Source organism: Neltuma alba, unplaced genomic scaffold (genome assembly GCF_004799145.2).
Source record: "Neltuma alba isolate B1F8T4 unplaced genomic scaffold, ASM479914v2 tig00013558_pilon, whole genome shotgun sequence".
In the NCBI taxonomy this organism is placed as follows: Eukaryota; Viridiplantae; Streptophyta; class Magnoliopsida; order Fabales; family Fabaceae; genus Neltuma; species Neltuma alba.
The window spans coordinates 698-71,952 of record NW_021637764.1 but is presented as its reverse complement, the minus strand read 5'-3'; the positions used below and the strand labels follow the sequence as shown (position 1 = coordinate 71,952).

At 34.3% G+C, this 71,255-nt stretch overlaps 6 protein-coding genes across 11 annotated transcripts; 3 read left to right on the top strand and 3 right to left on the bottom strand.

Annotated features, from left to right (window-relative positions):
- The first annotated feature begins 1,179 nt into the window (after window positions 1-1,179).
- LOC114738214 (probable alkaline/neutral invertase D) lies at window positions 1,180-7,056 on the top strand. Of its 4 annotated transcripts, XM_028926245.1 has the most exons (6): window positions 1,182-1,328; window positions 2,077-2,495; window positions 3,265-3,696; window positions 4,877-5,435; window positions 6,312-6,646; window positions 6,904-7,056. In XM_028926245.1, the coding sequence occupies exons 2-5, from the start codon at window positions 2,124-2,126 to the stop codon at window positions 6,605-6,607; spliced, it is 1,659 nt and encodes a 552-aa protein (XP_028782078.1). In that variant the 5' UTR covers window positions 1,182-1,328; window positions 2,077-2,123; the 3' UTR covers window positions 6,608-6,646; window positions 6,904-7,056. The 4 variants fall into 4 exon arrangements, with proteins under 4 accessions (XP_028782077.1, XP_028782078.1, XP_028782076.1 ...); XM_028926244.1 differs by lacking the exon at window positions 6,904-7,056 and having other exon boundaries at window positions 1,180-1,328; window positions 2,121-2,495; window positions 6,312-6,799; XM_028926243.1 differs by lacking the exon at window positions 6,904-7,056 and having other exon boundaries at window positions 1,197-1,328; window positions 2,113-2,495; window positions 6,312-6,799.
- A 4,731-nt stretch (window positions 7,057-11,787) lies between these two features.
- LOC114738205 (putative glycine-rich cell wall structural protein 1) lies at window positions 11,788-12,244 on the top strand. The gene has a single exon (XM_028926233.1). The coding sequence runs from the start codon at window positions 11,788-11,790 to the stop codon at window positions 12,229-12,231; it is 444 nt and encodes a 147-aa protein (XP_028782066.1). The 3' UTR covers window positions 12,232-12,244.
- Window positions 12,245-16,750: 4,506 nt separating this feature from the next.
- Window positions 16,751-19,150, bottom strand: LOC114738219 (uncharacterized). The gene is made up of 3 exons (XM_028926252.1): window positions 18,981-19,150; window positions 17,504-17,757; window positions 16,751-17,164 (listed from the first exon to the last, which is right to left on the bottom strand). The coding sequence occupies exons 2-3, from the start codon at window positions 17,723-17,725 to the stop codon at window positions 17,051-17,053; spliced, it is 336 nt and encodes a 111-aa protein (XP_028782085.1). The 5' UTR covers window positions 17,726-17,757; window positions 18,981-19,150; the 3' UTR covers window positions 16,751-17,050.
- Window positions 19,151-20,565: 1,415 nt separating this feature from the next.
- LOC114738218 (glutamyl-tRNA(Gln) amidotransferase subunit C, chloroplastic/mitochondrial) lies at window positions 20,566-24,203 on the bottom strand. Of its 2 annotated transcripts, XM_028926251.1 has the most exons (7): window positions 24,010-24,203; window positions 22,243-22,470; window positions 22,083-22,123; window positions 21,700-21,755; window positions 21,124-21,175; window positions 20,935-21,043; window positions 20,566-20,835 (listed from the first exon to the last, which is right to left on the bottom strand). In XM_028926251.1, exons 2-6 carry the CDS (start codon window positions 22,468-22,470, stop codon window positions 20,968-20,970), a joined length of 453 nt encoding a protein of 150 aa, XP_028782084.1. In that variant the 5' UTR covers window positions 24,010-24,203; the 3' UTR covers window positions 20,566-20,835; window positions 20,935-20,967. The 2 variants fall into 2 exon arrangements, with proteins under 2 accessions (XP_028782084.1, XP_028782083.1); XM_028926250.1 differs by having other exon boundaries at window positions 20,566-21,043.
- Window positions 24,204-36,361: 12,158 nt separating this feature from the next.
- Window positions 36,362-47,987, bottom strand: LOC114738213 (bZIP transcription factor 17-like). Of its 2 annotated transcripts, XM_028926241.1 has the most exons (3): window positions 47,984-47,987; window positions 37,695-39,576; window positions 36,362-37,157 (listed from the first exon to the last, which is right to left on the bottom strand). In XM_028926241.1, the coding sequence occupies exons 2-3, from the start codon at window positions 39,544-39,546 to the stop codon at window positions 36,718-36,720; spliced, it is 2,292 nt and encodes a 763-aa protein (XP_028782074.1). In that variant the 5' UTR covers window positions 39,547-39,576; window positions 47,984-47,987; the 3' UTR covers window positions 36,362-36,717. The 2 variants fall into 2 exon arrangements, with proteins under 2 accessions (XP_028782074.1, XP_028782073.1); XM_028926240.1 differs by lacking the exon at window positions 47,984-47,987 and having other exon boundaries at window positions 37,695-40,026.
- On the top strand, window positions 47,125-62,184 carry LOC114738216 (Golgi to ER traffic protein 4 homolog). Its single transcript, XM_028926246.1, has 12 exons — window positions 47,125-47,455; window positions 48,107-48,186; window positions 48,453-48,531; window positions 49,543-49,624; window positions 49,829-49,979; window positions 50,454-50,544; window positions 51,836-51,919; window positions 52,215-52,261; window positions 54,619-54,747; window positions 60,332-60,416; window positions 60,593-60,670; window positions 61,875-62,184. The coding sequence occupies exons 1-12, from the start codon at window positions 47,408-47,410 to the stop codon at window positions 61,890-61,892; spliced, it is 972 nt and encodes a 323-aa protein (XP_028782079.1). The 5' UTR covers window positions 47,125-47,407; the 3' UTR covers window positions 61,893-62,184.
- The last annotated feature ends 9,071 nt before the right edge of the window (window positions 62,185-71,255 follow it).

Genomic DNA, 71,255 nt, shown 5'->3' with positions numbered 1-71,255 from the left:
ATTTAAAATGATCCTTATAATTCAATAAAAATTTGGGTCATTTTACTTTTGAGAAATCAAAACTTATGGTTTAAAATTCAATAGACCAAAACCAAAATGAAAGCAAAGTTAAATAACTAATAATTATATTAATTAATCCCTTTTAAAAAAGATAATTCGTTTTGGTGAGAATCCGTATCTTTTTATGCTGGGGTGAATGGCAATTGTGTAATTGTCTTAGAGATTTCTTTTTGGGGTGCCGGCACTAGAATATTTCTTGCAGATTCCTCCCTCCTGCGGTCTTGGATGTGGGGTAAGGAAATGCAGTTATATTATTAATGATATTAATTTTTTGACCGGTCAGATGTCACTGTTATTTACCATCTTTATTAGGCGAAATAAAAAAAAAAAAATTGGCATTAAAAAATTATTGCGAATTTGAACGGATTATTCCAACTTGGCATGTGGGAGTGTATTTTTTCCAACAGCACTTGATGATATTGTAGAACAACCCCTTGGCCGGAAAAAAAAAAGTAACACTATCCCAATATTTGTGTTGATATATCTTTTCAGTTTGAGATTAAATTCTTTTTCTAATTTCTCCTTATAATTGCTTGTATAAAAGAATATATCCAATGCAAAATATTGTACAAAAATACAAAAGTTCAAAAACTTCAAAATAACAATCTCATATAAAAGCCAGTGGAAATGCAGTGTGGTTCAAAATCTAATTAATTTGAAAAATAGAAAATGTTACTTAATTTATGCAATGTGATTTGATTTTAAGAGAAAGAGCCAGTAAATGATAAATTTTAAAATAAATCAATCAATCAATTCACATAATTCTCAATTTTGTTGGTATAATAATCACTCAACTTTCAATTAATTGCCAAAAAAATCCAACCAATTTCCAAATTCCTATAATTAGGGGCCACTACGGACAAAACATACCGTGACTGTGAATTCCCAAATCACGTTACGGATACGCCGATACGGAGGCGGAAGGAAAAGAACTGATGAAGGGAGGGAAACTTAGCTGTCAGAACCGTGTGGTTTCACCCATTGCGACCCTACCGGTCATTTTCTCTTCCTTTAACCGGCAATTTCCGGTAATCTTTCTTACATTAGGCCAAACGTCTTCTCTCTCTACTCTCACACACTTCTTCCCTTGCCTATCTCTCATTCGTCTCTCATTATAAATATCTGCTTTGGAAGTCATGCCTCTTTTTTCGATCCTTTTCCCATATTTCCCTATCTTCTCGACTAGCCTTTCCCGGCGAAATCGCCGGCCAACAACCGTAGCTTCCGCTGCCGGATAGTCTCTCCCGCCGCCATTCCTGTCCCTCGAGGTTCGTTCCACCACCAACTCTGCAGTGCATTTTTCCCTCATGGCTTGTGTCTAATGCTTTAGATCTGTCCTTATGTTGGTTATTGATGACTTGGAGTCATTTCTATGATATAAATTGCTAACTGGACCCGTTGGTGCTAGTTTTTTGTGCTCTTTTGTCTGACTGGTGTGATAATGGCGGTTTTTTACTGTGTCTAATGGATCTTGATGTGTTTTTCTTGCATCAGCATCTCTGTAAGTGAATTTCTCCGTCTTCCGATAGTGTTGTCTGCCTCGGTAGTTTGAGCTGTACAGTTCTTTTCAACTCTTGATCTTTTTGAAAGACGTAGGAACTTTCTAATTTGGCATTAGGCTTTTTCTTATTCCCAAATAAGGTGTTCTCCTAATTTGTCATTTGTTGTTTCATTTCTTTCTTAAATATATCATATATGATGAAACAGATCACAGTTATAGTAAATGGTATGTCTAGAATCTGAATGTATTGTTTTTGGTCGTAATGTAGCTAGATTGTATCAAAAACTTACCCTGCATTAAATATTTCCGTCTTTTCACTTGGTTTACCTTTACGTAAAGCCTGATATGTAAAGGCTATTATATGTAGAATAGTTGTGATCAATTGGCGCATTTTACGGGTGAGTATGCTCTGCATTTCTGATGCCGTCATTTGCTTCATACCTTATAGGTTTGAACTTTGTTATTTTATCTCATTTTTATGTTTGATTTTTCAGCATTTTATATTTTGGCTGTAGATCTATATTTCTGATAAAATCATTTGGCTATTGGAGGAGCGTAGAAAATGGACGGGGCTGTGGGACTTAGAAATGTTGGCTCACACTGCTCTATCTCTGAGATGGATGATTATGACCTCTCTCGTCTCCTTGACAAGCCAAGGCTGAACATAGAGAGACAGAGATCATTTGATGAAAGGTCACTTAGTGAACTGTCAATTGGTCTCACGAGAGGCTGCTTTGATGACACATACTCACCTGGAGGAAGATCTGGGTTAGACACTCCTGTTTCCTCAATGCGGACCTCATTTGAGCCTCATCCTATGGTTGCTGATGCTTGGGAAGCCTTGCGAAAATCTCTAGTGTCTTTCAGAGGCCAACCAGTTGGAACAATTGCTGCAATTGATCATCAATCAGAGGAAGTTCTAAACTACGATCAGGTAAATTTCTCCAGTTATACTGAAATGCGTTTCCACTGCAGAGACAAATAATTTTTTTGCGGATGTTTAATTTGAAACAACAAAGTCATTTATTTTTTTATAAGTAATAAGTTGTCACGAAATCTGGAATATCATAATATGTAGGACTGGCTGCCAACCATACATGGCATATGATTAATAACAACTTAATTGAGATGTGATAACCGAAACTTCCTTTTAATAAAAGAAGTTTGGATGTGGTAGCACTAATGTCATTTTGATTGAAAAATTCTCTTGAATATCTGCTCTAAACCCATTAAATAGGAAAAATTAACGTAACTGAAGATTTTAATTTCTGAATTGCACAGTTCAGGTTATTGTTTTAACAATCTCCTACAAATTCTGAGTTATAATTTTAGCTAAGCAAAGATGAAACAGGTAGGCAGTTTAGATTCATTGAAAGACGGCATTCAGCTGCCTGCAATTTTCTGCATGTGTGATTCTTATAAGCCATCCTGAACTGGTGTTGTCTGTGATTTGTTTTACTCTTATCATATCTTTATAGTTAATTGTGAAATGCCGAACATATTAAATGTAAATGATGAATTGTATCTTTATAAAAATATACTTGATAAATTGTTGTTAACTGTCATAAGGTTTAGTTAAGAGAGTTTTGGCTTTTGAATTAATACTGGCTTTCGTGGTAGCACTTTGATGCAGGATAATTAGTAAAATTTAAAACAGGTATTCAATGAAATGTTCTATTAAACGCTTAATTTTTCCTTCCTAGGTTTTTGTTCGGGATTTTGTGCCCAGTGCTCTGGCCTTTTTGATGAATGGTGAACCTGATATAGTTAAGAACTTCTTACTGAAGACGCTTCATCTTCAAGGCTGGGAAAAAAGAGTAGACCGGTTTAAGCTTGGTGAAGGTGTAATGCCTGCTAGTTTTAAAGTCCTTCATGATCCTGATAGGAAAACAGACACTCTGATTGCAGATTTTGGTGAAAGTGCAATTGGACGAGTTGCTCCAGTTGACTCTGGATTCTGGTGGATCATCTTGCTTCGTGCGTACACAAAGTCTACAGGGGATATAACTTTGGCTGAAACACCAGATTGTCAAAAGGGAATGAGACTTATATTGACTCTGTGTTTGTCAGAGGGCTTTGATACATTCCCTACTCTGCTTTGTGCTGATGGATGCTGCATGATTGATCGGAGAATGGTAAGCTATATTCCAATCAGTTTTTTCTCAGTGTATTAATGCAATTAAGTAAGCTTTTATTCCTCTAGCTGCTGAAATCCCAATTCCATAATAGATTAGAAGTTACCCCCCCTTTTAGTGTCATCAAATTAATCTGACTTTACTGATGATGTCTATTGTTGTGGTCCGAAATTGCATACAAGATCAACTGTAGAATTCTTGTTTTTGTCACCACAATGTGATGATTTACCGTAATTACAAATTAAGGAGATTTTTTTAAGTAATTATCTGTTCTAGCTAATGTTTATTTGAAGTTGGTTTTGGTATCATCTTTATTGTGGTAACAAATAAATATTTAAGGTGGAGATGTAATGAAGTGGAAGCTGTTGTCCTGAGTGACAAACGATTTACTGTTTTTAAGCTGAGAATGAATAGCTTACCGTTGGAACCTTTTAGTAGATTTATACCTGGGCCATTTCCTTTTCTTTGCTCTTTTTGTTTCTCATACATTCTTTTTGGTTAAAAAGTGTTTCACTTTCATTTTCTGACAGTTTCTATTTCTTTTTCATATTGATGAGTTCACCCTGCTGCCCTCTTTGTAGAATGTAAAAACATATATGCTCTTGCTTTTTCAGTTTGGCGTGAAGGTTGTGATATGTGTCTAGGGTTGGTTCAAATGTTCTGACTAGCTGTTTATTGATGTTAAGTATTGTTAACTATGTGTATTATTTAGTAAAAGAATAGAAATATGGCCAGTGGGAAGGCATGCAAACATGTCCTTGAATGGTGGCAGCCTTTCTCCCTATTTATAATACTATGAATATCATTATGGAGATTATCTACCAGATTAAATCCTTCAGATCTTTAATTCTTGGTTTCTATTATTACTCATGTACGATATCTAATGATTCCATCATTAGATATCATATATGGTTTATAAGTGCCTCAAGTTAAGCTTTCATTTATAAACTAAATTGTGGGCCCGTTGCTTATAGGTGATCCACACTATTTGGGCTTATGTATAGCATAGTTTCTTTTAGATTTTAGATTTTATATTAACTGAGGAGATTTAATTGACTTGCAAGTTTTTATTAGTAAACCCCCATGAGCACTTAAAAAAGTTCTTTTACACAAATCCAACTACTTACCTTGTATTGCACAAAATCACTTAAAATAATCTAATCCTTCTCTTTTTGTGCAGGGTGTTTATGGCTATCCTATAGAGATTCAAGCACTTTTCTTTATGGCACTGAGGTGCGCTTTGGTGATGCTCAAACATGACGCAGAAGGGAAAGAATGCATTGAGCTTATTGTGAAGCGTTTGCATGCTCTAAGTTATCACATGAGGAATTACTTTTGGCTTGACTTCCAACAACTAAATGACATCTACCGGTACAAGACTGAGGAATACTCACATACTGCAGTAAATAAGTTTAACGTTATTCCTGATTCAATCCCAGAATGGGTATTTGATTTTATGCCAACACGAGGTGGCTACTTTATTGGAAATGTTAGTCCTGCTAGGATGGATTTCCGGTGGTTTGCTTTGGGCAATTGTGTGGCAATACTTTCATCTCTTGCTACTCCCGAGCAATCAATGGCTATAATGGATCTTATTGAAGCCCGCTGGGATGAGCTGGTGGGAGAAATGCCCTTAAAAATATGTTATCCTGCAATAGAGAGTCATGAGTGGCAAATTGTTACTGGTTGTGATCCTAAAAATACCAGATGGAGTTATCATAATGGAGGATCTTGGCCAGGTTCTTCCTTTTCTCTTCGTTTGCTTAACTTTACAAAACAATTTAGCGTGGGGTGCAGTCAGGTTAACTTGACGATTTTGAATTTATCGAATCTTCCCTAACGAATATTGGTCTGGTTTATTTTAGATGTTATTGAAATTAAAGTGCTTTGTAATGATAATTGACAAAAATTCCTGTTATGCCTTGCATGTTGACCTGGTTGCGGTCCTTGCTTCTTTATTGGCTTTCTATGGATGCCCTAGATTACATCGTAGGTTAATGGTGTTTAGATCTGATTCAATAAAAATTCCTTACATATACAAACCCTCTTAACTTTTAAATACTATGTTTTTGTTGAATGTTTAACCCATCACTGCCTTGACCGTGTATACACTATTTCCCTTGCCCTGTAATAATTAATAAGACTTAATCCATTCTCAAGTTCAGCTGATGCCTCCTCAAGAAGAGCTTCGTGCTATAACCTGTAATTTTTGTTTTGACTTTGTCCATTCATATGTCTATATATTTCCGCTTATCATTGGAATAGAGGTGTCTGCTTGAACCATTTTTATCTGATTTTGTAACTAAGCTTTTAATGTTTAATCGTCCATGCATTCTATTTGTTTCCTTGATCTTGAGAGCATTATGTGGCTACGATGATTCTTGATCGTTGTTTGAAGCATCATTATTAGATTTCGGAATCAATTTTCTATTGCACGTGAAATACCAATTTATAGCATTCACCAATATGTCGCACAAGATTCCTATCCCCCCCCCCCCATATATAAGCATAGCTTGTCTACATTTTATCATTTGTTTTGGCGATGAAAGTGCGTGGCATTGATGGTTTTTCTCTGGGTCTTCTGTTTTCTTTTGGCTTCATGCTATTGGTTGCAGTACTCCTGTGGCTATTAACGGCCGCTTGCATCAAAACGGGGAGACCGCAAATAGCAAGACGAGCGATCGAGCTTGCGGAGAGCCGATTACTGAAGGATGGGTGGCCCGAGTATTATGATGGAAAACTTGGCAGATATGTTGGCAAGCAGGCAAGAAAATACCAAACCTGGTCTATTGCAGGTTATCTGGTGGCAAAGATGATGCTGGAGGACCCCTCTCACCTAGGTATGATCTCCCTAGAAGAAGACAAGCAGATGAAGCCATTGATTAAAAGATCATCTTCTTGGACTTGCTAAAAGAATTTCAAGCGATATTCAAATATAGCGGAAACAAAGGTGAGAGACTGTTATTTCAATACGGCACTATTCTTGGTAATTTCCTTCCTCCTCTTAGGCTTTGGTTGGATGTTTGGTTATTGTAAAATAGCGGCTGCTGAGACTAGCATCCTGCTTTTCCCAAATAAGGAAAAAAACATTTCGGCCCTTTTATTTTGTTTTATTTATTTTTTGCTTTATTAATTTTTTTTTTTGTGAAAAAAATTTCTATGCCATCATTCCATTTCATGATGGGATTATTCTGATTTGTCCACCAGGTGATGGAGCTGTTGGTTAAGTAAAATATCAGTATATTTTAGACATAGTAGAACTGCCTCATAAAATCATGCGACTCTATCTGCTGTGAAGTACAATGACAAGTTCGTCTACTGGAGTTTTTCTTTAATAAATAAATTCTTTTTTTGGGTGAACTAATAAGTAAATTCTTTAGCTATATTTAAAGGTGCTATCGATGCTGACATGTCTGATTTGATCGAATAGTCACTATTTTTTTTTTTAAATGAAAAGACAATTTGATCGACTAACCACTATTTAACAGGCGTGTATTCTTTCTTTCTTTTTTTTGTAAAAAAAAAAAATACAAGTTCATGGTTTCTATCTTTGGACGTTGTATTTGAATTCGAAATATCAGATAAAAAGTGAAGATGCATTCTTACTTGGGTATTAGAGTGGAAATAATATCTATCAAATCCTTGTCACGTTTGGAATGTATGAACTAGTTAATTAATTAGAGTAGATTAAATAAGTTTGTTAAGTTAATTATTTGTAATGAATAAGTGTGATCTTTTTTAGATTGCTTTTACTAATCATATATATTAGTTAAAATTACTATTTGATAGAACATTTATCTTATGCAACTATGACAATAATTGTCTTAGAAAAAGTGGATAAAAAATATAAATTGAGGTTTTATATTTAGAATTAAATTTAATGTCAAATTAAGAATTGGAAGTGGTACAATTTTCAAGTGATATAATCACAATTGATACTTTTTAATGACTATTATTTTTGTCAGTTTATTATCATTTTTTAGTGGAAATTATATATCTTTATTTTCATTATAAACAATCTTAGTCCCCTTCCGGAGAGACAATCTTTGAAGAGGAAAAAAAATCTGCACCTTGACCACGTGGTTGGGTTATCATGACCAATGAAGAAAAAATCGGACCAGACCGGCCGGTTCAACCAGAAAACCGGTGAACCGGTCTCCAGTCCGGTCTGGTTTGAAGAATGAACCGGTTTTGAATCAAATCGAAATGAACCGGAAAAAACCGGGAAAAACCGGTAAGAACTGGCAAAACCGGTGGGTTGGGTGGGTTACCGGTTCTCTTTTCCTCCCCTTCTTCTTTACTCTTACCGTCTCACCACCGGAGAAGACATGAACATGGTTGAGAGAAGTGGTAGAAGCAGAAAAAATCATGAAAAGAAAGATCTATTTGGAAGCCTCTTGTGTGCAGTCTCAACCCTATGCTCGTGGAAGAGTCGAAGGCAAGGAGGAGGATAAATACCAGAATAGAATAGATGCGCAGAACAAAAGAAAAGGTCACTGTTTATCTTCTCTATCTGAGAAAGAACGAAAGAGGAAGAGGGAGAAATGACTTTCAGGCTTTGAAGTTTTGAATAAGAAAGAGAAGAACACTCGGCTGTTCACAAGGAAAGAGGAAGAAAAAGTCAAAAAACTCACCTTGCGATGGACATTCACGTGAGAGAGAGAAAGAAGAGATGAACATGTAACCTATAAAATAATTAAAAAAAGGATTGTATTCGACCATGTGAGGAAATCAGGAAAAAACGGAGAAAAGAGAAAAAGAAAATAAAAAAAAGCATAAAAATTATACACATAAATATTTTATAATTAAATTATATTATTTTAATTATTACCGGTTTAACCCGGTCTAACCCCGATCTAACACATTAACCCTTAACCCACTATCTTAACCGGTTTAGTGTCCGGTCCGGTTTTTTGTTCCTTGATCATGACACGCATTGAGTTCTGAATTTGGATCTTGGTGTTGGGAGTGGACTCAACAATCGTAAGTGCACTCAGATTAGGCAACTGTGTCACGGTCGAGGGGCCCGAAATCACTTCAAGAATCTACATAAAAGACCATTTCCTTCTACCAAATAAAGCGGAAAGGATTCAATTTTTTCAGGGTTAAGGTGATTGAAGTTTTTTTAGGTGTATTTAGTACTTTAAAGTGTTGAGCGTGCTTAAAAAATTATTTCAAGATACCGGATATATTACAAAATATTTTAAAATGTTAGATATATAAAAAAAAATATTTTGAAGTACTGGATGTATCTTAACTCATTTTAATCTTGAGCATTTATGGCAATTTGTGTGGGGCGCGCACAGAGTCTGGCACTTCTTTTTTTTTTTGTTTTTGTTTTTGTTCTTTTCTTGGCATCGCCAAAATACAAAAAAGATAAAAATAATCATGCGAAAACAAAAACTGGCATTGATGTGCACTTATCTCCCCCCCCCCCCCAAAAAAAAAAAAGGGATCCACCATCAGATATTTGCCCAACAAATTCAGAGCAATGATCACACTTCCACCTTTCAAGTTTCAACTTTCCCCATGCAATCCAAAGTCCTAATCTTCAGAGAGTATTTCACCCCTTAAAGTAGCAAAAGAAGCCAAATAGCTCATCGTTTCACTTATCCACATTCAGGCACAACACACATAAAGATCTAATTTTTTATGTCTCCCTACTAAAATAGTTACTCCTTACCCTCCGTAATAGTAGTATAAGAATATAATACTCTTCTGATTGTTAATATAAAATCCATTTAACTAATTTGATTAGATTAAGAAAGTTAGGTAAATTAGTTAATTATAAGAAATGTGACACGTTTTTCTTAAAATACCATAATCATCTTTCTTAATGCCTCATCTTCCTCTTCTATTTGATTATGATTGATGGAGTATCTATAGGGATAATTTAGAGAAAATTGATAAATAGAGAAATGAGTCTTATATTTAGGACCAAAACCAACTCTGTAATTGGATCCTATATTAAGGACCGGAGAAGTAATTAGATTTGGTTCTAAATATCAAACACTTCTATTTCATATAGTTATTTTTTTTCAAATTAATTTAACCAACTAATTAACTGACACAATGTGTTATACTATAATGTTACAAGGGAGTATTTTACAAAGATCATATCACGTATGTTATAAATTATAATTAACTAATTTTATTTAATTAATTTTTGTATTAAAAATTGAAAGAAATATATTTTTTGGAATAAGATGTGTGAAGTATATCTAATCTTCAAGCGACTCTATTTTTTTTCCAAAAAAAACAAACATTGTAAGGATCTAATCTTACAACTGGAAAAAATCACTATTTTTTTTTTTTAATGTACAAACTAGATAATTAATTTGTAAATATTAATAAAATTAGTTATTCCGTTAGCTTTTCTAAAATAGCAATCTCATTAATTATATGCATTAAAACTATATATTGATGAAAACCTCTTCACATATGCCATCAATAGAAATACTCTGAGAAAAAATTATAAACTTAGAAAAAATGGATTGAGGTTTTATATTTATAATTAAAATAAATCCTTTTATTTAGCTCTTATATTAAGAACCGGTGATAATATAATTGAAAAAACTACTCTTAATCCGGTATACTCAAATACTATAACCTAATCTCACTGTATTATGAAATAACCTAAAAAGATATTTATAAAATGAGGTGCGTATGATAACTTTTTAATTTTTTTTTCATTCAAAGGATATTTTATAGACGTTTCATTTTAAAGAATCTGAACTTCTGGAACCCACTAATACATAAGTACTATAAACAAACAGAATAAAACTGTCACAAGTCATAAGCATGTTATAATAACAAACAGCATATACTTAAAAAAGGGACCTTAAAACAAATTGCAGGAAGTTAGGGAGCCTTTTAAAGAATGAATGTAAAATAATATGGTCGGAAAGTTAAGGGTCGCTGTTTGACCCTCCCCACCTCATTATGGTGTCACACACAATTTGCACAACTTGTCCCTTTTCCCCCCTAACCTCAATCTACAGAAAGCAAAACTTTTATTCCCAACTTTTTAAAATAAAATTTGAGGTATGTAAATATATTTTTTAAGAATATAATAATATAACATCAAATAATAAAAATTGGTTCACATGTTATAATTTATTAAAATTTTTTATCAGTGAATAAGGTTCTAAAGATCATGTTGTTATTATCATTACAAACATCTCTAATGTGTGATTAAATTAATGTCTACATGTTGCATGTGAGTTCTCCACAAACTTCAAATCCAAAAGGGGATTTTTCGAATGTATTGTACAGAAAAGATTCAATATTACAGAAAAGATTGCGAATTTGAAATTTTCAAAGTTAGTTTTGATGAGGAATCAAATCATATGGCTTATATTCCAGTAGATTAGTGATTTTGGAAGACCTAACATTACTTAACTTAAACAAAACAATATTACTCGATCTAATTAACTAATTTAAATAGATTAATAATATTAACTAAGTTAGTTAATATGATATTTTTTTAAAAAAATCACTTTAAGTATTTTCCTTAAATTCCCTCCCTCCATCTCTTAATTTGAAAAAAAAAAAAGATAAATATATGAAATAAATCTTATATATAAAATTAATATTAACTTTTTAATTAGGTCTTACATTAAGGATTGAAGGAGTATTTAGTTTCTAAAAACTATTTTAATTCTAATGTCAATATTTTTTTTAATTATATCACAAATGTTTAAATTCTAGAACTCAACCCCACTCACTCTTCCCACTTAGGTTAACATTAATTACCTATTTATGGATGAGATGCGAAAGAGATCAAGTTTAAAATCCTCGTGATGTCTCCAAAAAAAAAAGAAGTAGAGTTCTTCCTCAAAGGTTTTAACTTTACACACGATGGGACCAAAAGTCACATTCAAAAACAAAAACCAGTTTTTTTTTTGTTAAAAAAATTTATATAAAAAATTGGGAAAAACTGAAAAGTAATATATAGTGTACATTCCAGCTGCAAGCACTGTCAATCACGGGTTTTCGCTGTATCTGAAAAAATCCACTGAGCATAGTCCACTTTTCAATGCATTATATATACACTACACTCCCTCGTACACATGCACAACAATCGTAGAAATGGGATTCAACCTTCTCAATTTCACTCTCATCTTTCTCTTCTTCTTCTTCCACATCACTTCAGCCGCCGTAGCCTCCGCCGGAGCTGGTGGAGGAAGAAAGCTTCTTTCTTTCGGGATGAGTTCTGACGGTGAGCCTCCAGATGCAGGAACTCCTGAAGGAGGTGCTGGGTCGGGTCATCATCCGTACTGGGATTACAGCTGGGGTTGGGGCTCCACTCCTGGAAGCGGGTGGGGCTACGGATCCGGGTCTGGGAGTTCCCCAGATGGTTCAGGCGGAGGGTATGGCTATGGGTTTGGCACGGGCTCTGGGTCTGGGCCTGGAAGCGGGTATGGTTATGGGTTTGGCACGGGCTCTGGGTCTGGGTCTGGGTCTGGCGGGTATGGTTATGGGTCCGGCACAGGTGGCGGTGCTTTTGGTGGTGGTGGCGGTGGCAACGACTGATTCAATGGTCAAAAACAGCGACGGACAATCAAGGGTGTCCCTCTACATGAATGCCCTCAATGCGTTTGAGGCTACTCTATATATGGATGTGTATGTGTGTATTCTGTATATACTCTTTGGGGTGTGTGTGTGTGTGTGTGTGTGTGTGATGACTACATCTGGCAAGGCGTAATAAGAGATGTGTATGTGTGTATTCTGTATATACTCTTTGATGTGTGTGCGTGTGTGTGGGATGACTACATCTAGCAAGGCGTAATAAGATTTTTAGTTGAGATTAGCATATTTGGTGAAAATCTTTGATATTACTGTCTCCAGTTCTAATTATAAGACTTTGTTTATTTCTACAAACAATGTTTTATAATTAGGACCGGGGCTAGTATTTCCTAATTTTGCTTGCTTTACTTTTAAGAATAGTTTACATATAAATAAAATTTAGTTAAAATATATATTTGGTCTTTTAATTTCATGTAAAATTTCGTTTGGTTTTTTAATTTTAAAAAGTATATTTTTAGTCTTATAATCCTAAAATTATTAGTTTTAAATGATATTTTTTTAACAATCATGATTGTTTTGAAAATTAAACTTAATATATTAATATTTAGTAATATTTTATTAATATTTAAGAGTTCAGTATCACTATTTCTTATTACCAATTTGAGAATTAGAACACTATAAATTTATTTTAAAAAAGTAAAATAAAATATTATGTAAAGTTAAAGAAATAAAAACACCGTAAAATTTGGAGGGAAGACGCCCACCTAAAAATCAGTCCTTAAATGGGCGCACTTATGGTTTCACTTCTCAGCAGATACACGTGCCTCCTGTGACACAACATCAAACCCATCCCAGTTCTTCCAAAGACCAAACTCACCTTGGCAATAAATATTGAGAGAAAGTTTCAAGGAAACAATATAATTATCAAAAACTTTTAATAACTAGCAGCATAATTTTTATACTGTAACTTATGAAACTTTTCAATAATTATATTATTTTTTAAGATTACGTCTAACCCATCAAAATAGGACTCATTTCATAAAGACGTAAAGCTCAAGTCTTACTAAACCAGTAATGGTATATAAAAATCTTGTTAGTAGATAATTTGTAAATACTTATGTAGGTATACCTTGATCTTAAACTCCTCACAAATTTTCAAAATCTAACTCATCAAAAAAAATTTTTTATATGTATATATGCAGAGAGATATGACCTCATTTAGGTCCAGGGATTTTATATTTTACATGTTATTGATAATTCATATAAATAGAGAAATATAATATTAATGTGTGATTCATTTTTCATTTTAAGAAAAACATGTCTCAAAGAGATTAACTAATCAAGTGAGGTTGAATTTGAGGTTACGTAACTTACAATAGCATGGACCTAAATGTGGAAGAAGGTTCAGACTTGATTTTATTTTGTTTCATATAAAAGTTTATCAGATTCCTTTAATTCCTTCTTTGGTCACGAGGAGCTTCAAATTTAGACCTTTTTGGAAAATCCCTAAAAAAAAAAAAGTCCGTTAAGGCAACTAACACTTGAAAATGACAAGAAATCACGTAGGGTTTGAACTGAAATTTTAGAAATATTGTGAAATTACCCATATGTCTTTATATAACATAAATAAAATTAATAAAACTGAAAATGATTAAGTGTTGAATTAGTAATGATAAATATTAAATTGGAAATGACAAGTCTCGTATCTTCTTCTTCTTCTTTTTCATTATTTTAGTTAGCTAATTAATTAACAAGCCATGAACTATAAATGATAAGTGTTGAACTAATAATAATAAGTAACGAGTCGTGAACTGAAAATGATAAGTGTTGAATTGACAATAACAATTATTGAATTAGAAATTATAAGTGTCGTAACTTTTTTTTATTCTCCGTTATTTTAGTTAGTTAGTTAATTAGCTAGTTGTTAAAAAAAAAAAAACAAGTGTTGAATTGACAATAATAAGTATTAATCTGAAAATAAAAAGTTTCATAATATTTTCAAAATGTCAATTTAAGCCTCATTTCCTTTTTTATCATTTTTAAGTGTTAATTGTTTGAATTGAAATTTCATATTTACGGGTTTTACCTATTTCATCAGATGATTTAGCCTATTTCATCAGATGATTTAGCCTATCGAAGGTCCCCCAGACGACAATTTTTCGCTTTCGTATAATCAGATAATAAAATGCAGGACTTTTTTTGCCAACAAAACGCCGGATTTAATTCATATACATGGACCGAGTACACCAGAAAAAAATTCTTTCCAGATAGTAATACATAGTCAAATTATCTGATTCTAAATGTAAGATTCAATTTGTAACGTAAATGATAGTACAAACTAGATTTTATATTTAAAACTAAAAGTAGTAACTCAATTAAACTACAAAACTAGATCTCATATCAAGTACTCATCCGGTCTTTAATATAAGATCTAATTGTTAAATTAGTTTTGATCTTAAATATAAGACTTATTTCTCATATTTATCAATTTTATCTAAATTACTTCTATGGATACTCCGTCAACCATAATTAAGTAGAAGAGAGAGAGGAGGTAGTAAGAAAGAGGATTATGGTATTTTAGGAAAAACATGTCACATTTTTTATAATTAACTAACTTACTTAACTTCCTTAATCTAATCAAATTAGTTAAATGGATCTTATATTAAGGACCGAAAGAGTATTACTTTACAGGAATGTCTCATTAATATTTGACCACGACTGATAATCTGAAAAAATTATTGAAGGGTTAATTTTCATTCAAAACATTGATCCATATAATCTAAAAAAAATTTGGACTATTTTGTCCTTTGAGGGACTAAAATCTTGGTTTAAAACTTAAGGGACTAAACAAATTTAAGAGGCCAAAGATTATACTCCATCCGTTCCTTATTATAAGAGACATTTGATGCTTATGGCATGTTCCTATATATAAGAGACACTTAAAAGTTATCTCTACTTTTTGGTGTTGATTTTCTATGTTACCCATATTTATTGTCTCCAACTCACAATCTCTCTTCCTCCCACTTCTCTCTTTTAATAATCTAATTGTTCTCTCTCATGCTCTCTCTCCTTATTAATGAGGGCATTTTTAGGGAAAAAAATTATACTTTTCACACATTGATTGTTCTTAATTAATTTTAACTGTTTTTCTTATCAACATAATTCGGTTATTTGTCTCTTATAATAAGGAACGGAAGAAGTATTAACTTATTATTAAATAAAAAAAGTAAAATCTTTTTAGGTGTTGTCCAAAAAAGAGTTCTTTTAAAAGTATTTCATGAAGAAAACTATGTGAATCATCAGCCGGGAAAACGAGCGGAGCCCGTTTAGGCCCTGAAACTATGAGGGCCGGGCTTGATTTTTTTCTCTTAAAATGAGAAATAAGCCCTGGAAGGCTGGCTCTGAAGGGCCGCAGGCCGGCCCTTTTAAACCCTTTTATAATTTTTTTATTTTTAAATTTTTTTTATATAATATTAATGTTATTAATTTTTTACATTGTTAATAATATTTCAAATATTTAGTTATTATTATCATTTTAAAATTAAATTTAGTTTTAGACAATAATTTATCCAATTAAATTTTTAAAAAATGGGTTAATTTGGACTTTAATAATGATTTGATTTATATTATATGCGTTGATATTTTTAAACTATATATATATTTGATAATAGAATATTTTTATACTTATATAACTTGTGATTCTATAATTTGAATTAGAAATTCATGAGTTTCAACAATAATGTTTCTCACATTAAAGTAAAATAATAGTTAGATTGCAAAATTTAAAAATAAAATTCTTATAAAGAAGAAAAACTTGATATTTTTGTTACGAAAGAAAAGCATACTTCTGAAGAAAAGTAATTAATTATAGTGATGATGAAGTTTCAAAAGATTAATGATAGTGTTTATTTATTGCACAATTGTATTATAGATAAAACTTTTAGATGTTATTATCTTGTTAATGAATGTTTTAGATGTTCTTAGATGTTGATGAATATTTATATATGATGATATTTTATATTTATGACTTAATTTTATTTATATTTATATCTTTTATTAATAATTTCATTGGTTATTTTTATATTTTTATAAAAAAATATGATAAATATAAAAAATAGTATTTTTTCTTAAACGGGCCAAAAGCCCGCAGGCCGGCCCTGACCTTGTAGCTTAAGGGCCGAGCCTAGCAAATTAGGGTATTTTTAAAATTTTAAGCCTGGAGGGCCGGCCCTTTTAAGCCCGCCAGCCCTAAAGGGCCGGCCCTGATTTCCAACATCAGCATGCTGATTACATCATACAATAATATGGGCATAGCCATGACCCTGGTCAAAAAAAAAAAAAAAACAGGGCATAGCCATGCATAATTATAGATTATTTCAATTGATTATTTCATATCTTTATCATGGATTGAATATTATATACAATTTTTTTTTGCCAAAATTATATACAATTCAATTAGCATAAAATTTAACATGATTAATTTGAATATTTTGTTACCCGCATCAAATACCTCTGGAATCAGATGGAAATAGAAAACCCATTCCTCAATAACCGATTAACCGTTCTCATACTCCATTTACTTTGAACCAAAATACAACTAGAAATGATTCAAGATAAATCACAATTGACGCAAGGAGTTCATTCCTCATCACCCTGTCCAATTAATGTTACATTTATTTTATTGTTCATATAAAATCATAACGAGTATAAATGAAAGTGGTGACAGGGAAGAGAGAGAGAGAGAGAGAGAGATGATTGAACAACACTCTTGCCTGCTAGGTCTCCAGTAGAGCAAAAGGCATATGTTGTCCATTCACGCAAATCATTATGGCTGATAAGCCTCAGGAAGACGAAGACCCACGCTAGCAGCAGATTTTCCAATGACCCTTCTCATTTCATCATTCCTGTCCACAGCAATATTGTAAGAGAACAAGAGATCCTGCAAAACCACCAACCAATGGTTAGAATCCCAAGATAAAAATGTGAATAAGTTTCTCTGAAAAAATTACAATTATTACTAAGCAAATAAAATCCCTTGGAAAATATTAACAAAAATGTAAAAAATCTGACTATACCAAACCATCAAAGAGAATTAAAGACAACATTTTGGTTTCTTACCTCCATTACAGCAAACAAGGATGGGGCCATCTAACTGGTCAAGTTTTAAACAAATAAGTCTTAAGTTTCATTTAAACAAGCTCAACTGTTCAAACATCTAATTGCATGCCTGTGTGAAAAAGTTTAAAGAAAAAAGCAACAGAAAGAGAGTGAGTAATGCCTTGTGATGGTGCACACTATTAAGCAGGAAAGTATAGTCCCGAGCAAGCTTGATTTTCTGTTGGACAGCCGCACCATCAGAAAGACAGCTGTTTCTGCGAAACTCAGATGTTATGAATTCCCGGAAATGCGTCTTGCTATCTTCCTTGCCAATGTGTTTCTGTACAGCCTTCAGAAGGTGGCGATAAATCTTAGCTGTTTGGAAGGATGCTTCTGAACCCATTTGCCCTTATATCAATATTCACTATCTACTTCCTGCATTGTAGGCCACATTCAAACTACCAAAAATTTTCTAATAAACCAGAAAAACTAATGAGAATTTGTGCCAACAAACCGCATTTCTCTATCACAATGGGCATGAAGTACCAATTCTTGCTAGCATAAAATAGATGTCATAAATGGCATTTACTGACTGTTCCAGTTAGCTTGGGTGAGAGAACTCATTTCAAATTGTATCAGACAAATTAACAAGATTTGTAAAAGACTTTCTGCTGGCAAGAATTAGTTGGAGCGTAATTGTTATGCCATCTAGGATGTTTTACAGATTGGTTGCGGTCATAAACGGCAGGTAACTAATATTGTCGAATCTAAAGTTTTGTAGATGCAGATAAAGCTGAGGTTCTTCACATTTGCATGTGCATATGAAAATAAATAAAGAGAAGAAAAACATAAAGGGCATGATAAGAACGAGAAGCGCAAGATAAAAACGTATAATAAGTAGCCAAGTAAACAATGCTAAAGAAAAGAAATAAGCTCTTCGTGAAATCATTTCTAACCACACAACAGGATGGGAAGCAAAAACCAGACTATACCTGACTGGCTTCTGCATCACAAAAGTACAAAAACCGATTAGGATGAACTTAGATTTTGATTTATGATCTCTGGTGAATACTCAGTTGGCTTTCACTTTCTCTTTTACAATAAATCCTATTGGGGAAAAATGGTGAATCTCCCTCGTGCCTTTTGTACTCGCAAATAGTCACCACGAATATCTCTAACCTCTAATTAGTAAGAAATTTAACCCTTCATCAGTTGGAAACTAGCATAAGAACGCTAGAAGCATCAAAGACATATAAAATATACCAGAAGTACGCAAAAGTTCAAGCAGAAAACCAATTTTCCCCAAGTGAAACCAGTAAACACCCACATTACTCTACTGGAAGAAAAAGTGGTCACAAGCTCATCTGGACCTAGAAACGATTTTCAATTTAACCAGAAGCGGTCGCAAGCACAATCAGTAATGTCTTCCATATCTACAAAAATAAGTTGTTTGGCATAATCAAAGCCCATTGCGCGTATGCTATTCGACCATCTTCCTTCTATGTTAGTTCTTGTTGTTCAAATAGAGTCATTTTATATTCCTCCATATTAGTTCTTCCTTCTGTAGATTCTGGCAGAAGACTTCGTTCAAAGGGAAAGACATGCCTACGAATATACATATGGGACCTACAATAACATATGGAAGAGAAAGTGATTACCTGTTTCTTCTCAGCAGAGCGGAGCCGAAGGTCGAAGAAGGAGATCCCAACACCGACGGAGGAGAAACAAGGCGATGCTAAAGCCAAGGATTACGACGACGACGGGAGGATGCCGGAGAAGGCATTACAACTATTGAGCATCAAGGTCCATGAGATATTGGAGTCCTAGGGATTTTTCTTTTCTTTTTTTTGTTAACATTTTTGTTGCCCCATTTTTTATTTGGCCTGATGCCCCTTTTTTTTTTAATTCTTTTTTGCCGTCATTTTTTTTGGGAGAATTATTAAGAGATTTGAAGGAAGAAATTTAATTATCAAAAAGTCTTAAGTGACTAATTTGAACATGTTGTCATTAATCATTATCTATTCTGAAACTTGTTATTGTTTATTCTTCACTTGTTAATAAATTTTGAGTCAATTAAATTTCTTCTTTAAGACCTGATTGCAATTCTATCTATTTTTTTTAACATTCTAGCTGTATGTACTTAACTTTTCATTGCTAGCTGACCCATTTAATTTAGGAGAACATCCCTTTAGAAAGATGTTTAAATAAAGCAAATTCTTATTTAAGTCATTAAATATGCCAAACTCTTAATTAGATCATATAACTTGAAGAAAGATTTTAAAATTTTATTAAATGATTCTAGTGCTCATTTCATTAGAAATCAATAACAAAAAGAATTCTAAATTAACATGTTTTACTTCGCAATTAACACGTTTCATTTTTAAATTAATAATTTTTTTGTCTTTGAATAAAATTTGATTACAATCCAACCTTAAAAATTAATAAGTTCAATTATCCAAGTAACAACTTTTAATTCAAAACTAAGAGCTTTATATCTCCAGAAGACAATTACTATAAGTCTTTGAATAAAATTTAGTCACAATATAACTTTAAAAATTAACATTTTTTATTTCACAATTAACACATTTTAATTTTAAATTTATAACTTTTTGTTTCCACAACACACTTGTAATAAATCTTTGAACAAAATTTGATCATAGTATAACATTAAAAATTAACATGTTTCATTTTACACTTAAACATGTTTCAATTGTAAATTAACAATTTTTTGTTTCTATAATGCACTTGTAATAAGTTTTTTTAATAAAAATTTATAACAATAAAATCTTAAAAATTAACATGTTCCAATTCGCCGTTAACACATTTCAATTTTACAACAACTTTCAAGGAAACTATCATAATTAAACAAGGAATATTTAATATAAAAACTAACTTACCGTTCCCTCCTTGATCAATTTCTTAACTTTGTAATGGTAGATGTGAAATTCCCTTTGTTCAAAATTCTAATAAAAGAGATATTAGAGTCATTTTATAAAATTTTAATATCCCTCTCTAGGTCAAGTGAATTGATTAGGACATTAGAATCATTTCATGAAATTTTAAGAAATTTGGTTAATAAATTCTGTTGTAATGACATCTATTATGAACAAGCTTATTCTACATAACCCGTAATTTAAGAGGGGGGAAAAAATTAAACGTTAGGGAGAATCTTGTTTTAAGCTTTTAGTGCATTTTTACAAGCCTTCTTTAATTAGTTATCTCATACAAGATAAGTCATTTTTTCAAATTATTAGGGTTAAGTTTGAGTACTTTTGAAATAAACACATCAATTAATTACTCTTAATAGTAATAATCAATTAAAAAAAAAATAGAACACAGAACCTTCTAAAAGATGAAAGAAGAGAGTATTAGACATCTTTTCCCTCATCACCTACCCTAAAATGGCCCATAATCTACTTGTCACACCTGCTTGTGCTGAGGCTTCAGCTCATATTTTCTTACGTCATGGAAAATAATGAATTTGGGGAAAGTTGTAGGCGCAGAGGTGATAAACTGAATCCCACAGAAGAAATTCAAAATAGGTGTTTGGTTACTTCATGTAAATTAACAAGAAATTCAGTACAAAACTATTGTCCACATTTACTTCCTTACCCTTTAGAACTATTAGAACTCGGCTCCGGAATTTCATTCCGTGTTTAAGACCTTTGGAACTTTGATGTAAGGCTCCTCGTAGCTTGGAATGGAAGCAACCATGGTGCCCCTATCAAGCATATATTACCCTGTTCGTACCTTTAGTTTCCCAATAATGTTTAATAGAAAAATAATGAGCAACCCACTTACCTGTCGTCGAAAGTCTCGGGAACATCATCACGGACATTGTTGTTTTCAGTATCTGCAGATAATATGACAGATAAATTCCCATTTGAAGCAAGAAGCATAACATTTGCCGTTATGACTATATGTCTTCCCACTCCCCCCCCCCCGGTCGTTTCCTATTTTTTAGTCTTCTTATGAAACAGTAAAGGGAAAAGACAAGAACCCCAATTTGTTAATATTCATCTTACAGTGATCAAACAAAAAGGACTCGATCAAGATGAAAGTTAGGAAAGCAATCAGGAAAAAGATGATGGTATGATTCATTTGCCAATGAGTGGTGTACAAGACAGCAACAATACACTATTTCTCCAAGTCTGGCAGGGACAAAGCAATAGAACTGCACAAGTTTAGAGTACTACCAAAAAAGGTTTTTGCAAATAAGGGGAAAAACCCGCAAGCTGATGCAATAGAGCTATTCTCTAATTTGTGAAGAATTTTCAATTCGTTTTGCAACCAAGATGTAAGCAGACAGAATAACTACTAGCTGGACTTGGATGACATTATCGTTAGCTGATGTAAATCGAAAAGGTCATAGAGAACCTGCTCTAATGGAGGGTTCAATGCTTTCGAGATCAACACCTTGAAGCTGTCCAAACCTGTCACAATAGCCAATTTAAGTTTGAAGGCTGGATAGGTGCTATCATACAATAATCCCAAAGGTAGGAAAGCTATTGAAACCAATTGATTGATCATTGAAGTTTTCATTATGGAAAAAAGTAATCAAGTCATACAATGCTATTGAAGGAGCCACATGAAAGGAGAAAAACAAAACATTTTGATGATTCCACAAACAGTGAACAATTAAATGTTAACGCACGAACAGAAGTCCGTTACTTTTTTGCAACGTTCATTATGCTGTCAACATAGAGTTTGAAATTTAGGAGTCTTTTTAAGGAGCTGGGGTAGAGAAAACAGGATTTTACCAATCTATCACCTGTTGAATTTTAGGAGCAAATTCTTCCACCTGCAAATAAAATAAAAGAAATAATGTAAAGGCAAAATAAATAACAAAAGAAAAAAGAATTAGACAAACTACTCAGCTTCCTTACAATAAATTATCATGCCATATCGTGTTAAAATCACCTCATTTGATGTAAGAGCAATTCGAGCTGTTTCTGCCAAACGAGTGACATCTGGAGGTGGAAGAGAGGACTGAATTTTTGTTGATGAGCAGCTTCGAACTTTATCGTGATGAACAATAACTTTTGGGAAACCAAAGTAGTTGAAACTTCTCCTGGAGTTGGTAAGGAAGCTATTACCCATTGCTGATGAGTATGACACTCCTTTGAGCAAAAAGACTCTGCTTCCCATCTGTTTTCAATTTTGCATTAATTCTGGCTATCAGACAATGGGTCTCTGCTTCTTCTTGGCCTTTAAATATGTAGAAGTTGTATTCCTTTCACTTACGAAAGAAGAAAATTTATAAAGGAGAGCATAAGAGTTTTGACCTTCACCGGAAAAGAAAACAGGTAAAACCTGAAGTGTTTCGCCTACAAAATGATTTTTGAGAATAATACTACATGTGGTCCATAATATGAGAGTTAAATAACTTTGAGAAAATTAAGAAAATTAGTTAAATTGGTTATTTGTAATAAATATATATTAAAGCTTCCCTAAATTACCCTCTTTAATCATATGCATTGGAATTATACCTTAGAAATATCTTATAATCAATAGGGATATTTTAGGAAAAATGTGAAACGAAATGAATTGAGATATTATATTTAGGCTAAAATCCAATCCCCCAACTAGCTCCCATATTAAGGATGAGAGCTAGTCCTTCTTTAACATTATTTTTTGAAAGAGAAATGATTTATCATGCACCTGATAACTATCAAGAAAATGAGATTGAGAAGTGAAACAATCCATCCTATATGTTTGTGTGAAGGTGTGAGCGTAACATATAAAAAAGAAGAAGAAGAAGACAAAAATAAGACATAAAGTAATTCCATTCAAAGTAAACAGAATATAAAATTAATGACTATTACCATCCTATCTAAGCTTAAAGAAACCATGACAATCCGATGGTTTGACATCAACCATACATCAAATCTAAGGAATAAGAATTCCTTTCACATTCACACCTATCTAACCTAAAACATCCACTTCCTCTTTTCAGCAATTAGATCTCATGATTCCTCGTTCCAAAGACACTTATTCTCATCAACAAGATTCAACAGTTTCCCAACAGAAGTTACGCTCAACATTTACATGCAACCATGGAACACCTCAAAACAATCCAATTTATTCAAGTAATTTGACTCTTAAATAATAATTCTAAGGAAGCTTCAAAGCCACATCTCTTATTCTCATAAAGTCCTATGAAGGTTGAGGGTATCATAAAGTCTAGTCAAGGTTGCATCTAACAATCTATGGTAGCTAGTTACCGACTTTTAAGCATGACTCTTTTCTTTTTCAAGCATTTTATCAAACACTTAAATTGCATCTAGTTATCATAGTCGAACTGTCAAACTAGCATTTAAATTTCTTCCCCAAACAACACCCAAGTATGAATCAAATTCTTCAACACCTTTAGAAAAGGACAAATTAGCCAATCAGCAGAACTTCTCCATTCTTAGCTCCCATTAACAGTTTAGGAAAACAAAGCATTCCTCCTGCAGACATGTCACCGGTTTACACGACACAATTCCTGCTCTAAGTATTCAGACCATTGTCATTCAAACTATAGTTTTCATGAAAGCCATGACACTCACTACAATCCAACAGGCACAACATTCAGTTCAATGTCAATCGTTCCAGAAGACCATGTCCTCATGAGAGCAGTATGTTGAGAGAGAGAGAGAGAAGAGAATGAAACAAATGTTTCTTGCACATGAATTTGAACTCAACCTGTCGCAGACCCTAGACGTCGCTTCGCTGATTCAACTCGGCCTCTCGAGTTTCAACCACGGGTTTCGTCCCCTCGGGTAATACCTTCTTCCTCTTCCGCCTCGACTTGAAACGGAATGGTCCTTTGATCAATCCGATAAGGTCTCAACGTAAAATCTGAACTTGCATCTGCTAATGGTGCTCCTCCCTCGTTAAACAAAACGGCGTCGTATCCATTGGCTGTAATTCATCCTCCGCCACCCATTATGGTCTAGGGGTAAAGAAGCTTCCGTGGGAAATCACGGGTGACTGGGAAAGACAATTCAGGTAATGATTTCAATGGGTTTGATAACTTTTCAAGTGTACAAATGGTATTGGGGAAAAAAAAAACAATTGTACTGAGGTAAATAAACATACTACCTAGGGGTGTCCATAGGCAGGACATGCCCCTGCCCGATGCACAGCCTGAAAAATAAGTGGGTTGCATTTTGCGACCTACTGTCCTGCTCTGCCCATAGAAGCCCTAACTATTTTCGGGCTGGACAATGACGGGTTGGACAGGGCCGGTTTTCAAGCCCAAATAGTGATACATTGGTGAAATTTTTTTTAAAGTAAAGGTATCTTATAACAACTATAAAGAAATAAATACTTGAATAAATAATAAATTCAACAAATCAATAACTTTGATTTATCTTAAATTGATATATCTTTTAATATAACACTAAAGTGAGCTTGCTTTTGCATCTTTGCAAGACAACCAACAATAAAAACAAACCAAAAGATACTAAACCAAATTAAAAAAAAATTAAAAAGATACTAAGAAAAAGAATTACGCATACCATTAAATGTATCTATGGCAAATGGAAGAGAGGAATAGATATAATATATATATTATATATCATTATAATATTTCTCACAAAAAAAAGAATTATATAATATATATATATATCACGTGCACGGCCAAATAGGCAGGGTAGCATACCGTGCCCGCAGCCCAGCCCTGCCCATAAATGCCCAACCCAAAAATACCCATTTTTCTTTGGATTGTTTTTTTTTCCGGGCTGGGCAGGGCCATTTTCTCACGGGCTCAGGCGGACATACCGGGCTATTGGGCTTGATGAACACCCCTAATATTACCTCTGAGTCTCATTAGAAGAGTTAATCGATTAATTTAAGAAAACTAAAAAATAATTAAATTAGTTATTTATAATAAATATATATTGTTTTTATTAAAATATCTTTGTTAATCAAGTGTATTTGTTAAAACTACCATTATTAGAAGGACTATTTTTAGAAAAAAAATAAATAAATATGATAGACAAGATGGGTTAGAGTCTTATATTTAGAATCAAAATAAAAATCAAATAAGATCTTATATTAAGAACCGGAAGTAGTATATATTTTAGCTTTCGTATATATTCTTTCGGTTTTGTCAAAAAGATTGCGTATTTGTCCCTATTTGGTTGATAATTGGAGGCTCTGAACTTGATCCGAAGTCACCCCAAATCGTGCTCGACGAATTACTCTTCTTTCCCCTCTTTTCCTCTTAGAAATGCTAAGTTCTGACTCAAACAGTGCTAGAGGACTCCACCTGAGAAAGTGTTGCAGCACTACTTGAATGGAAAAAATTGACAAAGTTAAACTCTTGACAAGGTTCTCAGGCAAAAAAGAAAAAACTCTTGACAAGGTTCTGCTCCATTGAGAGAACAGGGCCTATCTGAGTATTGGAGGAACATAAAGCAAGAGACCCCTTCACTGAAGCACTTGTACCTGAGTGAAAACAGGTGTCATAAAGTAGAGGAAGTACACGGGAGCTTTTCAACTTTAGAGTATCACCAACATTCTAAAACAAGTCTTAATTAATTGAGGTGTTTTAGTGTTAACAGGCTTGGCTTAGTTCGATTTTGGGGAAAAAATTAACTGCTTAGTTCTTGAGTGGCTTTATTTAGTTTAGTTTCTGTTTGGATCAAGCATGAATATTTTTTTAAAAAAAAAAAAAATTTAGTGATTTTTTTTTTTCCAAAAACTATGTTGCGTGTGTATTATATAACAAGTATAACTTCTATATAAATCTAGACCCAAGCCAATAAGTTAATATAAATATGTACGTGAGAACCAATACAGTGAACAAATAAGTTAAATCCTGTCCTCGTCGATTTAAATTAGAAGTATAAGCCAATACACTAAACAAAGAACTTATTAAGCTCACCCTATAGCTTTACAAAAAAAGGGTGAGGTCTACACGGCTATTCAATAAAGCTGCGCACCCAATTCGTCATCTCGTCTTTAGGAACTAGTGAGAATGCAACAGCTAGTGATGGTGACTCGGTAATCTTCACATAAACCTTGTTAATCTCACCCCATGGGAGACCTTGTAATCTCATAAGTTGCTTATATATTTCTTCTATTCTATCCAAGTGAATATGACCAAATCTTCTTGACTCCTTCCTCATTTCTACAAATTCCCTACATGAATTCTCAACAAACTTCATCATTGACTTGTCCATATTAGAAGATGATTCCTTCAATGTTTCAACAAGCACATCTACAATAGAGGCTACTCCTCCATTTCCGTTTTGTAGACAAATGGGCATCAATTGATTGCAAAGGTTGTTGCTCAGACAAAATCATTATATGTGTTGAGTCCTCGTTCAGCATTGATCTCAACCTCAATTCTAGATTATTCGCTACCCTCAACAAGAGATGTAGGCATTTCAGCATCAAATTCCATCACAATAAGGTCATCCATTGTCTCACATAATGAGATTATGCAATAGATAGCAAGCAACTAGATATCGTTTGAGTTCAAATGGTGTAATATGATGGGCTTCTCAATATTGCCCAAAGCATCTTCAAAATCCTAAATGCCCTTTCAATGACATTCTAGCATGGACATTTCACATGTTAAAACAGTGATTTGGGTTCCATCGCCATACTCATTTAGGTAATATCATTGTCCACTCACCCATGCCAAGTTAGTTTAAGACCACCTGTAGCCTCTAGGATGCTACAAAGCCAGAAAATGTGGTTTTACACATCCCAGTTTGGTTAAAACATGTTATATCACTACCATACACCATCTCCGTAAGCTGACTTTTGTTTTTATGGAAATCTGGTGTGATACTGGTCATGAACGTGTCTAGTGCTATATATAGCCACACTAAATATCATCTCAAGAAAAAATTTTTCGAGCAACATACAAAGCAACCCAACAATGTATGAAGGATGATTTTTTTATTTGTCTTCAGCAATAATTAATTGTACCCAACCAAAACAAGGTTATAGCACCCACTACGTATCCACATCAACAAGCAAGTAGAAAACAAAAATAAGCAAACAATGTTGTGAGATCAGCAACAAATCACTATAGTACTTTGCATAACCAAAAAAAAAAAAAAAAGAATGAACAAATTCCTTTAGAATTTATCATACCAATATTGATTGCGGAAATCTTACATGACAATGTAAACTCCAAAAGCCTCAATAGAATTTAAACTAAATCCTGAACGAAAATCTTAAGCAAGAGCTCAACAATCTACTTGCTGGATTCCTTTTTCTACAAAAAAAATAAAGGCAGGAACCTACTAGCATTAGCAATAGGAGTGATGCTATGAAGTCTCGTTTGGGCTTGGGTACTCTGTAATTAGGTTTGGAATTTGTGATTGGAGAATTGGAAGAAGAAGAAGACGACGAAGATGAAACCAGGAGGTGAAGTAAGAAAGTAGGAGGAAGAGAAGGAAATGAAGAGGGAGACAGAGTGCGAGTATGGAATCGACACACAAAGAAACGATGAGGAAAGAGCAAAACAGAAGCAAAGAACAACTTACCTCACCAGTTACAGATTTTCAGGCGGGAGGATGATTAAGCCGTGATGACCTCTATTGCCGGCGATAGTAGCAACTAAGGGTATGTTTGGATCTCCGTTTTGAGATCTAAACATGCCTCGGAAAATGTAATAAGTCAGTTGGGGGCTTTCTAAAGGTAAATTGGTTGTTTGGATAGATAGCTTTTGAATCTGACTTCTGAAAAAAAGCAACTTATTTTTTAGCGCTCTGGGAAGTAGCTTTTCATTGTTTCAAAATGTAATATACCTTTAAATAAGCATTTAATGACTATTAATTTCTCTCACCTATCATTTCTACCAGACCGAGCTCAAGCCTCTCTTCAAATCAAAACAAAGAACTCGTGCTACTGCATTTGGCCGTGTTCACCTCCCTCACTCTCGGCACTCTCTCCATTTGTTGCTCTTGCTAGTGTCTTTGTCCATCGGTCTCGGCTGTGTCTTCATCTGTCGCTCTCTCTGGCATCTCTGTCTGTGGGTGTCGCCGACTCTTCTCCCTCCATCAAAATAGATCTGGGTCATTGTTCATGCCATCGCCGGTGTGTTTGTGCAAAGAATAGCCACTATTTTCCTCCGCCATTGAAGGTACCGTGGTTGTTTTTCTTCTCTTCCCTATTTGACTTTCAGATCCTCTATTATCCTTGTCAATGGTCATAGTGGCTGAAGGAGGCTTGCTTTTTTTCTTCCTCCTCTAATTGTAGATGTTGTTTGACTGAAAAATATAATTTATTTAGAGTTTTCGATGATTCACCGAACTAATCTACCACCTTCAATGTATGTGCACTCCCTTAAGAAATCAAAACCTCTCTGTTACTCCTTCTTTGTGCTTTTATAGGAGTTTTGGACCTATTTGTGTGGTCCGTTCTAGTAACAGCATTCCCACTTTCATATAGCGCTACTGTGAGGGGTAAGCTGAACATTTCTTCCTTGTGTGCATATATGTGGATGTGAACTGAATGGCTGTAATTAATAGTGTATGGTGTTGGTTTATGGTGCAAGATTTATGGACGTGTGAATGCTCTTTTGACCAAAGCATATGATAGTTTGGCTTTAATTTTGTTAGATATTATGCTTTAATGCTTGGTTGGATTTTTTGAGTTAAAGGAAAAAAGTATTTTCGGTGCTATGGGTTCATGTATCATGATTGAGAATGGGTGGCTGTAATTGTGTGCGATGTTTTGAACTTTGGGGGGAAAATGTATAGAGATGGTAATCAAGGATATGTGGATATATTTAGCTTGTACCTGGTTCAATGACCAAACAATGGGAAACTTTTATTGATTTAAGAATCTATAATTTCAGCTTACCCAATATTGATTGCTGTCTCTATCTTATCACTGGTCAAAACCCATAGCTTAATTCGAGCTTGGTTTAAGCTTTTGATTAAGTTGAAAATTCTAATATTAAGGTTAGCTGGCTTATGAAAAGGAGAAAAAAAAATAGAAAGGCAGAGTTTGGCGCATTCAATTGGGCAGTGATTAAAATCGCATTTGTCCAAAGATGTCATCTTGGTCATATTATTTTAACTGACAAATGTTGTGTGTAGTGTCCATATTAGCTGGTCGGATTGGCAAGTATTACTTCTCAAACCAAAGTTTTAAATTGTAAGATTGAGAGGCCACTTTGAATTCAGATACAACCACATTTTTGCTGTAGTAGCAGCGGGAACCTTGTTCCTAAATCCAAACATCGATAAGTTCCTATTTTTCTGCATGTTTGTAACGTAAAGCAGAGCTTGAATTAATTCACTATTGGTGATTTGATTTACATATATTGTGGGTTTATACTGCTTGATTATATTGCTTGATTCTTGACTAATTGTGGGTTTGATATATATGTAATTTCAACAAGAACTATGAGTAACGATAAAGGCAAAGCACATTGGGATGTTGTTAGTGGCAGTCTCACCCAAGAGGGGGGGTGAATTGGGTAAGTTATAAAAATTTTACAAATTAAAAACAGTAAGCTAAACAGAAATAGAGAGCATAAGTTAGAGCGATTTCACTGTAGAGAGTAGACACAGAATTTATACTGGTTTGGTCTCAACCACTTGACCTACGTCCAGTCTTCAGAATACCTCTAAGTATTTCACTAAGTTTCAAGATTAATCGGACTTTTGGTACCGCAGTACACCGATTGATTCATTCAATTACTCCCCCTTACTACCCGTAAGGTTATAGACCCACTCAAGAGTCCACACTCTTGAGTTTCACTTAGAAAGTGATTAAAGATGATATGTAAAGCTCTCTTACAGAGTAAATGGATAAGAAACACTGAAGCCCAGTACAAACAAGAACAAAGTATTGAATGCAACAGTAAGTTATTTTCAGAAGGTAGCTCACGTATTCAATTGTCTGCATTCAATGCTTCTTCGCGCCTTTTATAGTTGAGGAAGTTTAATAGCCATTAGACGGAAGAGCTTCTAGCTATTGAGAGTTTGGTTGTGTGTTTTTCCAGTTACAACGGTTTTCGCCATTAATGCTTCTTACATGGTAGGTTACAGGCTACTAAATAACTGTTAGATAACCGTTGAGTTCTTCTTCGTAATCTGTAATAATACTTCAATCTAATAAGTTTTTCTTGCAGAATAAACTCAGGAGCATAACTGATCAAATGATAATAATGAACATTTATAGTTTGAAAGTGGAATCAATCAGTTGCTGAATGTATTGAACAAGAACTGGACATCCTTAATCGAAGTAATGATCGATGACTGGTTGATCGATCAAATTATTGATTAATCAAATAGAAAGAATTTGAAACAGGCAAGTTAATTTATCGATCAAGTAATCGATAAATGAAAATAGTAACTTCAGAAAAAACATGTAGAGAAAAGGCTCAAGGTTATTTTTTTATTTTAAATCCCTTAAAATAGAGAATTAAGATAAACATGAAGGCTGAGAAAAGCTTGAAGGGAAATAATCAACATATTTTGAGAATCACGGTAACTTGTTGATGTTTAACTGGAAAGAGTCAATGATCGATCAAGTGATAAAAAAACTGCTTGATCGATCAAGCTATCGATAAAGCAAAGTGAGATAGAAATAGATTTTCAAGGAATAATGATCGAGTAATTTATCAATAAATGAATGATGGAAAATTTGATCGATAAAAGAGACTTAACAAAAAGTTTTTCAAAGGGCACAAAACAAATGATGATCGATTAATGTTTGATCGAGTAAGTGATTGATAAAATATAACAAAGAGACTTAGTTCTGAAATTCCAGAAAAATGTTTGATCGATCACATTATGTGAAAACAAGACATTCAGAAATATGGGTGATCGATCATTTCATCGATAATTAGATTATTAATCAGGTGATCGAAAAACATAACCCAAAAAAGTAGAGACATTGAGATAGCAATGATCGATTATTTGATCAATAAATCACTGATCGATCAAGTGATTGATTAATCAACCAGATAACAACCTTGAATAGAGACATATCGAGTGGGTTATTAAACAATGTTCAATCAGGTTATCAAAAAATCTCTGATCGATAAAGTGATCGATAAATGAAGAAAGAAACAATATAACTTAAGTGGAAGAGCTTTATCATTTATCTGTCTTTTCATTGATGACCTATTTATCAATTAAGTGATTGATAAACACTTACCAAAACTGTGTCCATTATCTGACAATTGTTCGATCATTAGATTATCGATCAATTGATTGATAATTTTCAGGACTTCTACACAAAACAGTGTTAATGATGATTGATCAATTGATCGATCAACACATATAAACTAATTTATCTATCAAGTTATCGATTAACATTTCTGCTAAGTTACTCGTTTACAAAGGGAATTTATTTGACAAGTGATCGATAACCCCTTGATCGATCAAGTGATCAATCAACTTACCAAAACATTGATTACCCAATTTATTATCATCAAAACCTTAAATCTAACAAATGTGAGCACCATAGGTGTGTTTCTCAAAATAAGTGTTGACTAGATTTATAGCAAACTTCATCAAGGATCTTCATTTACAAAACAAGGTTGGGACAACATTCACAGAGAATTCAATGAAAAGACAGGGAGAGGATATGAAAAAAAACAGCTGAAAAATAGGTTAGATAACTTGAGGAAAGAGTGGAAGACATTTGATAAACTAATTGCTAAGGAGACCGGTATAGGGTGGGACCCTGAAAGGAACATAGTGGTGGCATCTGATGAGTGTTGGGGGAGGAAATTATGGGTATAAAGTAGCTTATGTTAATTTATAAGTAGTATTATGCTTTTGGAATCGATTTAACTCTGGTTTACTTTTGACTTTGCAGGAAAATCTAGCATATGAAAAGTTTAGGCACTATGGGTTAAGGTTTTGCACTAAATTGGAAATTATATTTAAGGACACTATAGCATCAGGAGATGATATGTGGGCACCATCTTGGACCAAGCCTGCACCACAGAGGGGTGATCAGCCAAATGACTCCAACCAATAATGGATTAGCAAGAAGGTTTAGGGGATAGGCAAGAAGGTTCAGGGGATAGTGAAGACGACACTGGACACTGTGCAGGAGTTTCAGACTATTTGGACGGCATCAATTTAACTGCAAACACATCAAACACTGCACCCACTGTACCTAGTACTTCAGGGAGTCAAGGGAAGAGGAAGAGAGGTGAAGGGTTGGACAAGTACAAGAAGAAAAAAATGCCAACGACAAGAAGAATAGCAGATGCAGTAAGTTTGATTGAGAAGGCTTCAATTAGTACAGCAGAGGCAATAGACAAAATCTCCAACATTGATAACACTACTGAGCTCACCGCTGATCTACTGAGTATGCCTGAAATTGTCAGTGACACTCATCTTTGTGTCATCTGTTATAATCTGCTGGCAAACAAGATGTTCAGGGAGATATATGCTGGTCTGAGAGAAAATCAGGAGGTATTAGTAGCTTGGTTGAAGCACAATGCTGCAAACCTGCCGCCATATATTGCACCGAAGAATCCTTGAGTTGTGCCTAATGACTTATTATGATTTCTGTTTATCTATCTTAATGTATTTGGTTATTGTGTGTCATGATGATGTGTTTAATGATTGTTTGTTTAATGACTTTGTTTAATGTTGTGTGCTTTATAACTACGTTTAATGTTGTGTTTCATGACTATGTATAATTATTATGTTACAGTTTAATGCCTATTTATCACTTATCTTTTCTCTTTTTTTTTGTGTGAAAATGTTACTCACATTTAGTATTTAACTACTCACAAGTAACATAATCCATGTCTAATTCAACGGAGGGTTGGGGCGAGGGTTGGGATGACGGACGATCTCAATTACTTCCCGCTTTACATGAACACACAACACAAGTATCACAGCTAAGTGTGTTAATGGGTCAATATGTGACACCTTTTCTATGCAAACTGCCATGCAGAACTAGCGAACAAATAGGTTATTTATGGGTTCAAGAACTTTTGCACGGGCATGAAGGACGGTCTAAGGAAATGTTTCGAATGGAAACAGAGACATTCCATCAGTTATGTTCTAAATTGGTGGAACATGGGTTGCAAAATTCTAAGTACATAGGTGTCCATGAATTTGTTGCCATGTTCTTGAATACAATTGCGCATGGTTAGTGTAATAGGATGATTCAATAAAGGTTTCAGTGTTCAGGAGAAACTGTCAATTGGCATTTTCATAGAGTGTTGGATGCTTGCCTCAATTTATTTCGAGAAAATATCAGGCCCACTGATCCTACATTCTCCTGTTGCCATCCAAAAATAGCAAATGATCCCCGATACTTCTCATTTTTAAGGATGCAATCGGCACAATTGATGGTACCCACATAAAATGTCAGTTCAGGCTAGGCAAGACAAATATATTGGGAGGAAGGGATTTCCGAGTCAAAATGTCATGGCCGTATGTGATTGGGATATGTGCTTCACGTTCATATTGGCAGGCTGGGAAGGTAGTGCACATGATACTCGTGTGTTTCAATATGCTATTTCAACTCCATCCATGAATTTGCCTCATCTACCTGAAGGTATATTTCTGTAAATTTCGAATCAATTATTTTAAAATTAAGCTTCAATTGCATTATTTTCACCTCAACATAATTGAGTCATGATTTTCTAGGCAAATTTTATTTGGTTGATGCTGGTTATTCATCACAAGTGGGATACCTTGGCCTGTACAGACGTGAGTGCTATCACCTTTCAGACTTTAATCGTCAGCCAGGATTTAGAAATGAGAATTAGGCCTTCAATTATTATCATTCAAATTTGAGATGCACTATTGAAAGAACTTTTGGGGTTTGAAAGAATAGGTTTGCCGTCTTAAGAGACATGCCCAGATTCAAGTTTCAAGCATAGGTCCGCATAGTTTGTGCAACAATAGCTGTCCATAATTTTATTAGGCAAAATTCTCCAACTGATGACCGCTTTATAGAAGCTGAGCATGGAAGTATAATAGATGAAGACAATAATCATCCAACTGGTGAGGCATCATCGTCAAGTTTAACATCTATCGTACAAATGAATCGTGTTCGTGACTCAATTAGACACCAAATTGTGCAAAGCTTACAATCTAATTAGTTATGTGATTTTATTTACTTTAATTAGAGACCAAATGAATTTTAATTTAATTTATGTTCATGTTTGTCCATTATACATATTCAATTAAGTACGATCTAATTACTTATGTAATTTCATTTACTCTAATTAGATACGAAATGAATTTTAATTTATGTTCATGTTTGTCCATTATACATATTCAATTAAGTACGATCTAATTACTTATGTAATTTCATTTACTCTAATTAGATACGAAATGAATTTTAATTTATGTTTATGTTTGTCTATTACATATATTTAATTAATTATCTACAATATGTTTTTAAATTTTTCTCAGTAACAAATATTTTTATTTTATAATCTCACAAATAAACTATTTTTATTTTATCATAATAATTTTAGATATTTTTTTAACAATTATCACATTAAAAATATCAAACACTACTATTCAATAAAGTATATATCATTTTCAGTCATTTTACAACTGAACTAATTTTTCTATTCATCCAAACAACTTTTAACTTTTCCAACTAACTTTTTAAAAGCACCTATCCAAACATAGCATAACTGATTTTTACTCTAACTTCAGTTACAAAAGTCAGTTAGACTAGAAGTCAATTTTGTTCAACGCCAATCTAAACATACGTTAAGAAGAGAATCTTGAGGACAATCTTGTCAATCTAAAGAATTATGAGGGTAATAATGACTTTTAACATTAAATCATGAATCGTGTGATCTCAATATATGTGCTTAAACTAACCATAGCAAGATATCAGCTATCCTTATTTTATAGGTAAATTTACATGTGTATGTATACATTTTAACAATTAACACTAGCACAATAAATAATAAGTGTGATTGAACAATTTAACCTAATAAAAATTATTAGCTTATGAGAAGTAATACAAAGGTTCACAAAGATATGAAAAATTTAGGAAAAATTACACTCAGCTCCCACAGAAAATAATTAATTTTAAAAAAGTCCCTAAAAATCCTGAAATGATTCTGAAGTCTCAGGGACCTGTGTGTAATTGATTATAATTGTGAAATTACTTATTTACCCCCATTAATTTTATTGCAACAATTCATTTACAATCTCAACAGTGGCTGTTGACAATCCGAGAAGAAGTAGTTGACAACCTCGGCAGTGCTCCTGACAACTCACTCTGTGGGATGCCAGGGGCACTGCTGAGGTTGTTAACATCTCTCCTCAGGTTGTCAACAGTCACTGTTGAAGTTGTAAATGAATTACATTGGGTTCAAATTAATAGGAGTAAATAGATAATTTCACAATTACAATTAATTATACACACGTCCCTGGGGACTTAGGAGTCATTTCGAGATTTTTAGAGACTTTTTTGAAATTAATTGTCTTCTATGGGACCTAAATGTAATTTTTTCAAAAATTTATCTATGCATATAACAATAGGAAAATAATAACTGTGCATATAAAAATTTATTTAGATTATGAGAAGTAATTAAAAAATTTACAAAGATTCATATATAAATTTACACACACATATACATTTTTGTAAAAATAATAAAATAATAAGTGTGATTGAAACATTTAACCTAATAAATATAATTTGTCCTTGGTTACAAGTGCACATAAACACATACATATTTTAACAATTAAAAATAACAAGTTTTGTCTTTATTTGAAATAAAATTGTATCAGCGGGGTTAACCGAAAAAATTCTCTCAATGTCAAATCTCCCTCAATAGCTCAAGTTAAATTTTATAAAATTTGTAGCTACTTTTATTGTTACCATCCAAGTGTCATTCTTGAGGGTTTTTTTTTTTTTTTCTCATAGAAATCTCAAAAGTAGAAGAAAAATTCAAACTTAGCACCTGGAAATTGAACTAGGCAAGAGGATGCCACATAAAATTCAGGACTAAAATTCTTCCACCGTAAATAGAAGAATTGAACAAAATAAACAAGAATACTTAAAACAATAAGCTCTTGCGAGTACAGAGCAAATTCTTGTGCATTCGAAAAAAGGCGAGAAAAATAAAAAATTCTTCAAGATCTAAATATTGCATTTTCACCATATTGTTAGACCTCACGGTAAGTTTTGAGAAAAGTATTACATCAAGGTTGTCTATGTTCAAATACTAGTACTACCGAGGATTCCCGCATAATTCATAAAGTTAAGGTCTCCGCTGAGAGTCGTTTACAAAGAACAGCACAATACAGTAGGGTAAAATTAGCCAAAAACCATGTTATGTACAGAACTGAAGCACAGCTTCATGCTTTCTCCTTCTCATTGTCCCCTTTTCTTGTTTAACGGAGGAAATGATGTGTGAGTCAGATATCTCTTAACAAAAACATTGTCGTCCAGCCAAAGGATTTTCAACCCCAGGGGCGATCAGGCAGTCACAAGATGGGGAGATGCTCGTGGAAGGCCACACGAGTAAGTGACATACTTGACACTATCTATAAGCACAACCACAAAAATCCGAGGAAGTGATTTAGGCTTCATCACACCATCCACGTCAGCATCTCCCACCTCTTTGGGATCAACAAGGACCGAAACCACCATGGAAGATGTTGATTTATTACCATGGAGGTTCTCGTTCTGGGAATTTCTCATAACATGTTCTTCACTTGTGTTGAGACCAGATCCGGCAAGGGAACGTGGCAGCTTGTGAAGGAACCTTCTATTCCTTCTCTTGTTGATGCTTGTATCATTCTGGCGGTTAACAGGAGAAACATTTGCAACTGATGATGCTGGAACTATAGCTCCCGGTTTTGGCGAAGCATCAAACTGGAAAACCTCCGTGCACATCCCAGAACTCAACATTGGCCCTGCATCAGGAACCCAGAACTTTCAGTAATTGTGAGAAATATGGGTAAAATTGGGAGAAGAACAAAATAGAAACACTGCTTCCCCCCTCTAAGTTCAAAATGGAAACATGTCACCAAAGAGAATAAGAGAAGATTGGCAGCATTCTAGAAGAAAAGCCAGAAATGCATTTCCTGGCGGAGTGTATTAGTGACTGTATAAATAACAACAATGTATGAAAAAGATATTGAATAAAGACAACACTTCAAAAAAGGCCAGAGTACTGTGCTTTAAAAAATGAAAGACCTCAAACATTCAATAATACTCATAACAAACATACAAACAAGATGAATAATTTCACAATCACCATACAGAATGATGGTTTTTTTCATATTGTTCTGACAACTTTGTTGTGTACTTGGACAATCCATATGGTACAGGCTAGCTACCAGCCTAGACAATAACTATGACATAAGTCGGTGAAAAAATGCATCAATTATACCAAGCAATCTACACGTAAAGGGAAACTCAGAAAAAGAGACAAAGAACAAGCATCTCACCAGCAAGACCTTCACGAAACCATTGTTGCATTTTACCATCAGTCGCAGTTGACTTTAAATGGTTCTTCAATGTTTCAGCTGAACCAGAGGCAAGAGCCTTCCGCTGTTCAGGCGGGCTCCTATATGAGTGAGGTTGTTGACCGCTGTTCCTTGCAACGTCAGGAATAGCCAGTGCAGAATCCCAATTTTTAGAAATCATCAATCCATTTTCTCTCGTATTCTTTTCTGTATGAGCAGTATCAGATGCCATGGCTTTTTCAGTAGCCAGAACAGAGTGAATTATCAAGTTTCCATCAATTTTCACTAGCTTATCATTCCTTGGAACATACAGAGAAGCAAGAAGAGGCTCGGAGTCACTAGTATTTCCTCTATGAACAAAGTCATCTGAGCTCATTCTACATGGTGAGTCCTGTTGTCTCAGTGTTTCTTCTAATTTGCGAACTTTCTCATATAACGTTCTGTCGGAAATACCCAAATTCCCGCTAGAGAATTTTACTCCCTTTTCTCCTTCAGATGTATTTATATGACCATTAACCTCCCAAGCTTTTCCTCCGTGGTGACTATAGAACCTATCAGTAGCAGAGATGGGCCTCCTGGGAACATTGTCCCATATATCTCCAAACTTAACATTAACTAGAGGAACGAGTCCACCAAAAAGAAATATAAAGAAAAACAAACCCAACAAGCTAATGCTAGCAACCTTCTTAGTTTTTCCTTCAGTCTTCTTATTATCGGATTTTTTGGCTTTTGGCGCAGATTGCGACTGTTGAGACTTCAATCTGGGGATAGGAACTAGAGGAACCTGAGAACCTTGCGGTTTGACAACATAGGGTGCATACGGCACCCATGGAAAAGGCATTGGTGCCATTGGAGGATGAGGGTACACCCCTGGAGCTGGCGGCGGGCAAGTTCCACCGCCACTCAATTGCTGTCTCAAAGCAGCATTCTCGGCCATAACAAACGATACCTTACTGCTTAAATCAGTTATGGTGGAATGCATTGACCTCACCTTCTCCTCAAGCTCCTCCACATAGTGCTTCTTTCTCTGTCTGGAGAGCTGGGCACTTTCTCTATTCCTCATCAGCCTAGCCTTCCTTTTCCCGTCCTCTTCATCCACGGCATTAAGATCAGACTGTTGAGAGGTATTCACCGTAGACTTTCGGTACTTGGTAGTTCTCGCCTCGGTATTTCCTTCATTCTGTTGCTTCTTCCTTTTCAAATCACAGTTTTTACCCATGTCCTCCAATTTCATATTTTGATGAGTAATCCCATGAGAAGAAATGTCTCTGTCGTCGCTGTAAGAATCTGGTGAAGACGTTTTCATCACTTCATCAGCACACGAGTCACCTAAACCACCGTTGCCTGAACCCTGGGATGAAATGGACCCACCAGAAGATTCCCTGTCGCAAGAATCCGAATCTGGCGATTTAAAGCTCGAAACCTTGACATGCAGTGAATGAGGGGAGTTCTGGTCACCCGAATTTTCCAAAGAGTGTGTCACAGAACGCTCGCAACTACCGGACTCAGGTGATTTTGTGTTCAAAAACTCTGAAACATCAGGATTCCGATTCCCCGAACCCGAAGAACTATCCGAGTCAGGTGACCCAGAATTGGCATTGTCGTAGCTCAACTGCTTACCATGGTCATTCAATTCATGCGATCCAGGCGGCTGAGCATAGCCATCGGAGAGCAGGAAATCATCGGTTTCGTGAGGAATATGGAGATCGCCAAGATCGTCAAAGGAAATCTCAAAATCGCCATCAGTCCCCAACTCCATGGCTAATTCAAGATCCGACGCGAATGCTTCAGAGGGCATGGCATGCTCGTTGCCGGAGAAAAAGAGCGGATCCATGGATGGGACAGGCAGGTTATCAAACTCCGAAGATAAATCATCGAAAGTCAGATCGGAGGATGAAATTGGTTCAGCCATGGCGAGGGTTTTAGAAATTAAGGACCCAAAGAGGGTTTATGAGGTCAGGCAACAAATGCGACAACGACCTCGAGGTTTAGGGCATCCACAAGATTGTATTTGCCTCTAGCTTTTTTTCTCCGCCCTGTCTCCTGCTCCAACACACCCAATTTCCCCTTAAGATTCACGCCACTTTCCTTCTTTTTCGCAAACGGATCCACTTTCATCAGCTCCTTTCCAGTCCGTCAATGCTATACACCATACTTCTTCAGCAATAAACCCGAATCGAAGCACAGAGGCGATGGAATTACAGAAAACGGAGGAGCAGAACAGGTATTGCCGTATTGCCGCTGAAGAAGGCAATGCCAGAATGTTCCGTTCACCAAACCATTTTTCAACTGTATTCACCAAATCTTTCAAATTGGTAAATTATGACTGCTGACTTTATTACCTCCTTCAGTTCTTATCCTTATTTTACTTGTTTTATTACTTGAGAGTTAGGACCTTAAACTTACAAATCATATTTTTAGTTCCTTTAAGCCAGGAAGGTTCGTTTTTGTCAGATTGGGCCAATTTAAGTAATAGCCTATGCAGATAAATATTGACAAAGCATACTTACATTTTAGTTTTTTTAATATAATATTTTAAAATATAAACCTCCATCATTTGCTCAATCAGCATTGGTCATTAAAAAAAGGAACAATATTAAATTTAAGAGACGATTGCTTCATAAATACTAAAAGTTTCACTTCATATAAATTTTAAAAACTAAGGAAAAATCTTTAAAAAAATGATTGTTGAATTCTAAAATTCCAAATTAGAAATTACTACAAAAATATGTTGTCATTTGATTTTTAAATGTAGTCATTTTTTTTATGAATGTAGTAACTAATACTGATTTGAAATTTGAAAATTCAACCGTCATTTGTTTGGGATTTTTTCAAAAACTAAACATATAGTTTATCCAAATTTTTTAAAGGCATGAATTTAAATTTTAAAAGTATTACCATTTTAAGTGAAATGTTGTTAAAACATGTTTGGTTCAATCCCATTACAAGTATGCAATGATAATGAAGAGTGCATTACCCAAAAAAAAAGTGTTTGGTTACTTTTAGTTTAATAATGGGATTTACCATAATAACGATTTGTATCAAAAATATGGTACTCATTTGATCTTTAATGTAGGATTTAATTAGAGAGTTAATATTAGTTTTATATATAAAATTTATTTCATATATTTACTAATTTTTTAAATTAATTCATTAATATTTTTTAATAATAATTAAGTAAGAGAAAGAGAAAGAAAATTTAAAAAAAATACTTATAATATTTAAAAAAAATTCATATTAACTGATTTAAATAAAAAACGGAAAAATAACACCCATTCACACCTCCCCTGGGGAATTCTCATTACCACTCGTTGCATCATTTGAAAGGTCTTATTCACCCTTGAATTACATTTGTATTTGTTCTCGCCGTCTCATCTCTTCCCCGGCCTCCTCCATCATGAGCCATTCATCAACCATCACCACCACGGCAGCACCAACCCCACGGACCAGAGTTAGCACTCTCTCTGTCTCTCTCTCTCTCTCCAGCCCTTTTCTTTTTGTCTCCCTTCCTTATTATCATCGTCTCCTACTCCTTGGCCCTCTTCATTCCATTAGCATCATCATCTCCATCCTTTGCCGTCAATATTCGAAGTTGTAAATCTCCTCCTCAAATCTGTTTTCATTTCTATGAATGAATGTCCCTCTCTAAATCTATTTTCCACAGATGTTCATATCGGTTTTAGCCGTGACAAGTTCCAGATTTCCGCATTTATGCGGTTTAGGTCTCTATGGAAGATTAACCCACATTTAAAACTTGATTTATCGATTACTTCCCTTTCAATTCGTTACTGCGTTTCTGCTGATTCTTGTCTGCATATTTGCCGTTGAGAGTAGTGTTTTGGCTGAGGCCTGAGGATTTCCCCATCTCCTTTTGCTTTGTCTCAAATTTTCGTCCCATAAACTAATTAATTACACTGTCACTTTGTAACTATGTCATCAAAAAATATGTTTAATTAATAATCAGAAAAATGCAGTTTGAAGGAATGGGATTCATGTCAAAGTAGTGTGGCGATTATTTAAACCACATTGGTCCATCGTTAGGTGGGATTTTACGAAGCGGCTCTTTCATGAAGAGGGAGCTGTGATTTTATGGAAAGTAGTAGAGAGAGAAAGGAAGGAGAGAGAGTGAGAATAAAAGAGAAGTGAGGAAGAAGGAGAGTGATGGAGAGAGAGAAAACACTGCTCGCATAGAGCAACTAAGTGGAGGAAAGAGGAGAGAAGCTGAGGAAGAAGATGCCACATCAGCATAAATTAACAGAGTTAGTGACGGAGGGACTTAAGTCATAACTGAGCATATAATAAGGATTCAATAAAATATAAAAAAAATATAAGGACCGGATTCAAAATTTAATAAAACTCTAAGGACTGGCAAATTTATTTTTCAAAAAAAAAATAGGACGATAATAATTCAATCAAGTAAGATGCAAGAATAAGCGTGGAAGGGATGCGTAACTAAAGGGATCACTTCTTGATGCATAAGATTTCCAAAGTGTTATTCCTTAAAAAAAGAAACTCAGAATTGTAAATTTAAAAAAAAAAAAAAAGGCAAATCAAAAGTATTTAAATTACGAAAAGGTGTGAATCATTATCTTAACCTTTTCACGACGAAACATCTGGGCAAACAATGACCTCACAATAGCAATCCGCATACAATAGCATCTGGAGCTTATTTCTTTTTACACAAGGTAATACACCAACCATTAGAAAACATTGCGTTCGATACTTAGTATAAGAATTCATTTGATTTTTATTTTAATTCTAAATATAAGACCCTAATTCACTTTGTTTTTCATATTTATCTATTTTTTTTATAGTCCATGTAATAATAGTAGTTCTAGTCAATACACTCTATTAGCAAGAATATTTTAAGAAAAGCAACACTTATTTATTATAAATAACTAACTTAACTAGTTTTTTTAATCAAATCAAGTTAATCAACTGACTCTTATATTAAAAACAGAAAATAGCAGTGGAGAACAGTGGTATCAAATAAAGCCCAAGTCAACCTTTTGATCTAGTAATAATTATAGCTAAGGAAAGCCAAATTTGAGAAGGACAATGAACCCAACATTTCTTGTGTGGCCAAACTAAGAGGAATAGCACTTCATCATATCTTGATGAAGTGCAGTGTTCCTCTTGTAGCATATGATATTAATGACAAAGATAACATTGTTTTTTATTCTAATTATAAGATCTTATTTATAGATTACAGACGACATCTTATAACGAGGATCAGAGATAGTACTATGTGACAAACCCTTGCTAATAACATGTGTCCTAGCTGTATCACAAAATTTGAGAGTGAGCAGTTTATGATGAGCTTAATAAAAGAGAAGCAATCAATCTTAGATTTTACAAAAGCGCAAGATATGTTTGTCACTAAAAAAAAAAGGTACAAGATACGTAAAAGCAATCCATAGATTCTTCTATATTACAACAATAACTAAACCATATTGTATTATGTGGGATTGATTGCATGGACTACACGAAATCATTCGATATCATTATTCCTTAAATTTCTCACATTTTGAGAAATTTGTCACAAAAGACCATACAATTATTTAAGTTTTTTTTTTTGGCTTCAAATAGTTAGAATTCCGTCATGTTTGGCACGTATAGATTATATTATTCATTCATGCCAAATAATATTTAGAAGGAAGAAAGTGACGACGAAAAAATTTAGAAAATCAACGTGTTAGATAGTTATCAATTGAATATTATGTTTTGTTAAGAAGGATTAATGCATGTCTTATTTAAAAACATTTTGATCTCCATTGTTTCATATCAAACCTACAGTTATCATGAATATTCCTTTCTTTTCCAATGTAGAACTACAAAGCTTGCAAATTTAATATGTTAAGAAGCAATTCATTTCAAGATATGGTGTTAACAAGTTTTCGGCCAACATAATGCATCAATATATCTCTTCATCCCTTACTTTTTTTTTTTTTCTCTTCTCTCATGTTAAATTAGCACATAGGATAGAATTGAAAGACCTTATCTGACTCAACTCTTCTGCGCTTCTTTTAGGTACTGTGACTTAATCTTGTTATTTTTAATTTTTCAATGCATTTTGATTTTTAAGGGACTGTTTAGTATGAAGAAAATGGAGAGAAAGAGCCCGAAGAAAAATTTTAATAAGTTCGTCTTATAAAATTGAAGAAGTGGGGTTATAAAATTTCGATAAAGAAAAGATGTAAGATAAAAAAGTAATTAAAATTAATTAAAAAAATTTTAACCCCACTTCTTCAATTTTTTAAAACAAGCTTATTAAATTTTTTTTCTCCCCTTCCCTCCATTTCTTTCATACCAAATAGACTCTGAAAATAAAAAAAAACTAAAAAAAAAAAGAGGAGAAGAGGAGAGCCAGGGAAAATCTTGTTATTTTTCTGATCTAGTTTCATGGGAAAGAGCTGTGGAACATATTCTAACACCCAAACAGCGGCTAACCTATCTATGGATCAAGAGAGGCCTGCTAAATGAATTGCCTCTTAGTGGGCTGAAAGCTTTTCCACTCCAGCCCACACCATACGGCCGTCATCACTTAGCCCGTCCTCTTATACACACATGTAAGCACATGTACGTACATATAAATTGTGCACGTGTCAAATATAGGCACTTTAATTGTAATGAACTAATTATATCATGTTCATTTATTCTAGTCTATGTCATGCGTAAACAAAAACTCAAAACCATGTCATCTACCTTTTTTTTTTGCGTTATTTTTTTTTCCGAATGAGAAATACTACTTCCGGTCCTTAATATAAGAATTTGTTTGATTTTTATTTTGGTCATCAACATAAGACCCCAATTTATTTTGCCTCTCATACTTAAACATTTTTTTCAAAGGTAATCTTTTTAATAATGGTAGTTCTGACTAATACACTTGATTAACAAGGGTATTTTAGAAAAGATAACACCTATTTATTACAAATAACTAACTTAACTTATTTTCTTAATCTTTTCAAATTAGTCAACTAGCTCTTATAATTAGGATGGAGGTAGTATTTATTTCAACAAGATATGTAAGTCGGGCTCATTAGCCTAATCCTAACTATTTTTTCACGTTTCAAGAAAAGCACAGCACAGCTACTGGCACGTGCTTTTTTGGCTTTTCCCCAAAAAACTAATTATACAACAAATTTTTTAATATTACTTATCTTGTTGTATAGTGTAAAATTATTTAAAATAAACTAAATCAACCGCTGAAGCAATACAATAACAAAGTTATTCCTTCTGCCTCTTCACTCTTTCTTAGCTTCTTTTACATTTATTACCGTGTTCCCAGAAGCAAATTTCTAATTCTAAATGCATGTCTTCTTGAAGAAGTTTGCATACTACTCTTTTTTTTTTTTGGGTGAAATACGGAGCAATCAGCCCAATTTATTGCTTAATCTTTACAACTCGTGGGTATGAAGTTCCGACCTGATCACTGTACAAAAGCTCCTCACACACCTAGGTGGAGTTTCAAAAAAACAAATATCATATTGAATCAGGAAACTTAAAGAGTGTTTGAGTAAAATCAAAACTATAGTTTCAAAATTATTTTTATGGTATATGAAATAAATATATAGAAAAATTTGTCTCGATTTACAAAAAAGTGTTTCTGAAAAGTGTTTATTAGACTTCCCAAACACCCCTTTAAATTCGCTAAGGCATCTGCACAAAAATTGCCTTCTCTATGTGTATGTTGTACCTGTAGCTGTTAAAAACAATTCAAATCTTTACAAATCAATTTCAACAAGCTTGATTGCATCTCTGCACCTTCCAAAATTTGTATTAGCAGTTGTACTACAGCCACCGAGGCGCACTCTACAACCAGTTTCTGAACTTTCTTTTTCTTCGCTAGAGTTAAACCTATTGCTACACCCCATAGTTCTGCTTTAATTGCAGAGCATACCCCCAACTTTCTAGCAAATCCTCCAATCCATCTTCCTCCACTATTCCTCAGCAATCCTCCACAACCTGCAACTTTCTCCCGTCCCTTTGAGGCACCGTCAACATTGAGCTTTGTCCACCCCCACTAGGCTCTTTCCATCTGATATACATTTCCTGCTTTTGATCAGTCCCATTGAAACAACTCTGTTGCGCCCTTAGCACTTCATCAGCATACTTCTCAATTACTCTTTTCTTCCCCTCTGGTATAACAAAATTTTCTTTAAAGATACAGCGGTTTCTCCAGTTCCAGAACTGCCAGACAGTGATAGCAAAAATCAAAGCCCATTTACTATTCAGATTTCTTAAATTCCATTCTATCCAAGCTTTCCCATTTAGTTGATAGAAGTTTAAATCCACCGTGTCTCCTCTCAATTCTTCCCACAGACTCTTTGCAACCTGACAATCTCTTAGCACATGCATGAGATCTTCTCTTCTTCCCACACACTTATAACACGCATCACTTCCTCCCATCAGCTTTACCCTCCTTTCTGTTGTCATTAATCTGTCATGAGCAGCCAACCACAAAAACACCTGCACTCTTCTTGGGCCCTTCCATTTCCAGATTCTCTTCCAAACCTCTTCCTCACACCCTTGTTCATTTCGTAGTAACCCATACATTTTTGCCACACTATAATCAGCATTCAAAGCTGATCCCCATTAAATTCTATCCCTGCCAAACTTTATTAGGCAGGGAAACAGCGTTAATTAATTTCCTTCCCTCTTCTGAAACCCAGTTATTAATTCTCTCCATGTCCCATTCTCCGCTCTCATTAACCAGCACTAACAGTCACATTCAAATCCCCTTCCGTCAACTGAACATTGTTTTTTCCACTCAAGGATGGATTCACATCAAGCCATTTATCCTTCCAAAAATTTACCAACTCCCCATTATCAATAGACCATGACACGTTATTTATTATTTGGGGCCATAGTTTGACTATCTGTTTCCAAATTTCAGAGTCAGCATCCAACATAATAATTTCATTTTTCAGATTAACCTTCCTTCCGTATCTTCCATATTTTTCACATTAACTCTTCTTGTTTTTAATATACTACTTCTGGTCTTAATTATAAAAGTTAGTTGACTAATTTGAGGACATTAAAGAAAGAAGTTAAGTTAGTTATTTGTAATAAACATGTGTTGTCTTTCTTAAAATATCCTTACTAATCAAGTGTATTGGTTAGAGTTACCATTGTTAGAAGGATTATCTTTAAAAAAAAATACACAAATATGAAAGACAAAGTGGATTGGGGTTTTATATTTAGAACCAAAATAAAAGTTAAACAGGATCTTATATTAAGGACCTGAGTTAGTAATATTTATGTTCAGTAAAACATTTTAACTTTTTTTATTTTTTATTTTTTATATTTTTAATTTTTTATATAACTATTCCTTTTATTTTGATGAGGCGAAATGTAATTTATTATGGCGGCAAAAAAAATTCTGGCGGCTGATTTTGTAGTTTCTTTTCTATCTGGATGGGAATTGTTGGTGATAGATTGGAAGACTCGCCATTTCGCCGCTAAAATTCTCCCGGTAGTCCAGTAAGCGCTCTTTAGATATCAAACTCAATTTTATTCCATCGTAGTTGTTGTGCAGACGAAACCCTGATCACTATAAAAACCCAACTGGGGATCTGCTTACGATCGTTCTTCCACTTTACTTCTGGTCCTGGTTTTCTGTAGCATCGATTGCGACCGAGATCGCTGCCATTGTAGAAGACTAGAAGAGACTGACTAAAATTCCGGAAATCCACATGTCGCGTGAGAGACTCAAAAGAGGCGTGCTTCCTCCGGCCCAAGAGGTACGATCCATGAATGTGTAATTCCTTAGTAGCTTGCTTTTTCTCAGGAAATTATGGGTTCCCCATTTCGCGTGGGAAATTAATGAGAAGTGGCTGTACATTTTAAAGAATTTAAGCTGTTTTCAGATTCAGCTCACTGGAAACTACTTATCAGGAAACTAACTCCTCAAGTATAATGTTCTAGATAATGGTCTTATGTGGATTATCTGATTATAGGCCTTATTATGCTTCATATTTGACAAGGATATTCTTGAACTGTTCTTCATGGTCGTCTCCTGTTTGTAATTTCTTTGACGTTGGTCCACCATATATGCAATGCTTACGTTAGTTTTTATTCAATATATGAAGGTTGAGTCTATCTAGTCATTATACGATTATCTTAAGCAAATGTTGTGTGATTGCCACGGTCGAGGAGCTTTCCTGTTTCTCATATGTTGGGTATATGATTATCTTTATAGAGCGTAGGAGATTGTGAAGGTCATTTATTTCTGAGATCTTGCATTTTTAACATCTTCTAATTTCAAATTTTCTGACTTGCACATAGTATGAGTTGCTGCTTTCTCTCATAATTATTTGACATTCCTTCAAATGTTTTCGTTTTAAAATAAGTATGAATTCTGGTTCTTATTATTATCATGTGGCAAAATGCAGAATATTGATAAGTTGCAGAAAGTTGTAAATGAGGGAAATTATTATGGAGCTCAACAAATGTACAAGTCTGTCAGTGTCAGGTTGCAGCAGCTTCTCTATGATACTTTTCATTTAAATTGTGTACTTTATTTTTATAGAAACGTGCACATCCCATCTCATGTAACCTATTGATAATTTGGTCAGCAATTGGAATGAGATTTTCAATGATAAGTTGATCTGTTGTAGTTATTTTCTCTTAATCTGAAGGGGTTGCTTGTTCATGAAATGAATTCATCTTTTAATTTATAAAATAAACTCATTTTCATCAAAAAGGGGGCACTAACGAAGCATTCCTACTTCACTGCAGGTATGTATCTGCTCAGAGATATTCTGAAGCACTAGATCTCCTACAATCAGGAGCATGCATTCAATTGGCACATGGACAGGTTGCACAATTCTAATTTCAATATTTTTCTGCCCAAGCTTTTATCATGTAATGATGGAAAATGATTATTTGCATGTAATACATTTCTTCTAAATCAAAATATTATTAACAATTTTCAGTTAGTTAAACCAAATTTCCCCCATTTATTAACAATGGAAAATGATGCAGAGACATGTTCAGAAATTGGGGGAAGGCAAAATATTTATCCTCACATATACACATCTTTGAATTGTAACAACTTTTATGGATTCTGCTAGATATGGTCGTTAAACTAATTTGGAGCCTTAGCTTAACAACTTAAGCTTATGAGTTGTTATGATCAAGACTTGAGAGTTCTATCCTTACTCCTCTCCATTTATTCAGTTGAAATTAATTTGCAATACATATGTCAATTGTCAAGCTTAAAGTTTTTTTTTTTTTTTAAATAATGAAAAGGGACACTAGAAATATTGGTAAAGCCAATCTTAGACATCTTTTCTGGTTTAAAAAAAAAAAAAAAATTCTTAGACATCCTTGAACGCTAACTATTGTCTTGCTCCTCCTCCTCCTCCTTATTTTTGTGCGTATGTGTGTGTTGTCACTTGCCTACACAATTTAAGCATACTAACACTGAACGGAACGCAAACCAAATTGATTTTATGTGCTGTAATTTACTTTGTATTTGCATATTTTGCCGAATCTATTATCTTTTATGTAGAGTTGCATGTTTGGCTTTCTCTTCAATCATAATCGAACTCCACTATGATCTTGATCAAGCTTTATATGCCTTCAGGGATTGCTTTTAGACATTTTGAAGTTTTATGGTTGGCTTCTACTATCCATTTTTACACATTGCATTGGCACATTTGAGACAATTGCAAGTATGAGATGACAGATGTTGCGATTTGAAATTAATCTGATTTGATATAATTAAATCTAAGTTTTAATATCTCTAGTAATGAAATTAACATTTAATCAGCATTGATTTTGGCAAGAACATTTATGTAGAAACTCAGTTTCCGTTCTTCTTCAGGTCACCTGTGGGGCTGAGCTTGCTTTATTATTTGTAGAGACACTCGTGAAAGCAAAAGTTCCTTATGATAATGAAACTCTTGGTGAGTCCTTTTACCATCTTTTAAAGTTTTATTGATTATTGATGCCACTGGTTTATTTCTTGTCTCTGTCTGTGATGCAATATAATTTTGATGGAAAATTTGTGATGTGGGGTCTTTGTTGCATGATTTTGTAAATGTTTTTTTCCCCCTTAACTTCTCATCTTGCTTCTAACCTTGATCTTTACAAACTAAAATATCTGGCAGAACGCCTTGAGAAGATCTACAAAGCTTTTCCTCGGGTTCCACTTCCACAAAACTTGAGAGTTGATGATGACATGCAACAGATTTCTGAAGCCCTTGGAGCTGCAAAAACACGTGTGGAGGGCTGCTCCTCATTCTTAAAAGCTGCTATCAGGTGGCACCATTTATGGTTAATAAGATTTTTGTAATTAAATTCTGCAGTTATTAAGCCTCCTAAAAGTTGTTTTTTTCCCCTTTGTGCCGATGATTTTGTCTATAGAATTTCTCATAGTTATAAGATATCCTATAATCAGTTTTGAAGAAACGGTGTGATGGGTTATTTATCTTACTGATCTACAAATCAACCAGAAGCAGTGAGAACACACGTGTATATATACCAGGAGCCGAATCAGAAAAGGATTTATGATTCCTTGTTGTTTTTGAAAAATGAGCCAATCACAAATGAATCTTGTTAAAATGAACCTGTACTTGAAGCAACATTTTCCATTATATGGATTGCTTGACTTTACCCAATATCAGATGAACTGCACTGCAATTCTCATTTAAATGTAAATGTCATTTTGAACTACTAGTTTATTGATTTCTTGATTTGAACCTATAGTAATGCGGTTAAAACTATCGTGTTCAGATGGTCCGCAGAGTTTGGAGCAAATAATTATGGATCTCCAGAATTGCACATTATGCTAGCTGAATACATTTATTATGAATCACCTGAGGTGGTATGTATCAAAATTACTTAAAGTACATGTTTGTTCTTTGTTGCTGCTTCTTTTGGATTTATACTCTATATACTACAGTATGTCTAAGATGACTTTGAAATGTGGCACCTATATCATAAAGCAAACAAGGATGTCATATTTAGCAAATTAAAAATCAGAACATATACAGAGTAAGTTAGAACGGAACAGGCCTTGATATGTGAATGTATATATTTCTTATTTTGATGCTCTTTCAATATCAATGAAACCAATAAGTTTGATTGGGTACTTTTGTCGGTTGACATTGACATGTCATGCTCTAATGCATAGCAAAAGACTTCATGATTTGTGATATTTGATTCTTGCATCACAAGTTTATCAGCCATCAGAAACACTAACAAAGTCAAGAAGGAAGGAAAGGCCAGAGAATGCTTATTCACAGTTTTAGAAGTTCCTTTTGATTAAATGGAGGAGGAGAATTTTGGAAATTCGTTTGCACTAATTTTCATTTATGGACTGAAATATTGTGGAAGTAAGGGGTATGAAAACTTTCTCATAAAGACAAACCTTCTCTTTGAATTCTTTTCTGAACTGGTGAGGATTCGTCAACTTCATTGAATTTCTGCCTGAATATACTGATAAATGGATTTTCCCCCCTTTCTAGCTCTTCCCATTACCGCACACACTTTGTTTTTTTTTTTTTTGGTTTTTTTTTTGGGGGGGGGGGTAGGCAAACAATACAAGATGAAGTGAAAAGGAAAAAATGCAGAGTGAAAAAGGAAGCATCTGAAAGAAGTCAAGATGGAGGAAGTTATGCCATTCAGTATGCTGCTTTGCTTATAAGAATCACATCTTCGGCAGAAATCAGTGAATTAACCTTGTCACGATCTTTTTAGGGCTTTTGCTTGATGTATTTTGAGTACTAGGATCAGCATGCCTGGGGGCAGCATCCTTGGTATGAGTGTGCCCACCAGATCCTTATTTAAATCAAACACCTCAGCTAGGGGTATGCCTTGTTTAATAACTATGCGTATGGCTGTTAGAAGTTTGATAGTTTGCTGTATCTAACTATGGAATTCTAGAATTATTGTAAGCTGCTGTATTGAACTGCATACAATCTATGGTGGATAGTAGCTGACTAATTGCTGGAAAGGTCCTGTAGTCTCTACATGCATTGACTTCTTGTTTTTATTTACATTAATACGCAGATTTGGAAAGGTTATGTTTTGCATTTTAAGAAGCTTCACTTAACCCTAAAAGTAATATGACCTTTTTTCCTGGTCCATTAACACAGTATACTTCTGACATGCAGGATATGGCTAGAGTAACGAACCATTTCGTGAGAGGAAATAATCCAAAGAAGTTTGCTTCCATTCTTGTTGATTTTATGGGCAAGGTCAGCCTCATCACATTTTCCATTTTTTCTTTGTTTCTCTGTTCTCATACCTTGTTCTCCGGTTCAAATTTACCAAATTCACGTACGGTGTGCTGAAGAATTCTTCCCTTGTTTTTCCCCCCATTTTTACTAAAATTCGGTTGGGACGTTCAATGATGATCTAGTTATATTGTTGAGATATTGTGCTATATCATTGGCTCCCAGAACTGATTTCGAAAAGCGTAATTGAGGATTTCTTTGTCATTTTGTCCTTGTTTTGAGGAGGTTCAACTGATATGCCTCTTACTTCTTGTAGCGTTATCCAGGTGAAGATGACTTGGCCATCGCTAGGGCAGTTTTAAGGTAAAAGCAATTATCATCCTGATGCTCGCTTTGAAAGATGATAGACACCTTCTGCTACTGTAATTGAAATTGAGCATAGAACAACTAGGAAATTTGATTAGCATCAATGTTGGGTGATAGTCCTTCATCCAAGAGCAAGGAGCTATAACAGAAGGGTCATAAAACCAAAACAACGCAGAAAATGCAGAGATGAGGAATAAAGGGGAATGCTCGCACTTGAGGGGTCTGCTCACCGACAGAATCCTTTACCTGAATCTTTACACCTCCCTCCACGCCAGCAGCCTCAAAATAACTTTCTTAATGCCTCATACTAATCCTGTAGCTTGCCATACATCAGCACTGGTAGCAAAGTTAGTTATCACCTTGAATTTCCCGTTCTACCCTCCTTCCCCACCCTTCTCTGCTTTTTCTAGAATGCACTTTCAACCTTTTAGTTGGGCCGTATCCTTCAGGTCCAGCCTCCCTCTTATCCTTCTCTCTTATCTTATAACGTTGACAACTATATTTGTAGTAGTATTATGTTGTGACCCTGCTATAACTCACTAAATCAGAATCACCAGCAGAAACAAAAGTGACAGCAATAAATGAGGAAAAAGTCCTGAGGCTTTGATATTAATGTTCAAGAACTGAATCAAAGATACATTGGGCTTCAATGATTCAAGCCAAAGCCCTATTTCCCTCTAAACCAAAATAAACACAGCAGCAACTACTCAACAAAAGATTACACAGAGACACAAGGAACAAAGCTAGCACTTCCCCATGGCATTCAAGGGGCCAGGTCTCTCCCTCCCCAACACTCTCTTCAAATTAAGTCCTGAAAACATTACAATTTCATTACAAAGTCTCCCAAAAGTAGTCCTACACCCCCTACAATGTTTCAGACTCAAAAGAGTAGTAGCCAGCTGCCAATTAGAGTTGCTCCTCGTTTCTTGAAGCTCTAGGATAATTGCTTTGACCAGCAGATTTATCTTCTTCTACCCTTGGTTGCTTCCTTAGTTTCCTCCCATATGTCTTCCTAATGCCAGCGGTTATATCATATTAGCTGCAGCAAACTCATCAAAATGTTTGACTATATTAATCCTAAAGGATTTAATCTGTTCTTGTCTGTTGCATAACAAAGGTAGATTATTCTTGGGATTTTTATTTTTTATAATGCCTGATTACAGTTCTGGCTACACATTTAACTGTTGAGCTATTTATATGATTCCCTGTCTTTACTTGAAGTCTTGTGATCCAAGTCATCATAAACGACAGACATGAAAATATTCCTCTAGTCCTATTTATAAGTCACTTTCAACATATTTCACATAGACCAAGGAAAACTTTAAACTTCATTAACTCATTTAAAATTCAACAACTTTCCAACTTTAGCTCTATTTAATAGACATTATACCTCATGTAAACAAATTCAATACAATAGTAAATGGAGAGTAAACTTGTACACCCATGCAAAAATTTCTCTCAATGCTTTATAAATAGGAGAAAAAAATATATTCTCTCTCTGTCCTATAAATAGGATCGGATGAATAATAATTTTTACTCAAAAAAGGGGTTTCTTTGTCTTTTGCACTATTAAGATTGAGGGCTCATTTGGGACTGCTGTGGACTTCTACTTATGTTTGAACTTCTTCCTTCATTTTTGACAAATAGATTTTCCTAAAGAGCATGGTGATAAGGAGGCAGTTTTTGTTGGGCAAAATTTTTTGATAAGCACTTTTATCAATATTGTTGGTTTTGGCAGATCTTTCAAAAGAATGCTTTGTACTATTAAATATAAATTGTTAAAATGGACACTAATTTGACTTTTCAATTTATATTACTTGTATGGATAAATAATTTTAAATATTCACTATGGTTAATTTTAATTATATTTCTATTGTTTTGTTTGGTTAAAACATAGAAGATAAAATCACAATAGATGTATAAAATATATTAATATACATCAAAATAAGTATATGAAGGCAGCAGCCTTGGAAAATTACGAGACTTTTGGAAATTGGTAAACACTAACAAAATTAGAAATAATTACTCTTTTGTTTCTGGAGAAAAAAGCTGCTTAGTTTGGAAATTAACCAATGTCAAACAGACTGTAGCTCTCAAAATCAGAATTGCCAACTTATCTGACTGGAGATTTTGTGAAAGATTCGCTTGTTGCTTTCCTTGTTATCCCAAATACACTGCTACTACCCTAGAGTGAATGTTCTGGATAGCATTAGATGCACAGATCCTCTATTATGTTTATGTTGATGTACTTGTTAAAGTTTTGAATATTTTCGCCCTGCATATGCCACTCACTAGTTCCTTCCTGTACATGACAGCCGGGTTTTGGACTTAGGAGTTGCTTTCTTGCGTGACAGGTACTTATCTTCAGGCAATCTGAGAGATGCTAACATATTGATGGAAGAGATAAAGAATGAAGTTGCATCTAAAGAGATTAAATTTCCGCAGACAGATTTAATGCAGTTCGTCAACTTTCTATTGCAAACGTAAGCTGTCATGCTTCATAGATCAATCAAATTTGTATTCTTGACTTCACATCAATCATCAATGTGCACTGACTTTTGTAAAGTACCAAGAAATTCACAACACTTTTTCTAGTTATTGTTTTGGATTTGTTAGAATCATCGGTGTGCACTGACTTTTGTAAAGTACCAAGAAGCTTCACAAACGTTATGGTTTATTGGTTATGTTTATGGCTTCAGTATGAAGTTTCATTCATGGTGTCCTTTTAAGGGACTCTTGCTGTCTGATATGAGAAGGGGACTTGGCAGCTCTTAGCATTTTGAGCCTTTCAGCCTCACTTATTTTACTTGTTTCTTTCTAACTCTTTGTAGGAGGATAACTGTTACGTTTCTGTAATCAGAAACGCAGAGAGAGGGAGAAAGAAAGAATTAAGAAGAATAGAGAGAGCAGAGAGGAAGGAGAGATTGAGGAACAGAGAGAATTGGGGATAATCCTGACTTGATTAACAATGCACATTACATTCGATTTAGTCTAGAGAGTATCCTTTTATAGGAAGGAAACGGAAAAAAAAGAAAATGTAACTAACTACTAACCAACCAACTAACTACTAACTCTATCATGCAGAAAGACTTAAAATCCTGAGTCTAACTCTAATGACCAAACTACCCTTCCTTAACTTACACGGATTATGATTACACAACAATGCCCTCCCCTTCAAAAGATCCTTGCCCTCAAGGATCCTGAATTACAAAGCTAGGAAACTGTTGTTGAAACTGAAAGAGGGGCATCCAGGATGCTTCTTCATCAGGTCTTCCCTTCCACTGAACTAAGATCTCAGTAATTAGTCGTTGTCTCTGCCTGCCCACCCTTTTATTTAAAATCTTCTCGGGTTCCTGGACTGTAGGGAGTTCAGGGAAATTTATTGGTGGGTGTCTAGGCTTGACCGAGGGGTCAGGACATAGCTTAAGTAGCGAAATGTGAAAAACAGAATGTATTCTCGTGTGGGGTGGAAGATCCAGCCTATAAGCGACTTTGCCAATCCTTTCCAAAATCTGATAGGGCCCAAAATACCGGGGTGCCAATTTTTGGGAACTTCTGGAGGCAGCAGAAATTTGCCTATAGGGTTGCAACTTTAAGAAAACCCACTGTCCCACAGCAAATTCTCTGTCAATCCTGTGAGAGTCAGCTCTTTGCTTCATGATGTTAGCAGCCCGGTGTAGATGATGTTTAAGAACAGAGATCATTTCTTCCCTTGCAGAAAAGCTTCGGTCAACTGCTTCAAGAACAGAATTATGAGGCAGGTAAGGAGAGTGAACCGGAGGTTTCTGACCATAGAGTAACTCATAAGGAGAAACCTTCGTAGAAGAGTGGAAGTTGGTGTTATACCACCATTCAGCCTGAGACAACCACCGACTCCAGTCCTTGGGTTTCTCCCAAGTCATGCACCTCAAGTAGGTCTCCAAACAGCGATTAAGAACTTCTGACTGACCATCGGTTTGAGGATGGTAGGAAGAAGATAATTTTTGATCAACACCCATTACTCTTAGGAATTCCTTCCAAAAGTTGCTTATAAAGATAGGATCCCGATCACTAATGATTTCTGCTGGGGCTCCATGTAATTTAAACACATGGTCCATGAATAACTGAGCCAAGGTAGATGCAGAATAGGGGTGGGAGAGAGAGATAAAATGAGCATATTTACTCATCCTATCAATAATGACCCATATAGCATCCTTCCCATGAGATTTAGGAAGCCCATCAATGAAGTCCATTGCAATACTTTCCCAAATCCTGCTAGGAATAGGCAATGGTTGTAGTAATCCAGGAGAAGCTGAAGTCTCATACTTGCATCTTGCACAAGTGTCACAGTGCTTGACATATTCAGTGATGTCATTGATCATTTTTTTCCACCAAAATAGGCTCTTAACCCGCTGATAAGTTGCTTGAATCCCCGAGTGCCCTCCTTGAGGACTAGTATGTAACCAATCTAAGATTTGTTGCCTAAGAAGTGGGTCTGAACCGATTACCAGCTTGCCCTTACGCCTCAATAATTGTCCATCCCAAGCGAAATGACTCCAATGATCCCCATGCTCCTGTAGTTTCTCTCTTAGAGAGGTAATGAAAGTATCACTCTGCCAGCTATTCTTGATCTTGTCCAGTAATTCAGGGGAGGCAGTATCAAAAGCTAGTTGCATTAACTCCTCTCTTGGCATCCTAGAAAGGGCATCTGCTGCATTATTATCATTCCCCCGTTTATACTGAATCTCATAATCAAATCCTGCTAATTTAGAGACCCAATAACGTTGAAAAGGAGTGTGTAATTGTTGACCCAACAAATACTTAAGACTTTGTTGATCAGTCTTAATAACGAACTTGTTCCTTTCCAAGTATTGATGCCACTGGAGGACAGCAAGTACCACGGCCATTAACTCTTTCTCATACACCGAGAGTCTCTGGTGCTTAGGGGACAGGCCCTTACTGAAAAAAGCTAATGGCTGCCCCTTTTGCATCAGGACTGCCCCTATACCAGTACCGCATGCATCAGCCTTCACCACAAGCTCTTTAGTGAAGTCAGGTAGGGAGAGTACTGGGGCAGAAGTGAGAGCCTCCTTGAGCGACTGAAAGGCTTGAGCAGCTTCCTCAGACCACTGAAAACTATTCTTCTTTAACAAGGAAGTAAGGGGACGAGCTATGGTCCCATAGTTCCTTATAAAACGCCTATAATACCCTGCTAATCCAAGGAAGCCCCTTAATTGCTTCACACTAACTGGTTCGGCCCAATCCTTGACTGCCTGGATCTTCTTTGGGTCAGTTGAGACCGTCCCATTACCAATAATGTGCCCAAGGTACTCCACAGAGGTAGCAGCAAAGGTGCATTTTTCTTTTTTCACATAATACTGATTATCCCGTAAAATCTGAAGTACAGTCTTCAAATGGGAGGTGTGGTCTGCAAAAGTAGGACTGTAGATTAGTATATCATCAAAAAACACTAAAACAAACTTTCTTAAGTGAGGTCTGAAAATAGCATTCATAGCCCCCTGGAATGTAGCAGGGGCATTGGTCAAGCCAAATGGCATCACCAACCACTCATAATGCCCTGAATGTGTTTTAAATGCTGTTTTATACACATCTTGAGGCTCCATTCGAATCTGGTGGTAGCCAGCCCTTAGATCAAGCTTTGTGAACCACCTAGCCAGACTGAGCTCATCAAACAGGTCTTCCACCAAGGGAATAGGATATTGGTTCTTGACAGTCTTTTTATTAAGAGCACGGTAATCGATACACATGCGCCAAGACCCGTCCTTTTTCTTGACTAGTACTATGGGTGCGGAGAAAGGGATGAGCTGTCTTGCAAGACTCCCGTGTGAAGTAACTCAGTAACCATTTTTTCAATAACGTCTTTTTGGGCTGCAGGATATCTGTATGGCTTCACATTACCGGGTCAGTTCCTTCTTGTAAGATAATTGGGTGATTATGACCCTCCCTTAGGGGTGGCAGCTTCCGGGGCTCTTGAAAAATGTCCTGAAAGTCACTCAAAACATTATTTACTTGGGGGAGATAAGCATCATCAATATGTGTAACAGTAAAACATTCCAACTCCCTGTCTTTAATGTGGACTAGCTGGAGCAAGAATTTCTGAGTTTCCTGGAGAAGGTGAGCCTCGGCAGCCTTAGGTTGAATGATCTTCCATGAAGTAGGAGGGGTTGCTTGAAGTTTGCAGATCTGGTTATCCTTCCAGAAGTACATAACCATCTTTTCATAGTCCCAAAAAGCATTTCGAATACTTTTGAGCCATTTGACCCCAAGGACCATGTCATAGGTATGTAAGTCCAGTATCCGGAAGTCAAATGTGAAATCTAGCCCCTGCATTCTCCATTTGAAATCTTTCCAAATGCCATGGACCTGTAACCTTCTTCCCCCTGCTACCTGCACATAAGAAGACGGTGCAGGATCAGTTTGCCAGCCAAGTCTTTTAGCAAATGACAAATCAAGGAAGTCGTGAGTACTCCCATTGTCAATTAAAACGTGTATCGGTCTCCTTCCCACGTGGCCCTGGAGTCTCATGGAATCTGCCTCATCGGCTCCTGTGATAGCATGTAACGAAATTCGTGGGACTTCTTCATCATTGTTATTAGATTCCTCTTCCGGTTCAGCATCAGCATCTCCGTCAACCCCAATTTCAATAAAGTGGAGTTGGAGTTTCTGCCTCTGGGGACATTTATGATCCCTGGAAAATTTCTCGTGGCAATAGAAGCAGAGATTTTTTTGTCGATGCTCTGCCTCTTCTTCTGCGGTCAATGCTTTCTGAAGCCTCGGTAGGCTTTTAGTGTTGAAAGATTGGGTCTTGGGTGCGATCGTGAGACTTCTTTCCCTGTACTGAGTTCCATTTATAGTCGAATCCTCCTTACTCGGTGCAGAGGTGTAACGGAATGGAGGTGCCACCGCATTGACAGGTGTTGCCAACCGAAGCCCCTTGTCCGACCCTTTCTTGACATTCTGTCGATCCATCGTGAGTTCTTGCATACGAGCAAGGCTTTTTGCCTCACGCATGGTCCTGGGCTTAAACATTCGGACCGGGCCCGCCAATTCTTCCCTTACTAGATTCAAGTATGCGTCGACCAATTGCGCTTCGGAGAACCCCACCTTCGCCGACACGAGATCGAATTCCTCATTGAAGTCCGCCAGCGTACCCTGGTGACGAAGACGCAAAAGGTCGCCTATCGGCGACTCGTAAGCTGGTCCAAAACAATCCTTAAGAATATCAACGTACTCCTCCCAGGTTGGCGGGTTCGCACCCCACTGTTTCTCATTCGCCAGATGCCACTGGAACGCACGGTCATCAAGGTGCAGACTTGCAATCTTGACCTTGGCTTCCTCTGGCGTCTCATCGAGCTCAAAGAAGCGTTCGCACTTTAGGATCCACGCCAGCACGTCGCTACGCGCAAACTTGGGGAATTCCATTTTCGTGAATTGGGTCGCACGCTGTCGTCCATTCCCAGCTCCGTTCGCCCGATGCCCATTGCGTGGTTGTTCGAGATTGCGGAGGGCCGTGTTCACCTCGTCAATATTTCGAGCCATTGTCTGAATCTGGGTTGACAAATGAAAGACAGATTCTTGGAGCGTGGCAACGGTGCCTATCTGGTTTTCAACGACTTGAAGCCTCTCGTCCATGACTGGGTCGCTTGATCTTGATCGGGTGGTGACCATAAAGATTCAGGTGCACAGCGTAGGTCCAAGGAACAGGGGCTCTGATACCACTTGTTACGTTTCTGTAATCAGAAACGCAGAGAGAGGGAGAAAGAAAGAATTAAGAAGAATAGAGAGAGCAGAGAGGAAGGAGAGATTGAGGAACAGAGAGAATTGGGGATAATCCTGACTTGATTAACAATGCACATTACATTCGATTTAGTCTAGAGAGTATCCTTTTATAGGAAGGAAACGGAAAAAAAAGAAAATGTAACTAACTACTAACCAACCAACTAACTAACTAACTCTATCATGCAGAAAGACTTAAAATCCTGAGTCTAACTCTAATGACCAAACTACCCTTCCTTAACTTACACGGATTATGATTACACAACAATAACTAATTCCGACTTCTTGCAGGTTGGAGAGAGATGCATTGCCGCTTTTTAATATGTTGAGGGCAAATTATAAATCAAGTATTGACAGGGAACCTGCATTCAACGAGGTGAGCTCACCCATTAATCCTTGTGTCTGTGTGCTGACACTTTTATTGGTGGGCATGCCTAATTTGTTCATGATTTTGAACTTCAATTATATGTGAGCTCTATTACGTACTTATGCTTTAAGTCTCTGCATTAAAGAGAAAGTCATCATCATTTGACTTGAAAAACTTTGATCCAGATGTTGGATGATATAGCAGAGAAGTTCTACGGAGTACAGCGGAGGAATCCTATGGGGATGTTCGGAGATATATTTAAGGTACACCATTTACACCTTTTATATTTATGCTAGCCACTTTGACATGGACATATAACAAACTATTGGATACCTAATTTAATTGATAATTGATAATTTTTTTAAAATTCATATCAACTACAATTTTATTTTTCCCATCTATTTAGTCTTTAGTCAAGTAAACAAATTTTTAATTTAGTAGATTAATTCAACTAATTTGTAAATTAATTTATTGTTTAAGTCCTGACATTGTGTATAAAAACTCGGTGTATGTTAATCTTCACTTCTTTTTTATGTGTTTTCAGATTTATGGGTATCTCCTGTGACGTTGTGGAAATTTTTGTTAAACAAATAACTTTGAAACTACTTATTCAGTAAATAAACTTAAAAGGTCTATCTAGTAAATTGACTTGTGAAAATGCTTTTCACATGCTTCGCAATGAAATTTCCTTGCAAAGCTTGGTTTGACAATTTTCGTCTCTATTTATTTTCCACTTTCTTATTTTTCATTATTTTAAAAAGAAAACCATAGTGAAGGTACCTATACTTTCTCTCAATTTTTAATTTGGTACCTTTGTGTTTTTTTCCCTTTAATTAAACATTTAATTTTATCTTTTTAGCAACATTAACTCTTATAACTATGTTCTATTGATATTTTTAGTCTCTACATAAGGATTAATGATGTTAATAGAGGAAAAATAAAGATTTAGTTAAGAACAAAAAACACATAGGTACCAAATTGAAAATTGAAAAAAAGTATAGGTACCTCCAATATGGTTGTTCCTATTTTAAATTGCTTGTGAAGAAAATAAACATTTCCCCTCCAAGGACTGAAATCACCAACTCCATAGGATTACCGTTTTAATACTTGAGGTCTTGAAGCCCTAATTTGAAGCTAAATTTTCATACGGAAAAAAAATTAAACTGGTTTTAGAAGGTTCTTGTAATATATAAATATATATATATCTTGTTTTCATTTCCATTTTTATCGCTTTATTTGCAACTTAGATCATGGAAACCTTTTTTTGAGAAGTGAAAGTTTCTAACTTTTCACGCATTAGAGAATTATGGTTATCAGGAAATGAATGCGTTTTTGTAAAAATATTTCAATAAGCATGAAGTGAACACATTGTGTGCAAAATTAAATAGCTGAGTATAAATCAAACAATGTAATTTTGTGGGAAACAATTTGTAGCGCGAACAGTGATTTCAATTTCTTATTATGCAGTTGATGGGGGCTGATTGATGATATTCCTTATTGAGATACCGAACGAACTGCATCTCATATAGTGCAAATGGTAAACCTGTTCGACAATATAAAAGTTATGATGGGTCTGTAAGATTCATTTTTTCTGTTTAAGTAACGTAGGCAAATTTATCTACTCTTGAGGACCGTCTTTGTATAATCTCTTTAATTAGGTTTTACTTTGGTGAATTTGTCGTAAAGGTCGGCAGTTTTGCAGACTATTCAGCTGCTACAATATTTTTTCCTGCAAAAAGTCTGCGTTGGAGATTCATTGCATTTTGATTGGCCTCTATAATCTGGGCTTATTTGAGGTTGGAAATTAAGTACTAGTTCCCGTCCTTAGTATAAGAGTTAGATAACTAACCTAGGGATATTAAGGAAATTAGTTGAGTTAGTTATTTATCAGATTTTTCTAAACTATCTTCTTTAATTATATGTATTGGATGATTAGAATTATTCGTTGGTTGGGAATCTTTTGCATTCAATAGGAATATTTTGAAGAGAAAAAAAGGGAGACAAAGTGGATTGAGATCTTATATTTAAGATTAAATTTGATCTTCTAATTAGTTCTTATATTAAGGACTAGATGTAGTAACCTGCAACGACGATACTCTTTCCCTTTGGTGTTTTATGCTTGCTTTGTTGCGTGGAATTTGATGCCTTATCGCCCCCGAATTTTTTAGTACCAAGGAAAAGATAGTGTCATTGCCTTGGCTTCCGAGTTTAATTCTCTAAACATGAAGATATTATGTGTTTGCAAATTTTGATCACTCAGCTGGAAAGGCCTCCGTGGCTTCTTCCAATTCCCTGTATTTCATGATCAATTTTTTTGACAACCCAAGCCGGGGAGAAATTTCATGTGAATGAAAAACTTTTTAGGCTCATCTCTAAGCTCAAATTATGTTCAAATTCTTATCCAACAAAGTGGCAGGAATAAAATTAGGTGTATGAAGGGAAGAATTAGGATGAAGCCAGTGAAAAGTTGGAAGAGACTGAGGAAACAAATCAGTGTTGCCATTCATTTTTACGTGTCAGGCCTTCTGCTTTACAGGTTATATTACAAATGAATTACACTGTTCAGGGCTTATGATATAAATTGTATATTTGATATTAATATTGATATTGATTATATATATTAAGGCTCGAGTTAGTGGTCATCCAACTTATGACCTCAGGTTCTAAAACAATTTGCTTCCCCAGAGTATTCTATGAATCAAGCTGGTTCTTCCAGTTTGTTAAAATTCGAATTTTGACAAATCTATTAGTGGAAGGACAATGCCGACCCAATAAAATAAATTTGCACGATCAAATGATCTTTGTTTCAGTTTTTAAAGGTGAGTGATGTTTTTAATTACAGTAATTATGGTGCCCCATGTTTGAAATAATCCATATAACTTGAATTTATGTGCCCAAAATTGTTGGTGCATGGATTGAGTATGGAGCGTTGACTCATCATAAATTAACCTTAAATTATACGTGTGATTACAATTTTCTCTCTTCTTTTTTTTTCTTCCGATTTTTATGAAGTTCACTTGATTGATATGAGTGTATTATTGGGTCTGCTCTCCTCCAAGCTAAATTGGCTAAAATAATATACACAATATCCAGAAACTGCATAATTCATGATAAATGTGCTTTAATTTTAGCCCTTTTGCAATCCCCACTTTTTCTGTAATAAGAAAGTGCATTTGGAATCTTCACTTTGTCCCCCTTTATGTCACCAAAGTCTCGTTCATTTGATGTGATGTGACTATTAGTTATAAGAGCATCAAATACTGATGTGCTTTTTTGACGCTTCTCTCATAATTAAATTAAGTTCGTTGCCCTCAAAAAGTTCAACTTTTGTTTTTTCTTCCTTTAATATACTAATTGGTTGTTTTTGGAATTAATTTATATACATGAAAAATAAATAAAAAATTTTTAAAAATAATTTTGAAATAAAAAAGTAATTTATGTCTCTATTGATTGTGTATGAGTATGTACTTAAATGCTAACTATAGAACAAAAAAAATATGAAAAGCTATTTTTCCCCGACCAAATGATGTTTTAACGAATCTCAAGGGAGAATAGTTGGGAGTAGTTTTTAATCATTAAGTAAATTTAGTCTGTAACATAAAAATAAAAAAATTAGTCATAGATAATCATGCGATAATGTCAAAGAAAACTTCACCTCATATCATCATGATACTATTTTTCCCTCTAATATATCATAAATTAAAAGTTCTATTGATATAGGTTGGCATGTTTAACAAAAAATTCTTGAATTGATTTGCTATTTAGATATTTGAAGTGACACTTAGCTTAATCTATACATCAGTGTTTAATTTTATTGAGTTTTAATTTTAAAAAAAAGCAAGGTAGGCATATTTATGGTAAAGAAAAGAAGGGGTTATATATGGTAAATAAACACTATTGTTAGATTCTTCATTATGATGTATAATTTGAGAGTTAGGACCCAGTAATCTGACACAAATCTTGAATTAACCTTATTTCTGTTAGGATTTAGAAGCAACCACAAACCCAGAATATTGGGCTTTCTGGCTTTGGCAAATTGATTCCATCTTTTTGAATCCCTTCAATCATTTTCCCTTCACTTGTTCTCTAAGAAAAGGGACCATCCCTTGTCGGTACAATCATTTCATAACTCGTGCTTCCAATCATAAATCTCTCTCTACCTCCCCCTGCATTTTTGCCCTGTTAAATTAAAATAGACTTACACAATAGATATAGTATTAACTTAGCCAAAACCTAGTATTTTTATTCTTATAGTTTTGCTTGGTCTCTGAATTTTAATTTGTTACAACTCATTTCTTATATTTTTAACTCGGTTTTGACTTAATTCCTGAACTTTGAGTCGATGCCACTCAATCTTAATAACTTAGCCATTTAAAAATATTAATCTCTATATTTTTAACAATAATATGTTTCATGAAATGGTTAAAATTACATATAAGAAATTCAGTTGCAGTGAGTAAAATTTAGGCAAACACTTTTAACCAAATCAAAACAGAGATTAAATTAGAGTGAGTTAAACTTTAAAGATTGAGTTATGAATTATTCAAAACTATAGGAACTAAAAGATATTTTTTTTCTCTTAAATTAGACATTGTTTTCTTGGATGTTTTACAATGGAAAATTTCAAGAAACAATGCATCAAATATCGTTTAGGCTCTAAGCTCTTATCCATGAAACTTTATTAGTTGGTTTAAAGTATTTACACCCATGTGATCAAAGTCGGCTCAACTTGAATTCATTGGAACCTAACATGAATTAATAGATCGAAGCCAATTATGGTCTATATAATAGAATTCAAATTAAACTCAGATGCACATGATTTTAACATGATAGCTTTTTTTGTTTTTTGGGAATTAGAGAAATAGATACTAACAGCATGAGGCTATAAGTGAAACCAAACCCACGGCCTTCTAATTACGGGAGAAGTTCCATGTTACTAGACTACAAGGTTAAGCAACATAATTAATTTTAAACAATAAGTTAGGATTTCTTTATTTGCAATGTTAAATTGCAATTTTTTTGGGCATTGTAAAGTAGATACACATAGTTGTTCCACCTAAATGAGGGCGGGAAGTGAATGATTAACCCAACCTTTTCTTGGTTGGTCTCACTACTTTTTCTTTAAATTTGTTTTATAATTAATAACTAATTAGGGTCACAATGACATTAGTTTAGATTCTGCCTTTTTGTTTTGTCCCACACTGATATATAAATATAACATATATATATATATATATATATATATATATATATAAGGACTGAAGCAAAGATATTTTGATCTTATCATTTTATCATGCGGCCAGGGAGCAGGAGCGACAAGCAAGTCAGAACACTATTACATAAATAATGCATTATCTCCCTCAAAAATAAAATTAAAAAAATAAAGAAGAACAAGAAGAATCTAAATTTTGTCAAAAGTGGGGACACTTTGCTTTGTTGTTTTAATTTATTGTTTTAATTAGTTGCCGAATTTAATCCCACTTGAAACCTTTTCCTCTTATAAAGCTGTCATGTGTTTGCATTTCTGTCTCCGACATGCCCTTTCCATTAATTACCCTTAATTAACCTTCTTGCTTCAAACTATTGCATCAATAACAACCTTTTCTTTAATTTAATCATCCATTAAGGTGCGTACCATTCTCTTAGTTAAATCAAGAGATCGTTAACAATTGATAATCAACCGTACGTCATAAGCTTTTAAATTTATTCAGATATTTTCTCTCTCTCTATATATATATCTATCATATTTATTCATTTTCTATGAAATATATAATAAAATCGCCATATTCATAAATCTTGAAAAAATGTTGTTCTATCTTTGTTGATATATATATATATATATGTATATTGCAATCATCCTTATGCAGCAACCAAGAATATTATAAGAAAGCCGACAAAAGTAGTGATGATTAAAAGTGCAAAATTATGAGCACAACTACGTCCTTGTTTTTGACAAAAAAAAAAAGCACATTAACTTCTAGACACTTCAACCACTATACACTCTCAAGTCTCAATCTAATTTATAAGGAAAAAATAAAAAGAGTCAAATCATCTTCGTCGAAATCAGGAAGAGGTAGATTCATTTCCCAGCCTTATATATGTGTGTGTATTTATAAGATATGTATACATATATTTATATATATATTATACACACAATTTGTCTCACTTTCTGGGGTTATCCAAACACACAATATAAATATACCAATAAGAACGTAATAATAGAGTACATATATGTTATATATATATTCCTCCCGTTTTTAATACATGATCTAATTATTGAGTTAGTTTTGGTCCTAAATATAAGAATCATTTCTTATATTTATTAATTTTTTCTAAATTATTCTTACGGATACTCTCTCAACCATAATTAAGTAGAAGAGGGAGAAGAGGTATTAAGAAAGATGATTATGGTGTTTTAGGAAAAACGTGTCATATTTTTTATAATTAACTATCTTACCTAACTTCCTTAATCTAATTAAATTAGTTAAATAGGTCTTATATTAAGGATCGGAGGAGTATATATATTATGAAAGCAAATGAGATAAAGGGCAGTTGGTGGTTTGAGTTGTATTGAACCATTTATTATATGACACATTGCACCGTCATCACTGCTTTGCATGATCACAAATCCTTCCTTTTTTTCTGGCAAACTCTTGATTTGAAGAATTTGGAAAGGACACTAGTAATAATTCATGTGTGCTTCGTCAATATATAGTATTATAATATCATGAGATTCTTTTTCGTTTTTTCAAAAAAGGAAAAAGGTCGATCGATGTGTTAGTAATAATTGCCAGTTAAGAATAATCCTGCTGCATGCATTTCTGAATTTGCACACTGATTTATGAGATCTCTTAATAATTAGTTTAAATAATAATATTCTATCCCAAAATAGTGCAATGTCAGTCTATGATAACGTTTAACCAATGTCAATCGTTAGCTGAGCAATTCTAAAAAAGCAGAGGGTAGCATCATAAAATTTTAATTGCATGTAAAATGCTAAAAGTTCAAATCAAAATAATAATGATCTAATAACCCATTATCAATGCTAAAAAAGTGGTTCCTATTTCTAGATTTTGACCAAAAGTTCTGCTCGAGGTTGTCTTGGTGCAAATCTAACTCTGCCCTAATTAAGCACTCCATAGACTTGCCCCAAATGGTTGAAATCTTCATCAGCCCTGAAGCCCCAAATAGTTGATCCTACGTGTCAACGCACTTGCCTACGTGTACATTGCTCCATCCTACGTGTAATATATATTGCATTTTTTAAGTGCTATAAAGATAGATATCAATCGGGTATGCGTGTTTGTGTATATCTTTCAAAGATGCTTGCTCCCCACATGTAACTTTGGCTTTCCTTTGTCCTGAAAGGATATTTTTAGTTGTATATGCAACGTAACTCTTCATATTTAGAAATTAGAACTGCCACTACAAATCCACAAAAATCTTTTCTTTGAAAAAAAGAACCAACAAATATATTTATATATATATATATATATATATGAATGAATCGCAAAAGTAAAACTATGTAGATAGATACTTGTAGTATATAATTCAAGAGAGAGAGCGTGTGAGCTCACAGTTTCAAGAATCAAAATCCAACTAAGGCAAAACCACGCGTGGACCTTACGATCCATATATGAAGAATGTTATATTGGAAGCCAGTTTTCAACCTTCTTGTTTCATCAACTTTCGATGAGGACAAACATGAACATGCCTCAATATCATGTTTCTTCTGAAGCTGTCTAAATCCATTGAGGTGGACACAAATCAAACCATATTACTTTTCAACCTTCTTGTTTCATCAACCGTTTGTTTGTGTTTTCTAGTTTAAATTGGTTACGCCGACATAAATTCAAACATTTTGAAACTAAGGTGAGATTGAACATAGGTACAACGTCATTTGGGTTTTTTTTTTTCCTCCTCAAACGTAATAAATTAAAAAAAATCATATTTAAAAAAGCTACCTACTATATTTAGGCTATACCCAAATCTGAATTAATGCAAAATACCACTCATTTATGAGATGAAGAAACAAATTGTTCAAATGGGGAAAAATGGAGAATTAAAATAAAGAATCTATAATGCATAAAACGTGATAAAGATTAAGACTAAATAATAATTACATGAAATGAAATTAATGCTGTTTTATGTTGATGTGCGTGTTGTGTGAGATAGATCAATCTCACACGCACATGCATAATGTTGAAATGCTGCTTCAAAGTGCCAGCCAAGTCATTAACCATATTGATGACTTTCTGCTTCTTCATAAAAAACGCATCCAATTCTGAAATTTTTATATATTAATCATTAATAATTGACAATAATTAATTTCGTTAGGTGTCCTGTTTCCCGAACCCTAATATCCTATATTCAGGACTTTGATTGTATCATCTAAGCAGAATGATTAGACATATAGGCAAACAAAAACTTCAAGTTTCCAACTTTGGAACACAATTCATTTGGAAATTTGGTGTCTCATTATAACTAATTAAAAGTCCACCAAGATCCACGTTAGAAATCTCAAGCCTACACATAATGCATCACATGACAGTATTTAATTTGTAATTGATTAAAATGTAATAGTTTAGGTTTTATTTAGCCAATGAAAATACAGTAGTTTAGTAAAGACATCCACAGATTGTTATTTGAATAATGCTTATTGATTATTATATGCTTTACGTATCCTCGTTGAGCACATATATGAGATTTTGAACTATCTATGCTTGAGGAAAACAATAATTATTTAATTTATTAAATACTAAAAGAAACGTGATTTATTTATATATATATATATATATAATTAAAGCGTTAGGAGATAAATGATGAGTTTACTTTTTGAATGCAGTAATTAACTTTTGTTCTTTAACTTAACTTTGGAATTTAATTATTTTCCGTTGACTTTGTTACGCGACCAAAAGTAAACCAATATGTTGATTTTTTTCCTTTACCATAACGATAACTAATTTAATCATTAACATCGCCCATTAAGTAATCTGATCAGTTCTCTCTCTAGTCATGAACATAAAGTTTTTCCTAACGTCATCTCAAGAGATTAGAAAAACACACCATTTCATTATATATAAATGAAATTACGCTTTTTTTTTTTTTTTTTGCCATCGATTATGAAATCTAATATGACATTGAAAACCATTTTCGAATGAATCATATATGAACTGTCTTAAAGAAAAATTGTATGAAATATACACACCATCTAGAAATATCCAGTTGTCTGAAAATGAAAGCTAAAAATCAAAGGGAAAGACTTGAGAACTATATGATCCAGTTAAAATCAATAATGTATATAGTTTATAATTATGTTACAAAACACAAATCATCATAAACTAATGGAAATTTCCAAAGAGAAGTGACCCAGCCAAAGGGTGGAGGCTAACTTTGTGGAAGGAATCAAACTAAACCATTGAAGTGTGGAAAGACTTGATAAAGCATCAAGACAAAACATATATAAACACAAAGGAGAATTATGCTAAAATACATTAAACAATTTCCAATATATATATAAGACTATGACTTACTAGCTATCAGTTCAAACCCACGTTGCAAAATTAGAATAATTTTCCAACACAAGGGGGGAAATGCCAAATGCATTTGGAAACATTAGAGGAACGAAGAATTAGTTTCTTATCACTCTTTAGACTTCTTAATGGAGAAAATGACAACTCAAAGACTTATATTTTTGTAAATTTTACGTTTCTTTTTGAAGTTATTAAAAACTATAAAAGGCTTTGAGGGTTTTTCATAGTTATATATTGTTCAAAAAATCAAACAGATCGATCATAGATTGGTCTGCACTTCTATCTTCTATCATGGGACCTACGTGCTTGCTGCGTCTCCATCCTTTTCCTTTTCTTTTCTTTCTTTTTTTTTTCCGTTTTTCTTTTTCCCCCCCTTCAGTTTAGTTGCATTTACTCAATAATAATCTTTAAAAAAGTTACATAGTACTATTTACAATTGGTAGTACTGTTTACAGTTGGTCGTAGGACAATTTAATTTTGAAACTTTTTCAAATATAAACACATAGGAGATATAGATAGCGTTGAGTAGTGATTGTATGAGAAAATAAATATTGCAGCACAAGCTGTAGATAAATAATGAGTACCCAAAACTGATTTTGATCATGACTTTTGCGCATACAAAAGATCAATTTAATAATATTTCGGTTCTAAAAAATTTTATTGAAAAGTGAGTTACAAAAATATATTCAAATAATTAAAAAGTGAGAGTATTACTTGCAAATCAAGTATTCAACTCTCGTAAACCTGTGGCACACCGATCTGTTGTAAACTAGTATTTACAAATTATAACATTACTCCTCTAATCCTACTTCTAAGATATTTTCAGCATCTTTCATCAAAATGAAAAAAAAAAACTATAAATTTCATTAACCTTATTTCAAAATCTAACAACTTTTTAACTTTATTCTTATTTAATATATGAATTTTTAAAAAATAAAAATCTACATGATAATAAATTTAAAATATAAAAAAAACTTCTCTAAGTATATTTTTAGCAATGTTTTTTTATGCACACCATCATTAAAAATCTTTTTTAACATATTAAATCGAATAAAAAAATTCAAAAAAATTTTAAAAAAACTGCAATTGTGTTATTATCTATGGACTATAGGCAATAAAATTCATCTCAGGCAAAAAAAAAAAAACAGACAATAAAATTCATCACAAATTTGTCGAAGTGAGTGCTGAAACATTGAATGGGGAAAGAAAGGGCCTACCAAAGGTGATATTAGGGTGAAGTCATTATCAAATAGGTAAGCTAGGTAGGGATATATTTAGGATAGGGTAGTAGTTGAGTGGTAAATATATGGTTGTT

Bases quoted from the DNA above. Each gene is read 5' to 3' on its own strand.
- LOC114738219 (XM_028926252.1), bottom strand. From the start codon at position 17,725: ATGGGTTCAGAAGCATCCTTCCAAACAGCTAAGATTTATCGCCACCTT. The intron at 17,165-17,503 runs GCATTACTCACT...GTGGTTTTGCAG, and splicing joins ATAGTGTGCACCATCACAAG to GATCTCTTGTTCTCTTACAA.
- LOC114738214 (XM_028926245.1), top strand. From the start codon at position 2,124: ATGGACGGGGCTGTGGGACTTAGAAATGTTGGCTCACACTGCTCTATC. The intron at 2,496-3,264 runs GTAAATTTCTCC...TTTCCTTCCTAG, and splicing joins AAGTTCTAAACTACGATCAG to GTTTTTGTTCGGGATTTTGT. The intron at 5,436-6,311 runs GTTCTTCCTTTT...TATTGGTTGCAG, and splicing joins TAATGGAGGATCTTGGCCAG to TACTCCTGTGGCTATTAACG.
- LOC114738218 (XM_028926250.1), bottom strand. From the start codon at position 22,470: ATGGGAAGCAGAGTCTTTTTGCTCAAAGGAGTGTCATACTCATCAGCA. The intron at 21,176-21,699 runs GTTCTCTATGAC...TATTATCTGCAG, and splicing joins TGAACCCTCCATTAGAGCAG to ATACTGAAAACAACAATGTC. The intron at 21,044-21,123 runs GTAAGTGGGTTG...TATGCTTGATAG, and splicing joins CCCGAGACTTTCGACGACAG to GGGCACCATGGTTGCTTCCA.
- LOC114738213 (XM_028926240.1), bottom strand. From the start codon at position 39,624: ATGGCTGAACCAATTTCATCCTCCGATCTGACTTTCGATGATTTATCT. The intron at 37,158-37,694 runs GTGAGATGCTTG...TTCCTGATGCAG, and splicing joins GTTTCGTGAAGGTCTTGCTG to GGCCAATGTTGAGTTCTGGG.
- LOC114738216 (XM_028926246.1), top strand. From the start codon at position 47,408: ATGTCGCGTGAGAGACTCAAAAGAGGCGTGCTTCCTCCGGCCCAAGAG. The intron at 48,532-49,542 runs GTTGCACAATTC...GTTCTTCTTCAG, and splicing joins TTCAATTGGCACATGGACAG to GTCACCTGTGGGGCTGAGCT. The intron at 54,748-60,331 runs GTAAGCTGTCAT...GACTTCTTGCAG, and splicing joins GTCAACTTTCTATTGCAAAC to GTTGGAGAGAGATGCATTGC.
- LOC114738205 (XM_028926233.1), top strand. From the start codon at position 11,788: ATGGGATTCAACCTTCTCAATTTCACTCTCATCTTTCTCTTCTTCTTC.